Raw genomic sequence first — 72,089 nt, 5'->3', positions numbered from 1 at the left:
GGAACAGAGGAAAATGCAACAGGCATTTCCGGTTTTTGAAGGAGCCGGGAGAGGGCGAGTTCACACTCCGGTGGAGTATATACAGATTAAGGAGCTTGCCAAGTCTGTCCGTAACTATGGAGTCAGCGCCAATTTCACTATAGCACAAGTCGAAATTCTTGCGGCTTCGGCAATGACTCCTGGAGATTGGACAACGGTGGTGAAAGCTGTGGTTCAAAATATGGGGATGTATCTTGAGTAGAAAGCATTATGGCAGGATTTCTGCCAGACACAGGCAAGGTCTAATGCCACCATGGAAGGGGACCAAAGAACGTGGACTTTTGAATTACTTACAGGTCAGAGACAGCATGCTGTTAACCAGACAAATTATCATTGGGGAGCATACGCTCAGATCTCAGCTGCCACTGTTAAGGCGTGGAAAGCACTCTCTAGGAAGGGGGAGGCGAGTGGACATTTGACAAGAATTACCCAGGGCGCAGGGTCATTCTCAGATTTTGTGGCCAGAGTGACAGAGGCAGCAGGGAGGATATTTGGAGACCCAGAGGCAGCTATGACTTTAATTGAACAGCTTGTTTATGAACAAGCTACACAGGAATGCAGATCAGCAATCACACCTAGAAAGAGTAAGGGGTTACAGGACTGGTTAAAGTTTGCCGTGAACTTGGAGAGCCGCTTACTAATGCTGGATTGGCAGCCAATATTCTGCAGGGGTGGAGGTGCTCAGACTCAGCAGAGCTCAAACTTTGCTTTAATTGTGGCAAACCAGGGCATTTAAAAAAGGACTGCAGAGCCCCCATAAAAAGGACAGTGCCAGGGTTGTGTACTCTTACACGCGTTCTCGCAACCGGCCAGGAAAGACGCAACAAACCGTAATCTTCTGTGGCAAAGCTTTATTGCTTACATCTTCAGGAGCCAGAGAGCAAGAGAGCAAGAGAGCAAGAGCAAGAAAGCAAGAAAAAGAACAAGAACAAGAAAGCAAGAGAGAGAAAAAGAACAAGAAAGCAAGAGAGAGAAAAAGAACAAGAGCAAGAAGAACAACAAGAGCAAGAGAGAGAAAAAGAACAAGAACAAGAAAGCAAGAGAAGAGAGAGAAAAAGCAAGAACAAGAGAGAGAAAAAGCAAGAACAAGAGAGAGAAAAAAAGAAGAAGAACAAGAAAGCAAGAGCAAGAAAAAGAACAAGAAAGCAAGAGTGCAAGAGAGAGAAAGAAAGCAAGAAAAAGAACAAGAACAAGAAAGCAAGAGAAGAGAGAAAACAAGAACAAGAGAGAGAGAGAGAAAGAAAGCAAGAAAAAGAACAAGAAAGCAAGAGAGAGAATAGCAAAACCCCGTCCCTTTTAAGGAGAATTATCCTCCGCCTAGGATGTATTACTCCCTGATTGGCTGCAGCCCATCGGCCCAGTTGTCATCACGAGAAAGGCAGAACACATGGCGGGAAAACTGCCCCTGCACGTGTGCAGATTATGTTTACCACTTAGAACACAGCTGGCAGCGCCATCTTATAATGGCAAATGTGAGGGCGGCTCCCAACATCTCCCCCTTTTCTTTTAATAAGAAAATAAGAGCAATAGGCCACCCATATTAATGAGAGTGGAGATAGAGGTCAAATCCCCAGTGTGCAGGTAAAGGAGCCATGTACAGGATTAGCTCTTAGGCTCACAGGCTTTTACCCAGAGCAACCCTGACCTGCTCCCGTGTCGTTTTACCTGGGGGAAGGGAACTAGGACACTGAACCTTCATGAAAGATGACATGTCTCCCTAGAATAGGCTCATATATGCCGCAGAGCCCTTCTACTGCAGTGCTTAGCCATGGAACTCTCTCGGGCTGCTGAAGCGCACTCACTCTATCCCGTGCAATGAGACTAGCCTCGTGGGGTGCAAGAGCTGAATGGCCAGCGACCTATTGCTTAAGCATAGATAACCATATATCAGGGGAAGCACCATGTTCTAGAGCTGCAAGTGCCTGGGCAATAACCACCTTGTCTCTCCTAGTTTGGGCCTTGAGCTTACAGACCAACCAGAGAAGCAACACTAATCCACAGCAAAGTGTATCTCCAAATAATCCCACCCATACCCATTCTTTAAAGAAGGAAAATGCTGAGGAGATCCAATTGGGTAATCCTTTGATCAGGGACAGGTCCAAGCGCGTGGAGTTGACCTGAAGTCTCAATTCCCGAAGGATCTGTTCAAATTTAGCCGTCCAATTCTGTAACATATACTGAAAAAGACTTTTTGACAAATTAGCTGCCCTAGTAAATTTCTCATACTGAATGGAAGTAACGCATAATGAGAGGTCCCCCAAGCTCCTGACAAACCCTGAGCCAGTCTTGTAAACCTTTGTTCTTTCTTGGGGCTATGGCCGCTCTGCATTCCTGCGTGGCTTGCTCATAAATAAGCTATTCTACCAGAGGTGCGGCTTGCTCTGAATCTCCAAAAATACGCTCTGCTGCCTCTGTCATTCTGGCCACAAAATCTGAGAATGACTCCTGAGGTCCCTGGACGATCTTTGTTAGGTATCCAGTGGCTTCACCTGCTTGGGAGAGCGCCTTCCAGGCCCTAATAGCCTTTTCATCTGATTCAGAACTATTAAGAACTGGCTCCTTGAGCTCACCTAGTGATGAGTATAGGCTCCTTCTCCTAGAGACCTCCGCTGATTGATCTTTTTTCTTTTCCTTCCTTCTAATCTCTCCCCAGGTATTCTTACCTGACCTAAACTTTTCCTCAGGTTCAAGACCCGTGGAAAGGCCTGTATACTTATTTTGTGTACCATATTTCCTCTTTGCTCCTACTCTCTCTCCCCGCTTTACTTCTGATAGATTGCCCTGAATTTCATCCAGAATTTTCAGCCCTGCCTTAACCACTTGATAACATGTGAAAAGGAACAAAAAGACTCCTAACACTAGAGAAAGTTCAAGGCCAAACATACCTTGTAAAGCTATTTCCCACTTTACTTCTGATAGACTGTCTTGAATTTCGTTAGGAAGTTCAAGGCCAGACGTACCTTGTAAAGCTATTTCCCACTTTACTTCTGATAGACTGTCTTGAATTTCGTTAGAAAGTTCAAGACCAGACTTACCTTGTAAAGCTATACTTACGGGTACCCTGTTCCCCAGCTGAAGAGTTCTGAATTCACGCAGTTGAATCCTTCTCAACAGTCTGTTTTACGGGAACACTTCATTACCACCGTTCCCCAGCTGAAGAGTTCTGAATTCACGCAGTTGAATCCTTCTCAACAGTCTGTTTTATGGGAACACTTCATTACCACCGTTCCCCAGCTGAAGAGTTCTGAATTCACGCAGTTGAATCCTTCTCAACAGTCTGTTTTACGGGAACCTTTATGACCTTGACCCGCAGTTCTGGTTCCGGAATGAGGGATCTTCCTTGCGCCGGTGATGGTAACCGTCCCAGGTTTTCTTGTCCCAGGTCTTCTCATCCCGGGTCTTCTCGTCCCGGGTTTCGGCACCAACTCTTACCCGCGTTTCGGCACCAACTCTTACACGCGTTCTCGCGACCGGCCAGGAAGAACGCAACAAACCGGAATCTTCTGCGGCAAAAGCTTTATTGCTTACATCTTCAGGAGCAAGAGAGCAAGAGCCAGAGCAAGAACAAGAGCAAGAGAGAGCAAGAAAGCAAGAAAAAGAACAAGAACAAGAAAGCAAGAGAGAGAAAACAAGAACAAGAGAGAGAGAAAGAACAAGAACAAGAAAGCAAGAGAGAGAGCAAGAGAGAGAAAAAGAACAAGAAAGCAAGAAAGAGAGAAAAAGCAAGAACAAGAGAGAGAGAAAGCAAGAACAAGAGAGAGAGAAAGCAAGAACAAGAGAGAGAAAAAGCACAAGAACAAGAAAGCAAGAGAGAGAGCAAGAGAGAGAAAAAGAACAAGAGCAAGAGAGAAAGCAAGAAAAAGACCAAGAACAAGAAAGCAAGAGAAAGAATGGCAAAACCCCGTCCCTTTTAAGGAGAATTATCCTCCGCCTAGGATGTATTACTCCCTGATTGGCTGCAGCCCATCGGCCCAGTTGTCATCACGAGAAAGGCAGAACACATGGCGGGAAAACTGCCCCTGCACGTGTGCAGATTGTGTTTACCACTTAGAACACAGCTGGCAGCGCCATCTTATAATGGCAAATGTGAGGGCGGCTCCCAACAGTGTACTAAGTGTGGAAAAGGATACCATTGAGCCAAAGATTGTCACTCAATTAGAGATATACGAGGCAGGCTCTTGCAGCCAGGGCCCCCTCAAGTGGTAGAAAATGAGAATGAAGGCATTTCAAAAAACGAGTTTTGGGCCCCCAAGTCCCAGGGCCCCAAAACATATGGGACTCTGATGGGCAACAAGTGGACACCACAGTCCACAGGGCAACAGAAGGCTCGGCTGGATTGGACCTCTGTGCCTCCACCCGATTCATGCTGATGGAAATGATTCTGCTTACTTAATAATGTCTTTAGATTCCAGGCCATCCTTGGAGTTAGTTATAGAAGGGAAACAATTTAAGGGAATTTTAGATACAGGAACAGACAAAAGTATTGTTTCTTCCCACTGGTGGCCAAAAACCTGGCCCGTCACTCAGTCATCACACTCTTTACAAGGGTTAGGCTACCAGTCCTGCCCCACTATTAGCTCCCGTTCTTTGAGATGGCAAGCGCCTGAAGGTCAAATGGGACAATTCACTCCTTATTTCTTACAACTCCCAGTTAATCTCTGGGGGAGAGATATTTTACAGGCAATGGGAATGACCTTGACTAATGAATACTCACCACAAGCTGTTCAAATGATGAGAAAAATGGGCTATACAGAAGGAAAAGGATTAGGGAAAGGAGAGCAGGGTAGGCTTGAACCTATCCCTCAAGAAGGTAATACTGGGAGACAAGGTTTGGGTTTTTTCTAGAAGCGGCTGTTGAGGGTTCCATGCCCATACCATGGCTTACAGAGGAAGCTGTATGGGTTCCTCAATGGCCTCTTTCCTCTGAAAAATTAGAAGCAGCCACAAATTTGATTTCTGAACAGTTACACTTAGGTCATTTAGAGCCCTCTACCTCACCCTGGAATACACCTATTTTCATAATTAAGAAAAAATCAGGCAGATGGCGCTTATTACATGACCTCAGAGCAATTAATGCACAAATGCGCCTGTTTGGGCCAGTTTAGTGAGAGCTACCATTGCTTTCTGCCTTACCAAAAAATTGGGAGATTATAATCATTGATATTAAAGACTGTTTTTTTCTCTATACCTCTGTGCCCTCAAGATAGGCAAAGATTCGCATTTATCATCCCAGCCATTAACCATTTGGAACCTGATCAGTGGTACCAATGGAAGGTTGCACCTCAGGGGATGGCAAATAGTCCTACCATGTGCCAACTGTACATGCAATTGGCACTTAAATCAGTTAGAAATTATTTTCCACCCTTGCTTCTAGCTCTTTATATGGATGACATTCTCATTTGCCATAAAAATCCACAGTTATTGCAAGATGCATACCCTATATTAATACAGACATTAGGGCAATGGGGATTGCAGGTAGCCACCGAGAAGGTGCAAGTTGCTCAAATGGGAACCTTCCTTGGGTCACACATTTATCCTGACAAAATTGTTCCTCAAAAATTAGAAATCTGCAAAGATCAATTACATACCTTAAATGATTTTCAAAAATTGCTGGGAGATATTAATTGGCTGAGACCATTTTTGAAAATTCCATCAGCAAAGTTAAAGCCTTTATTTGATATCTTAGAAGGAGATACTCACATCTCCTCCCATAGAGCACTTACCCCAGCTGCCTGTCAAGCTTTACAAACTATAGAAAAGGCCTTACAAGATGCCCAATTATTACGCGTTGATAAGTTGAAGTCATTTGAATTGTGTGTATTAAAAACCACACAGTTGCCAACAGCAGTCTTGTGGCAAAATGGACCCTTATTGTGGGTCCACCCTAATGCTTCCCCTGCAAAAATCATTGAATGGTACCCTAATGCAGTCGCTCAACTTGCACTTAGGGGAATAAAAGCTGCCATCACTCATTTTGGAGAAGAACCTCATATACTAATTGTGCCTTATACCTCTGCTCAAGTTAGAACCCTGGCAGCAACGACTGATGATTGGGCAGTCTTAGTTACCTCCTATTCAGGAAAAATTGACAATCATTTTCCTAAACATCCAATTTTGCAGTTTACCTTAACTCAAGCCATAGTGTTTCCAGTAATTACAGCCAAACACCCACTTGCAGACGGGGTGGTAGTATATACAGACGGATCCAAATCTGGCATAGGTGCATATGTAATAAATGACCAAGTAACATCCAAAAAATATAATGAGACATCACCCCAGGTTATAGAGTGTTTAGTGGTACTAGAGGTCCTTAACACTTTCCCAGGACCGCTTAATATTATATCTGATTCCTTATATGTAGTCAATGCATTGAATACACTTGAAGCTGCTGGCTTAATTAAATTATCTAGTAAGCTTGCTCACATTTTTCAACAAATTCAGTCAGCCTTGATACACAGAAGACATCGTGTCTATATTACTCATGTCAGAGCTCATTCTGGCCTTCCTGGCCCTATGTCTCATGGAAATGACTTAGCAGATAAAGCCACTAGAATCGTGGCTGCTGCTCTGTCCTCACAGACAGAAGCTGCAAGGGAATTTCATAAACGCTTTCACGTGATGGCTGAAACTTTACACCGCTGTTTTACTTTAACCAGAAAAGAAGCTTGTGATATTGTCACCCAGTGTCAAAACTGTTGTCAATTTTTACCTACTCCTCATGTAGGGGTAAACCCCCGAGGTGTCAGGCTATTACAAGTCTGGCAAATGGATGTCACACATATTTCCTCTTTTGGGAGAAATCAGTATTTACATGTTTCTATTGACACCTGCTCTGGTGTAATGTTTGCCACACCTTTAACAGGTGAAAAGACCTCTCATGTTATACAGCACTGCCTAGAAGCCTGGAGTGCTTGGGGCAAGCCCACAATCCTAAAAACGGACAATGGACCAGCGTATACTTAAGCTAAATTTCAACAATTTTGTCATCAAATGGATGTCACTCACCTGACTGGCCTTCCTTATCATCCTCAAGGACAAGGCATTGTGGAACGTGCCCACTGCACACTCAAGTCTTATTTTATAAAACAAAAAGGGGGAGTTGATGAGACTCTGCCCTCAGTGCCAAGAGTAGTTGTCTCCATGGCACTCTTCACACTTAATTTTTTGAATCTCGACGAGCAAGAACGTTCTGCAGCTGAACGACATAGCACAGACCCTGATAGACCAAAAGGAATTGTCAAATGGAAGGATGTTTTAACTGGTTTGTGGAAAGGCCCAGATCCTATATTAATAAGATCCAAGGGAGCTGTCTGTGTTTTTCCACAAGAGTGAAGACAACCCATTTTGGCTGCCAGAACGACTCACCCACAAGATATTCATCAAGGATGGTGTGGAAGATGCTGACCTCCCGAGGACTGTTCCTGATCCTGACAATGTTGAACTTGTCTCAGGTTCCTAGTATAATGGGCAAAAAGAGATGGGCCATTCTCTCGACTTTCCCTAAACCAATGCCAATTCGCCATGATGCTATAGTTTTTCCAAAATTCTTTACTACTAATAAAACAGTGGATTTGCCATATCTACTCTATGATCCCACCCGAGCACCATTAGGAGAAAATCGCTCTTTACTAGAACAGGGTTCTTTATGTTTTCAAATTAATGGACCAGGAAAATGTATCAACCTCACAGCCTGAACCTTGGGAATGTTTAATAAGCACCGAGGAGGCTTGGGGAGCACAACCCAAGATACTTCCAACGCAGATATAACCATTACAAATCGGACCTTCTGGCAGGATGCAATTTGGGCTAATGGTACATTTCTACCACCTAACTTTTCAAACAAAGAATGTCCCCACCAACCAAGAATAGCCCCCCCCCCATTGTAGTTTGGAAGATGAGGGGCTGATCCTGCCCTGGTCTGATTGTCAATCCTCCATCACTCGTTGGGCAGATCAGAGTAAAACCTTTTCCTTTTCTCCCAACATGATGGTTGACCTAGAGAAGGAATTTGCTATGAAAAAGGGACTTTTCATACAGGACATTAGAATGCATCCCTTTCACAAGTGGATGCTTTGTGAAGTCAATGGCAGTTGTACAGAACTCAATCCTTTGATCTTTATCCAGGGAGAAGCAGTTGGAAAGGCTTCTTTTACTGGCATCTAAAGAACTGCTCAGTATTGGGGAATGCATGCTGCCTCCCTGGACTCTTATGGATATACTAATACCAGTGTAGAGATCACTGGGTTCAATAAAACTTTGGTAAACCAGATTAATTATCTACCTACCCCAGTCTGTGTTTGCCCCCCTTTCTTGTTTATCCTTTCAAATGATTCATTTGAAGGCTGTTCTAATGATTCTTGTTGGATTTCTCAATGTTGGGATGTAACAAAGGACACCCGCGCCATGGTGGCCCAGATCCCACATTGGATCCCTGTTTCGGTGGAAACACCCTCCACCTTATCCCTGTTTAGACAAAAAAGAGATTTTGGCATTACTGCCGCCATGATCATAGCTATTTCAGCCAGTGCTGCTGCTGCTACAGCTTCAGGGTACACTATGGCTAATACGGTTCAAGCAGGCACAAAATTAAATCAGCTTTCAGTCGATCTGGCTGATGCCATCAATGTTCAAACTTCTGCTAGTGCTCAGTTGAAGGGAGGGCTGATGATTTTGAATCAGTGCCTCGATCTGGTTGAGGAACAAATAAGTGTTCTATACCAGTTGGCCCAGTTGGGCTGTGGAAGAAAATTGGGTACTCTGTGCATTACCAGTGTCCAATATGAAAATTTTACTCGTGCAGCTAATCTGTCTAGACAGCTCTCCTTGTATCTTGCAGGAAATTGGTCCGAGGGGTTCGATGAGACTCTTGAGGCCCTGATGGAGGCAGTTTTAAGGATCAAATCGACAGGAGTGGACCTGTCATTGACAGAGGGCCTCTCCTCCTGAATTTCATCTGCATTTTCTTATTTTAAGGAATGGGTGGGGGTAGTTTTATTTGCTGCTGCCATCTGCTGTGGACTTGTGTTCATGCTCTGGTTGGTTTGTAAGCTCAGAACCCAACAAAACCTTGACAAGGTCGTTATTACTCAGGCACTTGCAGCCATTGAACAAGGGGCCTCCCCTGAAATTTGGCTATCCATGCTTAAGACTTAGTTCTCTGCTATTGTGTCCCACGGATTTGTGGATCCATTGCACTGGGATGAGAGAGACTCAACGCTCATTGATCAGCACTTGCACTTCGCTGAGTTTTACTAATTCGTTTTTTAGCTGGCCTCTTTTATAGAGTTCGCCCTAGGCCATTTGACAGTTACTGTCACACAGTACTGCAGCATCCAGAGACGGGCAACTTTCCTCATATACAGACCAACCTAAGACACAGGACCCGGTGGCGATAGGGTTACCCTATGACAGGAAAGGCTGTGACATTGGAGGAATGACCTAAGACAGGAGCCACAGCAGATGGACATGACTGCAGAGGCCTAGACCAGCCTCAATTTTTAATAAAATAAAAAGGGGGAGATGTGGAGAGCCGTGCCATGAGCAATCGCCATTATAAGATGGTGCTGGCTTCCACTGCGCCTAACTAGTAAACAAGCCTTATGCGCAAGTGCAAGAGTAAATTCATGCCCAGTCACTGCCCATCTCAGGGCGTAGTAATGGGGTGATGGGCAAGCAACTAATCAGGTGCTGTCACGCCACATCAGGTACTGAAACGTCACGCTGCGGGCTATATAAGCAGCACCATTTTCCAGTTCGGGGTCTTCCTTATGTTGAAGCAATAAAAGCTTTGCCGTAGAAGGATCCGGTTGTCCAAGTGAATTCTTGCCGGCAAGATACTAGCTCGGGCAAGAGCCCAGGAGAGGTATTGCTGAATCCTCTAGTAGTACTATGTCCAATTTTCTGAGGAACTGTCAGACTGATTTCCAGAGTGGTTGTACAAGCTTGCAATCCCACCAACAGTGGAGGAGTATTCCTCTTTCTCCAGCATCCTCACCAGCATCTGCTGTCCCCTAAGCTGGAAAGGAACCAGATGTCCCTCAGCAGAGGAATGGATACAGAAAATGTGGTAAATTTATACAATGTAGTACTACTCAGCTATTAAAGACAATGAAAATATGAAATTCCTAGGCAAATGGATGGATCTGGAGGGTATCATCCTGAGTGAGGTAACCCAATCACAAAAGAATGCACATTGATATGCACTCACTGATAAGTGGATTATTAGCCCAGAAACTTAGAATACCCAAGATACAATTTGCAAAACACATGAAACTCAAGAAGGAAGACCAAAGTATGGATACTTCACCCCTTCTTAGAATGGGGAACAAAATACCCATGGGAGGAGTTACAGAGACAAAGTTTGGAGCTGAGACAAAAGAATGAACCATCCAGAGACTGCCTCACCAGGGGATCCATCCCATAATCAGTCACCAAACACAGACACTATTGCATATGCCTGCAAGATTTTGCTGAAAGGACCATGATATAGCTATCTCTCGTGAGGCTATGCCAGTGCCTGGCAAACACAGAAGTGAATGCTCACAGTCAGCTATTAGATGGAACACAAGGCCCCCAATGGAGGAGCTAGGAAAGGTACCCAATGATCTGAAGGGGTCTGCAACCCTATAGGTGGAACAACAATATGAACTAAGCAGTACCCCCAGAGCTCGTGTCTCTAGCTGCATATGTATCAGAAGATGGACTAGTTGGCCATTATTGGGAAGAGAGGCCCCTTGGTATTGCAAACTTTATATGCCCTAGTACAGGGGAATGCCAGGGCCAAGAAGTGGGAGTGGGTAGGTAGGAGAGCAGGGTGAGGGGAGAGTTTAGGGGACTTTCGGGATAGCATTTGAAATGTAAATGAAGAAAATACCTAATAAAAAATTAGAAAAAGTTATAAAAAAAAAGCCATGAACCACATTTAAAAAAAAAAAGTATTCCAACTACTGTCAATACTATCAAAACAAGTATATTAAACTAGATTTTCATTAGAATGCTATTTTTTTCACACTACTAATTCAAAACCCAAGATCCAGATAGATAGATAGATAGATAGGTAGATAGATAGATAGATAGATAGATAGATAGATAGATAAATAGATAGATAGATATCCAAACAATTCAAAACCCAAGATCCACATATATATGTGTGTGTGTGTATGTATATATATATATATGCAAACAATATACACATAAATGCAAACAACTATTGTGTGTCATCTTCGGGTCAAGAATGCCAAGTCAGCCTCTCCTCATAGAAGGAAATTACAATCTGAGGACATATCATATTTGCCTCCTTTGCCTGTACCAAGTCCGCCTCATCTGAGTCCTTCCATTTCATGAGAAACATTAATTCTCCACTGCTGTCCATGGCACCGATTATCCCTTCAGGATCAAGACCTCTGGCAAAGCCCTTGGTTTGTCAGCAGCTTCTCTCTTCTTCAATTTACTATCATCAGATTCACTGTAGGATAAAGATATCATTTTTGTACCATCTTTTTCTTTACCAGATTCTTGAGAATTAAGAAATGCTTCAATTAATTCTGGAGAATCTAAATTTTCTCCTGGTCCCTAAGTATTACCAGAATCTGTGAACCCCTTCCACGTCAGGAAATACTCCACCTTCCCGTTCACTATACGACAGTCCAGTACTTTCTCCACCACACATTCTTCAGGCTCTCACTCGTCAACTTTGTTGTTACTCTTTCCATTCTGTTTCTTTCCCATTCTTTGCAATGCAGTTTTATTGGAGGCCATTTTAAAATTTTAATCTGAGACTTGAGAAGTTCATCGCTCAGATGCTCAGGGCCCCAGATCCTGCAGAGCCTCCCACCTGCGCACTTCAGTTCAGCCACATGGAGGAAGAGCCATTCTAACATCCAATAATATAGACTTTGAACCAAAAGTTACCAAAAAAGATGGGGGAAAAAAACTTCATACTCATCAAAGGAAAAATCCATCGACATGAACTCTCAATTCTGAACATATATGTTCCAAATGCCAAGGCACCCACATTTGTAAAAGGTGCGGAAGATACGGGCTAAGGTTGAAATTCAGTGCTAACCCAACGCTGGATTCACTTAGGACAGCAGCGAATTTTTGGAACTAGGAACTGCTCAAGCCATCGTTGTCCACAGTTTTCAAAAAGGTGCTTTAGGGGAGAGGAAAAAGGGTTTAAATTAACTTAAATAATCAGGTGGATGTCCACAGACGGGAGCTGCATCAGGCGGCAGAAACAGGGTTTGTAATAATAAAATATTACAGAGGGAAATGGATTTTGAAACTCTCCCAGAGGCAGAGAGAAATGTCGGGGGATGCCCTGCCTTTTTCTCTCTAGTCCCTACAGCAGAAGTTCTCTGTTGTCTAATGTCTGGTGCACTGGTCTGTTCACGTATTCAATTCATGTGTGTTTTATCTCGTCCTCTGAATGACTGAATGTTTTGTGTTTCATGTTGGAAAATAAAGATGGCTAAGACTTTATCTGTTGGTTCAGCAAGAGAGTGGCCACATGCTTTAGCCAGGATCAGGCACAGCAGGGGAGCCACTCCTGGAAAAGCTGCTCTCAAAGAAAGGAAGTCTGCAGTCTCTTGGTTTGGGGGTGAAAAAAGCTGATAGATTTTTTTTTTTTTTCCTGGAGGGTTCTCTGCAATCGTGATTATTGTGTTTAGCTAATGACAAGGTGCTTTACTTATCTCATAGTTTGCTTCTAGTGAGCTTGTAATCACTGGAAAATTTTGCCTCTAGGTATGGCTTACCTCATGTAAGAAAAATTCTTAGAGTCTCTGTTTCAATACAAGAAGAAAAGAGTTTGAATCTTTCAGTGTATATTGTTTCCTAAGTGGAAAGTATTTTATTAGCTAATGTCTCTCAAGGGAAGTTTACGTTAAATCCTTGCTCTCACACAAGGAGTTTTTAAGTTCTAGGGAGAAGCTGTTGCTCCAGAAAACAGGCAAAATCTTTTTAATACTTAGGGTTTCAGTTATACTATAAAAGGCTTTGCAGAAAATAAAGAAAGCTTTTATAATTGTTATCAACTATAATCAATGGTAATTAAATATTAGCTGTGCCCAAAACAATTCTTTGGCAAGAGAAAACATTATTGTAAAGTCATTTTTCTTCTCCTCATGGCCAACTGTTGGTCCACTTGGAGCTGCTGCAAGGCAGGGCCTTGAGGCATGCAGCTTTCCCTGAGTGGTGGTGGTGAGGGAGGCCACCAGAAAGTGGGCACCTTTGTAGTGAACTCAGGGGAGGGCCGCACTTGCCATTGCCCCCATGAGCATCCACCTGTCCCCGCAGGGGGTAGCCGAATTTCCACCACACCCCCCCCCACCCCTTAAGACTTGGGATGCTCTGCAGCCCTGGCTTAGGTTTTCTGGCCTACAACAGATTGAGCGGATTCAGCCTCTTCCGCCTGAGAGGAAGGCCAGAGGCAGGCTAGCTTTAATAGAAGAGGAGGTGCCTAGTCTTACTGCAACTTGATAAGTCATGGCTATTACATATTACATGGCTACTACATGTAATAAAATATTACATATATTACACACATATAGAAAAGTTGGACACCAAAGGAAACAATGAGTGCAATGGGGAAGAGCAGAAAATATAACATGACCTCTAATATGAAATCTAGATTTAGCTGTGTATGCTGCACATGGGGATGAAGTGGACTGTGCAGGTGAAAGGGAAGACTAGTAGGAAGGAGCAAGAAAGACAGCAAAGGATGATGGTTGATCAGGTGAACATGAACCCAGGACAAAGACACTCATGGATAAAAGTGACATAACATCATCCTATATTTTGTACACTTAAAATTAAAATTCACCTATTTGTTAAAAAGGAAAATTCAGAGTCTTGAAGTTGGCTTAGCAGTTCATAGCACTTGCTACTTTTGCAGAGATCTGAGTTTGGTACCCAATACCCATGTCAGTTATCTAACTGCCTGTACCAATAGTTGCAAGGGAATCTCATAGCCTCTTCTGTTCTCCAGGGACGCCTAAGTACACACAAACACCACATATATACAAACACAGCACACATATCACACACATAAAGTCACTAAACACATACATGCACATTAAAACATACATATAGAACACACACACATACCACAAACACAAGCCCACCTACCACACAACACCTCACACCCAACCACCAGACACATATACATGCACACATACATAGATACCATACACAAACCATACATACCACATACACACACCACATACACCCACATACCTCATATACTCCACATACACATTCACCACACACAATACACATACACACTCACATATACATTCACCATGCACACACACTACACAAATAGACACAAACATACATACAACACACCTTTTAAAAGAGAGTTGGCTATTGGTATGTAGACTTTACAAAGGAATGGGGTTTTTCTTTTCCTCGACCCATTGATCCCTTTATAAAGTAACACAGAGTCTGAAACTTGGTTACTGTGGTGCTGGAGTAATGGATCAGTGGTTGAAATTTAAAAGGACATGGGTTCAATTCTCAGCACCCACATGGTATCTCCAAGCCAACTCTAACACAAATGAAGAGATCCATTGCCCTTTTTAGGCCTCAGTGAGTATTGCATGAACATGATGCGTATACACATATACACACAGACACACATAAACACTTGTAATGTATATGTACACATGAATGTATATATACATATGGAGACACATATGTATACATATATATGCACATGCTGCATATATAAGCATTTATATATATGTAACAAAATGATGTAAACAAATATTAGGTCACACACTAAGGGAGTATTCAGCTCAGTCAGAATTCAATCACCTGTGACTTGCCAATGCTTGTATCAATTCTCTGCTGATAACTTCTTTTCCAACCGCCCAAGACCTCAGAGGCAGCATGCAAAAGGTGTGTCGATTTCTTCACAAGCATTTGAGTCCAGAACAACTTGATTGTACTTTCCAAAACTGTTCCTTTCCAGTCCTGAAAGAGAATAGAATGTCCAACAGTATAACAATGAGAAGTCCAGGAGATAACTCTGTCTCCAATATACCATTGCTGAGAAAAGGTGAGAGGAGATACAGTGTCAAAGTTGTACTGTAGAAATGGGAAGTTTTTCAATATTTGCATAAAGCATGAGACATGGAAACCAATGTGCTTGGAAGTTAGCATCACACTCCAACAAATACTTTCAGGAAGAGTCATAGCAGATAAATTCATTACTGAGATGCCTTATAGAACCATGGTTAAGCTGAGAAGGAATGAGAGATACCTGTGCCCTGCTGGCTCTGCTTGTACAATGGATAAGTCCTGATAATATACTTAGATGATTCAGGTTTCAGTGACATTATCTAAGTCTGTAAGAAACTAGAGACATGGTCACCATAACAAAACTTTCCAGTTCAGAGGGGTTTTGTGGGATTACAATAGCAATTGGCAGATACAAGAGTGATAGAACCTATTTACACATGCTGCAACTGGGATGGATTCCAGTGGCTTTATGCCGAGTGACAAAAGTTAAAACCACAGATATGTACACATTGTACTTACGTAACCTTAAGAAAACATAAAATAACTGTAAAATGGAAGAGCATGCTGCTGATGTGGAGAGAGAAGGGTGCTGGGCATTGGTAGTTCACATATGACCCAAAATGTAGAATTGGAAGGTGTTTGGTGGTGGACTATATGTATTTCAGCAGAAATGGATTACAAAACCCCACATGGAGGAAAGTGATACAGAATACATCTGTTTTCCTTATGTGTCAGGAGCCATAATGGGACAAGCTAATAACTGGCAGATAATTATATAATAGCATGTTATATAGTTATTAGCAAGCTAATAACTAGATCTTCCTGAGATGGCCTCCTGCTTCAGATTATTATATAATCTGTGACAGGTTCACCCTTATTAAGCAAGGCTGTAAGGGATTCATTTTAACAAAGATTCTTGCTATTAATATGCTTTTCCTATTATTATTAAACATATATAACAATCACTAAGTAATAGCACACCCCTTCAAAGCAGATCTCTGCAGATCCATGAAGATGCACTGTCTAGTAGTGATGCTATATAGACAAATAGATGATTTCTTAATGATGACCCTATAAGAATTCCTAAAATTATATCAGTGATCATTAAGCTCTTTTACAGTGGGACTGCCATTAGGTCTTTTTCTTGAACTTGAACAGTAGTAAAATTACAGCTATTAAGTAGCAACGAAAAAAAAATCTGATGGTTGGTGGTTACCACAACATGAGGAACTCTATTAAATGGACAAGGCATTAGGAAGGTAGGAAACACTGGACTAGAATAACACATGACCTTGATTCTCTAACTCACTTTTTTCCTGTCTTAGACAATACCCCTCATAAAGGCACCTTAAACTTTGTGTGTTGAGAAAAAACCTTTACATATATTTTTTAAAAAAGGGGACACATGGTATTTACTGATGGGTAACAGTTGAAGGTATTAAAATACTCTAATCTTCAGAACATTTTCACTGTACCAGATTTAGTCTTCAGTACTGAAAAAACACACACACACACACACAAAATGGATGTGCCAAAACTATCCAAAGGAAGGCTTAACAAAATTATGATGTCCAAGAATTTTAACTTTTTAAGACAAAAACACAGAAAAAAGGACCCTCACCAGATATCAGATGCAGAAACAATAGAAATCATCCAGAAAACATGAAAATCTTAACCTAGCACATCTACAATCTATAGCAGACAGGCTTATCCATAACCTAGCACATCTACAATCTATAGCAGATAGGCTTATCCATAACCTAGCACATCTACAATCTATAGCAGATAGGCTTATCCATACGTAGTGGGAAAGCACATGAAGGAATGTCATATTTAACAAATGGTACTAGAACAACACACATCTACGTGCAAATAAATACAACTGGCTCCTGCGGAACGACACTTGTGGTTGTTTTCTGGTCCTCACATACACCTGTGCACACACATGCATCCACACTCCTGAATAGATGCTGAACATTATTCATTATTAATATGAAAATAAAAACAATGAGATATCTTCATATGCCTAAGGAATTGAGCAAAGGACTGTGGGTGTGGCTCAGATGGAAAAATGCTTGTCTAGCAAGCAGGCAGCTCTGGTTCTGTTCTAGCATCACATGCACATGAAGGAATGAATGAATGAATGAATGAAGAGCCTACTCCTGGGTGGCCTTAGAATTCAGATGTGAGTATACGGTAGAAATAGAAAACCAACTCTTATAAGCAGGCCTCTGGTGCCACAGATACTCCTAGGCATGTGGTCACCCCTATGTGTATATGATACAAAAATAAATGTAATGTAAAAGTACACATACATATTGAAGTTACAATACTTTCAATCCCCACGTCGTTTACTGAGATGCAACGTCAGCGTAAGTTGGGAAATCCATCTATCGGGAAAGATCACTACTGGGCCCTTCTAAACAACTGAATGAAGTCATCAAGCTACTATATCAAGAAGCCCAAAGGGAGACATTACCCAATATCTAGTCTTTACAGAGAAACTAAAAAATTGAGACACAAAAAATATGGACACATTTCCAGAAAGCTCAGTAGGGCACCTGGATGGTAGGCATGTCTCTGTCAGACAGCCTGAGGCAGGCTAGGAAGATACTGCATTGTAGTGATGGGGGTTGGGGGAGGGAGAGGGAGGGGCTTGGGGAGGAGGGATGTTATGCTCTAGAGACCTGGTGTCCAGAGGTCAGACCCCACTGACAAGGACCTGAAGGCCCACTGACACTGTATGTGTTCTTCAAAGGACATCTTGTCTAAGAGCATAAATAAACTATCATCACTTAGGGCCAGGATGTCTTTCTGAAGACATCCCCACCAAGTATAACAAAATATATAAGGAATTAGGCTGTGTTTATTTCGGGCTAAAACAGAGGTTCTCAGTCTGTGCTTGTGACCCCTTAAGGATCGAGTGACCCTTTCACTGGAATCGCAAATCAGATATCCTGAATATCAGATATTTACATTGTGATTCATAACAGTAGTAAAATTACAGCTATTAAGTAGCAACGAAAAAAATCTTATGGTTGGTGGTTACCACAACATGAGGAACTCTATTAAAGGGACACAGCATTAGGAAGGTAGAGAACCACTGGACTAGAATAACATATGACCTTGATTCTCTAGCTCGCTTTTTTCCTGTCCTAGACAATACCCCTCATAAAGGCACCTTAAACTTGGTGTGTTGAGAAAAAACCTTTACATATTTTTTTTAAAAAAAAGGGGACACACGGTATTTACTGATGGGTAACAGTTGAAGGTATTAAAACACTCTAATCTTCAGAAGTAAGGAGCCACAGGCACAAAGGCTCAAATCAGGGCATCTCTTGTTTCTTTATTGCTCTTTCCTCCTCCCTCATCTTCCCCCATCCAGGTCCCTGGAAGGATGCCTGGACCTGCTCCTCTTTGCCCTGAGTCTAAAGTCAGCCAGCCTTGCAGGTGGAGCGAAATCTTCACTCATTTATCCAAAAGCTAATTTGATTTCAACTAAACAGAGGTGGTAATTATGTTTTTCTCCAAAACAGGGACATAAGACCTAAAATCAACAGCAGCAGTGACAGTCCAATCGACCTTGTGGAACCTCAGGATGCAAACTCAACATGGTGGCTTCAGCAGGATGATGCTAAACAAGCACGCTGCCCAATAGTCCCAGGGTGTCATGGCACAGCCTGGTCCTTCTCCACTGTGCACCCTGGAAACAGGGACCCAGCAAGTGGTGCGGAAAAGGAAGGCCTTAGGCTGCAGAAGCCCAAGGCTACAGTATGCTTGGTCCACTTCAGCTCTGCAGTCCACCTGCTGCACTCTCCCAAGCCTCAATGCCTTTGATTTTTAACATTACAAAATAACATTCTTTTAAAAATACTTTAAAATTCCCATACCCCCCCAATGTGTGTGTGTGTGTGTGTGTGTGTGTTATGTGCGCAGAGGTCAGAAGATGATTATCAGTAGACTGAAGCTGGAGTTTACAGGCAGCGGTGAGTCACTCATGTCAGAACCAAACGTGGGTCCTCTAGAAGAGCAGCAAACATTTTTAATCACTGAGCTGTCTCTCCAGCACCACAAATTACACCACAAAGTGTGTGTGTGTGTGTGTGTGTGTGTGTGTGTGTGTGTGTAATATTTCTTAGCAACCTTAGAAGTGTAACTTGAGAGCCATTAAGATCTTATGTCTATCCACTACCAAGAAACTGTGAGTCTCCCTTGAAAAGCCCATTTCCTATTCTCATATTCTTTCTCTCTCTCTCTTTCTCTCTCTCTCTCTCTCTCTCTCTCTCTCTCTCTCTCTCTCCTGAAGTACTTTTCTACTTTTCTTTTCTTTTTTTTATTTTTTAACTTTCTTTAAAGAATTCAACTTGCCCTCACATCTGGCTTGCTCTGAAATTAATTTCTTTGTTGAATCCACAAATCCTGGTTTTGCCAAGTGTGTGTGTGGGCAGGGGGGTCTGAAAATAATTCCCCAGGCAGCCGCCACTGTGGTGTGGGTCTGTTTTCCTATCATTAGTGACAACCCAACTAGATCAGACACTGCAGGAAGAGGAAAAGTATAAGAACCCAGACCAGACTTCTGCTCAGGCCAACATACCTGCAGCAGCCCCTCATCTCTCATGGTCACTGTAAGAAATAAATTGCTGTGGTCCATTTTCAGTGTGCTCTGAACTTAGAGATCAAAGAAGTACATATTGATACCAGGATGCCCAACCCCTGCCCCAATCTCCTCTAATTGGTGGCCAGCAGTTTGCAGAACTGCAAAGTTACAGGCAGTCTTCCTTGTGTCTGAAGCTGCAAACAGAAAAGGGTCTGACTTAACCATGAATATTCCCTAGATGAGGCGTTGCTTCCTGAAATAATCTGATGGGGGAATTTGGGAAAGCATTTAAATGCCAGAATACAGGAAGAAGAACTGTGAAAAGCGGTCTCTGGGGCATGATGCAGTTGTTGCTCACACAGACTCTCAGTGGCTGGGGTTGCCTGAGCAAGACCAAGCCAGTCAACATTCTTGCATGGATGGAAGAGGGGGTGTAAGGTCCCACTCCTGACTGAGGAGCTAATGACACTTGATAGCTACTGAGAAGGAGAACCAGTCTTCCATGAGGAGGACACACCCCTGGTAGTTGCCAGTGTTCATGTGAGTGATCCCACATTTGTGCATGTATGGGGAGCACTAACGGGACTATATTTAGCTTGAAATTTCATGAGCAAATCATGTACTTTACATGAGAAACAACAAAGACATCAACCCAAATCAGAAGGAAATAATAATCAATGAGAGAGAGAGAGAGAGAGAGAGAGAGAGAGAGAGAGAGAGACTGACTCAAAGTCAGTTCAGTAGATTCTTTGAGAACCACTAACAGGTTTAATTTAAAAAAAAATAAGCCAGGCGGTGGTGACACACACCATTGGTCCCAGCACTCAGGAGGCAGACAAGGGAATCTCTGAGTTCAAGGCCAGCCTGTTCTACAGAGTAAGTTACAGAACAGCCAGAGCTACACAGAGAATCCCTGTCTTGAAGAACAATAACAAAAGTCACCAGGTGGTGCAGGCCTTTAATCCTAGCACCCAGGTGGCAGAGGGAGGTGTAGCTCTGTGAATTTGAAGCAGGACAAGGCTACAAAGTGAGACCTTGTCTCAAAACAAAAACAAACCAAACAAAAACAACAACCAAACAACAACAAAAGAAAAACAATCAATCAAACAAAGAAACAAATGATGGAAAAGAGAATAACAAATGAATAAAATCATTAGTTAGCATCCAGAAACCTGACCACACACCCTGCAGGAACTAAGAGCAGGGACAGTCATGACTCTCAACCCAGTCAAACTGATGGTTTAGTTCACATATACTGGTTCTTTAAAATGACATCCCTTGCTTTCCATTTCTGCTTTTGGTTCCAGCTTTGAGCAGGTTAGGCAAGCATGCTTACCACCAAGCTTACCTTCAGGCCTAAGGGAAAGGCTGAAGGCTAACTTTACGGGGTGAAACAAATTCCTCTCCAAGACTTTAGATTCCAACATCTTCACCAGTAACTTGGGTCAAAAGATTGTTGCTCCAGAAATTATTTACACACTTACACACACACACACACACACACACACACACACACACACCTCACAGGGGTCGGAGGTTGGGAGGATGAGCAAGCACACAAACTTGTCCCAGAACCCCAGTTGTTTGAGGCACAGGCTGCATGCTGGAAGTGTTAACAAATGTTCACACCCAACCACTTAAAAAACAATACACTAGAAACATTAAGTAGTTTTTGTTGTTGTTACTGCTGCTGCTGCTGTTTTTGGTTTATGAGACAGGGTTTCTCTGTGTAACCCTGATGTTCTGTAACTCACTCTATGGAGCAGGCTGGCCTGGAACTCAGAGGTCCCACTGTCTTTTCCTCCTGAGTACTGGGGTTAAAAGCATGTCCCACCACTCCCAGGCTTCTTTAGCTTTTTGTTTGTTTGTTTTGTTTTGAGACAGGGTTTCCTCTGTGTAGCCCTGGCTGTCCTGGAACTTGCTATGTTGACCAGGCTGGCCTTGAACTGATTGAGCCTGCCTCTGCCTCCTGAATTCTGAAATGGTATTCATCCTGTGATACCATGACTACCTTCTTATTTATTTGTTTGTTTATATATATTGTTTATATATATTTTTTTAAATTAGACCTTTTGGGACCTCTCAAAACAATCTACTGACTTTGACTCTCTTTTTATCATTCATTATTATTTTACCTGGATTTGGTGCTGGGATCAAAGGCATGTGACATCACACCAGGGTAAATATTAAAGTTTTTATGTTGGCCAACAGTATCCTGCTACTGCTAATTTCCTGGCTTTGATATACTGTGGTCTGAAAACATCATTTATATTTCCAGAACATAAACCCTGAGTTATTTTTGGTAAAATACCACAGGTAAATTTGCAGGGGTCTCTGTTACAAAATGACATAAACTAAGTGGTTTAAAACTACAGAACTTCCATTAGGGATGTGGGTTGACTGGCAGCATGCCAGCTTAGTGTGTACAGAGCCCTGGGTTCCATCCTAGCAACACAGAAAATCAGATGTGGTGGTGCACACCTGTAATACTAGAACCTGGGAGGTGAAAGCAAGAGGATTAGAAGTTCAAATTCACCCTTGGCTACACAATGATTTTTCAGCTAGCCCACAGTCCTTGAGACACTGTCAAAAAACCAACCAACTCCAAAAACACCAAAACCTCTAGGAATTGAATTGCCTCACACTTTCTGAGGTAGGGGATCAGTGGCTCTCCATCAGGGAACCCCTGACCTGCCCCTTCGAAGCCCCAGATTTGTTGAAAAATCTTGTATTTTTCTTGTAGCTATTTAACTCCAATATCTGCCTTGATTATCATATAATTCTTCCTTTGTTTTGGTCTCCACAGGGTTACCCTTAGAATGACTAAATTAAATCCACATCAATCTCTTCTTGCCACCTTTTGAGGTATTAGAGGTCAGGACTTTCATATATTTGTTTAACCCCAGGCGACACAACTCCACACTCCAGCCAACAGGAAAGACCCCTTTTATTGATATGCAAGGGCAGTCTTTGCCCATGCATTTACCTAACAGCCAAGAAAAAGGAAAAAGAAAAAAGGTGAGTCTTCAAAGGATTATACCCTGGAAATGGAATATCAAGATCTTTCTGGCCTCCATGGTGAACTCACATGAAAGGCTTGGGCTTGGACACAAATACTCACTATGTTCACATCTGCCTGATTCTCTGTGGGTTCTCCTGATTCTCGGTCTCACAAACATGAATATAAATACATAAATATATCTCTACCCTCTACATTCCCAGTTATCCAACCCTCACGATGCCTACACGTTATTTTCTCTTTGTATCTGCCAGGCCTCATGAGCACCCGCTCCTCTGAGGTCTCCAGCTAACAATCTCTTGTGGTCCCTCTACTTACTTCGAAGTAGGAAGAAGACAGATAAAGTCAGCAGGATTGTCTGTGGATCCAGCCAGAGCAAGCGTTAGAGGATTCAGTCTAGTAGTAATTTTTGTTTTCCTTTAAAAAAAAAAAAAGTTAAATAGTTAAATATAAGTACCGCAAAGTGTCTAGGCTACCCTGCTAAAACGAAAGTCATCCAAATAGCCATAACACAGGATGCAAACTAGTTCTGGTGTGTCAAGGCATGAGGAAGGAAAAAGGGAAGCAAAATGAAGTGCACATACAACCTCCTCAAATAATAAAGAAAATAAATGCATACAAGAGGGAAAAAGCCGAAGATTTGCTGACTCACTGCCCAGGGGCTTCCAATTAGTCCTTAATACATGGCAGCTGGACCTGGGCAGAAAGTTCTATGGTGCCATGTGATTGACCAATGCGTCACTTCCTTTCATTGGTCTGGGGGGCGGGAGAGGGGGGTTGGCTAGAAGAAGAAGGATGTGATTGATGTCAGAGGATGGGTGTGGCTTTGAGCCCTCAGTTCCTGGTATTCTACAGATAGCGGATATTGCAGTGAATCTTGGTGTAGGGTTCACGATGCACTCCGGATAGGGGACTCTGAGGTTTCTGACTGTAGGAATCCCTCCAGCATCTCCCTGGAGAGATGGATGGAAAGCTCAGATCCCTTCATCTTCTTTAATGCTATTTTATTTGTTCCATCACTATCTAGCATTTAAGAGGAGCATATAAATGAGGGTAGGCAGTTTCTTTATCTCTGCTTCTTCCCACTATAAAGTTCAGGCTGGCCTTGAACTCGGGATCTTCCTGCCTCAGCCTTCTGAGTGCTAGGACTACAGGTGTGTTCACTTGTGGCAAAATTTCAAGCTCTAACTATAATTACCAAGGCTTTCTTTTTCCTGGCTTAGGCTGCCCACTGTCAAAATTTGGCAATATTTGAAAATATTAAGTGGGGTAGGGGCCATCAGTGAGAAGGCTCAGCTGGTTGTACTTGACATCAAGCCTTGAAGACCCGAGTTCAATCCCTAAGATCTATATGGTGGAAGGAGAACACTTACTCTTGCAAATTGTCCGCTCACACACAATTTATAGATGAATAAATAAATGTAATAAATTTTTAAAATTAGTGGTAAATCCCAGAAATAAAGAACCCAATAGTGGGGCTGGCAAGATGGCTCAGTGGGTAAGAGCACTGACTGCTCTTCCAAAGGTCCTGAGTTCAAATCCCAGCAATCACATGGTGGCTCACAACCATCCATAGTGAAAACTGATGCCCTCTTCTGGCGCGTCTGAGCGGAGTTGACCAGAGCAAGTGGGGCTGATTGGAGTGAGCAGAGGTCTTAAAAATTCAATTCCCAACAACCACATGAAGGCTCACAACCATCTGTACAGCTATAGTACACCCATATACATAAAATAAATAAATAAATAAATCTTAAAAAAAGAACTCAATAGTATTAATTGACCTTTACTTGTGTAGTTAATGTTGCTCTAATTTATTATAAGTTATTATTATTAATAATCTGTTATACCTAATGTACAGATTAAACTACTGTAGAAATATGGGAAAACTATACAGGGTTCCATCTTATCTGAGTCTTACCCATCCATTGGGCAGCATCAAAACGTTCATGGAAGATCAATGTAAATATAGATAGATAGATATTTAATATTTATACATATTATGGGAAGATGGTCAAGTTTTTATATCAACTTTATAAAATTTCTTAAAGCATGGCTGGCTGGGTGTGGAATACTACTAGCATGGTCCTTGAGCATCTCACCCAACTGCTCCATCATGAAGCTAGAACTCCACCCTGTGCCCTGTCCAGTCTGGTCCAGTGTTGTCATTGTTGTCCCCCAAAGAAAATATTGCTGCAAAGCCTGAGAGCCTGAGTCTGACTCTGGGGACTCACTGATTCTCCTAAGCTGTCCTCTGACTGCCACGCCTAGACATGGGGATGCACGCACATACATGCACGCATACACACCAGTAAACAAAACAGAAAAGGTATCATTTTAAGTGATCTCTTCTTCAGCATGAGGTTTTTGGTGCTTTGCTTTTGGACCTCTCTTTATTGAGTCATTTTCTAGTTTACAAAGACTTAGGAGTACAAAAACCTGGGAGTACAGAGAGATGTTACATCTTTTCTGTTTTTCTCCTTTGAGTCTACTGAGCAGACCATTTTTCCTGTGTGGTGCATGATGAGAGGAGTCGCAGTCACCGAGGGTACTCTGAAACCTTGGCTGATGTCAGGGGACAGCTGCAGGTGGGAACGGGTCCTCAGTGATGGTTACAGATGCCAGGTGATTCTAGAACGCTGAATCCTGGGTTAAGAATCTAGATCAGTGTTCTCTACCTTAGTGATGTGTTGTGTTGACCCCCAACCATAACATGATTTTCATTCCTACTTCATAACTGCAACTTTACTACTGTTATTAATGATCATGTAAGTATCTGATGGGCTGGATATTTGATATCTGACCCCTGTGGATAGGTCATTCAACCTCCCCAAGGGGTCAAGACCCACAAGTTAACACAGGTCTAGGAAGTATGACTACACCTTCTCCGCTGCTCTGATTTCACACATTCCACAAATATTTATTTACTTTAAGAAAACTTTTATTTCTTTATTCAGTGTGTAAGAGATAGTAATTTCCAGGAGTCAGTGCTCTCCTTCCATGTGTTGGTCTCAGGAATTGAATTCAGGTCATCAGGCTTGATGGCCAGCACCTTTACCAAAGGAGGGAGCCATCTTGGTGGCCCTCCACAAGCATTTGTGACATCTCAGATTTACATAGAACCTCATCGGTTGATGACATAGCTTATTCACTAATGTAGTTTATGGCATCTCTAGCTGTGTGAAATTGAGATTGGTGTGGACGTTCCTGTGCCCTCCAGATCACTTGCTGTGAGGTTCCTGCCTGACGCTCCAGGAGTTCTGATATTACAGCCGGTGTAGACCATTTTGCAATCAGGAGATGTTGTGAAAACCTACAATGAGAAAGACTTCTGAGGTGCCCAATCTAGTTCAGAAAGGCACAGGTGTGACAGTGTTCTTTTTTATTCTGTTCTCTGTAAGGAGTAACTGTGGCCATGGAGGCGTGTCTAGCCTGTGGCCTAAAGACCGCTTGCTTAACACACTACACACACACACAAATACATGCACAAACACAAAATTAAAATGAAAAAATGAATGCAGAGGAAAATAGAAAAATTAAATAAAGCAATACAGTCTGGACACTTTCTGATATGAGAATTTCATCCAAATGATTATCAAACTAGGAACCCTGAGTAGAAAAGAAAATGAAGATAGTACTTTCATATACAGGCTAATAGAGTCCAAAGGGAAAGGGAAAAATCTAGAATATCAGCTTGTAAACATAATGTTTACAAAAGACCAGAATACTTTTCCTAAAATGTATTCACTTACATCCCAATATCAGCCCCCCTCCTCCCAGCCCCCCCCCCCACAGCTTCTTTCCCCATTTTTCCCTCTCCTTCTCATCTGAGAAGTAGGAGCCCCTCTCTGAACCCCGGAATCAGAATTCTCAAAATCAAATGACACTGGCTAAAAGGATCATGGCTGTAGAAGGATGACCCTGGGTCTTCAATAGAAACTTAACTCCACTCTTTAACTCTCTAATTCTTTGATGTTTAAAGATGATTTCTTGGTTTTATTTTACGTGCATTGGTGTGGGGAGCGGGTGTGGTGGCAGTCCCAAAGGCGCCAGGGACTGCAGCTAAGTCATATGACTTGCACCTGACTTCCTCATATAAGACACAAACATCTTGAGTGCTGCGCAGGTGTACCAGGATGCAGGTGAATCCAATTTGGTGGAGATTTGCCCCTGCTGCCCTGATTAGCTGAAGCCTCGTGACTGGCTAGGGGGTGTGGCCTGCGGTGCGTGGATGAGAGAGACTATAAAAGGAGTGAGAGGCCCAGGGTTCGGGGGAGATATAAACAAGAAGAATCAGGACTGAATAAACTGCTGTTAGAAGGACTGGTGGTCGCATCGTTCTCGCTGGTCGAGAGCGGGCACAACACATTGGTATTTTGCTTATATGTATGTCTCTGAGAGGGCATCCAGTCATCCTGAACTGGATTACAGACAGGTGTGAGCTGCCCTGGGGGTGCTGGGAATCGAACCCAGGTTTTCTGGAAGAGTATCAGTGCTCTTAACTCCTAATCCATTTCTCCTAATTTTTTGATGTATATACAATTTCTAGCCATGCTCCTTTACTAATGCCCCAGAGTCCATGTCATCTCTGTCTTCCTTTCTTTACTTTCTATATTTCCATTTCCATATTTTCCCTTCATTTCAGTTTAGCTAGATGTATTATGTTGATCTTTTAAAATATTTTGGGTTTATGTTTGTTCACTTCCAATTTTATTTACTTAAACACTGATTCAAGAAAGTCTCTCATGTGGCTCAGGTTGGTCTCGAGGTTTCTGCAGAGCTGAAGATGACTTTGAACTCCTGATTCCCCTTCCTCTCATTAAGGGCTGGGCTTGCAGGTGTACAGCACCATCCCTGGGATTGCAGAGGATGTACACCACTGTTCCTGGTTTACGCAACACTTGGAACTTGAACTCAGGACCTCTTGGCATACTGAGCAAGCACTCTACCAAGCTGCACTCCAACTCCTCCGTTTTTATTTTACTTACTCACTATTAATATTTCTTTCTCTTTGTTTTTTTACTCACTGTCTTAGTTGGACTTCTGTCTTAGTTAGGGTTTTACTGCTGAGAACAGACACCATGACCAAGGCAAGTCTTATAAAAAACAACATTTAATTGGGGCTGGCTTACAATTTCAGAGGTTCAGTCCCTTATCATCAAGGTGGGAGCATGGCAGTATCCAGGCAGGCATGGCACAGGAGGAGCTGAGAGTTCTATGTCTTCATCCAAAGGCTGCTAGTGGAAGACTGACTTCCAGGCAACTAGGGTGAGGATCTTATACCCACACCCACAGTGACACACCCATTCCAACCATGTCACACCTATTCCAACAAGGCCACAACTTCAGATGGTGCCACTCCCTGATCCAAGGATATACAAACCATCACATCCTACTCCCTGGTCCCCATAGACTTGTTCAAAACCATGAGTCTATGGGAGCCATATTTAAACATAGCATAATGCAAAATGCATCTAGTCCAACTTTCAAAGTCCTCATAGTCTATAGCAGTTGCAACACTGTTAAAAGTCCAAAATTCAAGGTCTCTTCTGAGATTCATTCAACTTAATTAACTGTAATCCCCAAAGCAAGGCAGGAAACCAGCTGGGCAAATTCCAAACTCTCCATCTCCATGGCTGATGTCAAAGCAGTCTTCAGATCTCCACTCCTTTGTCATCTTTGTTGACTGCAACAAACTGCTTTCTCCTGGGCTGGTTCCACTCCCTGTTAGCTGCTTTCCTCAGCATGTATCCCATTGCTCTGGCATCTTTAATATCTTTGAGTCTCCAAGGCAATTTCAATGTTACAGCTTCCTGTTTCAGTGTCTGGGATTCCACTTGATTTTTTGGAATCCTCCTAAGGGCTGGCATCACTTTTCCAGCTCTGCCCTCTGTAGCACTCTAAGCTCAGGTTGATCCACTCTACTACGGCTGCTGTTCTTGGTGATCATCCCACAGTACTGACATCTCCAATACACTGGGGTGTTCCACTCCAACTAGGCTTCACCAATAGCCTCTCATAGGCTCTCTTCACGTGTCAAGCCTCAAATCCTTTGCATGACCCCTTCAGTCTTGGGCCATCAACTACAGCTGAGGCTTCACATTCTCCAATGGCCTTCCCTGGCCTCTCACAGTGCTAAGCCTCAGCTTCTCTCCATGATCCCTTCATTCCTGCACAAGCAGTACCACCTGAGTGACTCTTACACATTACCAAGTCCAGCCACAGCATGAGGTACAACCTTGGGTATCTCTGGAACACAGCTTCTTTGTGCTCCCAGAAAACAATTTCCAGAAGATTTCACCTCAACAATGCTGGTCTCTTCTTAATCACTGCTAATTCCTTAGCTCCAGCTAACCAGCATCAATTTTCCCAGTAGTTCCTTCCATTCTTAACTCTAGAGTCAGAGCCACATGACTAAAGCCAGGAGATCTCTGAGTTCAAGGTCAGCCTGGTACAAGTCCGAGATCCAGACATGGTAGTACACAACTTTAATCTGGGCCACACCTCCTGAGGGAGACCTATATAAGGACATTGGAAGAAGGGAGATTCAGTCTTTGTTACCACTTGCATTTACTTGCCAACACATCTGTTGGAATCTACTTCTACTGAAAACCAGCTGAAACAACTAGCCTCGTGGGACTGAGCAACTACTAGATTCTTGGACTTCCAATTAACAGCTGACCATCACTGAGAAATTGGACTACAGATTGTAAGTCATTACAATAAATTCCCTCAATATAGAGAAACATTCCTTACATTCTGTGATCTAGATAACCCTGACTAGTACAGTATGCAAGTATAGACTACATTAAACATATTTTCTCCCATACTGCCTTACCTTCTCCTTCATTGCTTCTCTCCTGATTTTTTTTATTGTATCTTAAAATTTTTTCAGTTTTTAAAATTTTATGTAACTGGATGTTTTGCCTGCCTATATGTCTATGTACTACATGAATTCAGAGTCTGCAGAGATCAGTAAAGAGTGGTTGATCCCCTGGGATTAGGGATACATATAGTTGTGAGCTGCCATATGAGTGCTAGGAATCGAATCTTGTTTCTCTCCTAGAACAGCAAGCACTCTCAACTATGGAGACATGTCTCCTGGATTTTTAATTTTGTCTATTTATTTATTTATTTATTCACTTTATATCCCAATTGAAGCCCCACATCCAACTGCCCCCCTCTCCTCCCAGTCTCCTATACTCCTCTCTTTCACCTCTGAAAAAATGGAAGCCCCTCCTGGGTACCAACCCACCCAGGCACCTCAAGTTTTTGTAGCACTAGGCACATCCTCTCCCACTGAGGCCAGACAAAGCAGACCAGTTAGAGTAACAGGATCCACAGGCAGGCAGCAGAGTCAGACTAAGCCCCCATAAGACAAAGCTGCACATCTGCTACATATGTGTCGGGGTCTAGGTCCAGCCCTTGTATGCTCTTTGGTTGATGGCTCTTTTCTTGGAACTCCCAAGGGTATAGGATAGTTGACTCTGATGGTCTTCTGTGGAGTCCCTGCCCCCTCCAGGTTCCCCAATCCTTCCCCCAACTCTTCCAGAAGACTTCCTGGGCTTGCTCTCATGTTTGGCTACGGGTCTTTATGTCTGTTTCAGTCAGCTGCTGGGTGGAGCCCCTCAGAGGACAATTATTCTAGGGTTGTGACTGTGAATCCATGATGACAGATACAAACAACCTAAGGCTCCAAGATAAGAAGGCAGGCCTACAATGTGTCCCATTGATCCTCTGAGGAGAGCTCAGCACACCGCCCCACCCTAAACTGCAGGGGTTGCTTCTGCATTCACTTATGTCAGTCTCACACAGGGTACCTATTTATCCAGGCCCGCAATGACAAATATAGCTGTCAACAGTGTCTTCACATGTTCTATCATTGTGACAAGGCTTTGACTAACAATGAGGTATCAAAGCCTCACAATGTGGCCCTGTGAATCTACTCCCCATACAGTCACAGTAGTAGCTGTTTCTTCCATCCACACACAGATCCCTCGGAGATGTGGCTGACTGGCACGTTCATCAAAGTTGAGTTCACAGTGGTCTCCAAGAAGTCTAGGTGAACAATCACAGAAGTGAGCCCCAAGAGCATCCTGACACATGGGGCATCATGTAGACATGGCTGGGATCCACATCCATCAATTCCCAACTCATAGCTCACTGTAGAATACTCTTGAGGACCAACTCATGTGTCGCTTCACTGAAGTCTCCCAGAGTTTTAAATATTTTGTGTGTGTGTGTGTGTGTGTGTGTGTGTGTGTGTGTGTGTGTATGGGGTGTGTTTGAACACTCTCATGTGGGTGCCTGCAGAGGCTAGAAGACAGCATTGCCTTCTCTGGATCTGCTGTTACAGATGATTGTGAGGGACCTGAGATAGATTTTGAGAGCTGAACCCTAGTCCTCTGCAAAAACAGCAAGTACTCTTAACTTCTGAGCCTTCCCTCCAGCCCTTTAAAGTAAAAATTTTACTTAGCATTCAAATAATAGGATTCATGATTACATTTTATACACCTGTCATAACACTTTGCTTTGTCTGTCTTCCTCCTGCCACCCTCCTCCCTCCTCGTCTTTCTTCCACCACCCTCCTCCCTCCACATATTCCTCCTACCACCCCCTCCCTCTTCATCTTCCTCCCACCACCCTCCTCCCTCCTCATCTTCCTTCCACCATCCTCCTCCCTCCACATATTCCTCCCACCACCTTCCTCCCTCCTTCTGTTCCTCCCACCTCCCTCTTCCCTCCACCTGTTCTCCCCCACCACCCTCCTCTCTGCCACATTTTCCTCCCACCACCCCCTCCCTCCACACCTTCCTCCTGCCACTCTTCTCAATGCAACATGCTGCCTTTTTTCTATCACTTCCCTTAATTTAAATAATGCCTTCTATTTCCTTTCCTTTTCTTTTATTGAAGAGATTTTTGGGTTTTTTTTCTTCACATAACATCCTGATCAAGGACTTCCTTCCCTCAACTCCTCCCATTCTCTCCCTCCTTCCTCCTCCACCTGAATCCACAGACTTCTAAGAGGTAATAGTAAGATATGACAACATGAAATGTAATATGATTAAAATAAAAACCTATCATATTGGAGTTGGACAAGATAAACAAAGATAAGGAAGCCGGGCGTGGTGGCCAACGCCTTTAATCCCAGCACTTGGGAGGCAGAGGCAGATGGATTTCTGAGTTCGAGACCAGCCTGGTCTACAAAGTGAGTTCCAGGACAGCCAGGGCTACACAGAGAAACCCTGTCTTGAAAAACCAAAAAAACAAAAAAACCCACCCCATTCCTGAGCCAGGCATGGTGGCACACACCAAAATAATAATAATAATAATAATAATAATAATAATAATAATAATAATAATAATGAAAAGTACCCAAAAGAAGGCATAAAAATAAGAGACACACTCATTCACAGACTCAGGAATCCCATAAAAATCCTAAATTGGTGTAGATTGCTTTTATCATGTTTAGGTATTGGCCTTGAATTCCTGATCTTTCCAGAACTTTTATCATGAATGGGTGTTGGATCTTGTCAAATGCTTTTTCTGCATCTAACGAGATGATCATGTGGTTTTTGTCTTTGAGTTTGTTTATATAATGGATTACATTGATGGATTTTCGTATATTAAACCATCCCTGCATCCCTGGAATAAAACCTACTTGGTCAGGATGGATGATTGCTTTAATGTGTTCTTGGATTCGGTTATCGAGAATTTTATTAAGGATTTTTGCATCGATGTTCATAAGAGAAATTGGTCTGAAGTTCTCTATCTTTGTTGGATCTTTCTGTGGTTTAGGTATCAGAGTAATAGTGGCTTCATAAAATAAAACAGAGGAATGGATACAGAAAATGTGGTACATCTACACAATGGAGTACTACTCAGCTATTAAAAAGAATGAATTTATGAAATTCCTAGCCAAATGGATGGACCTGGAGAGCATCATCCTGAGTGAGGTAACACAATCACAAAGGAACTCACACAATATGTACTCACTGATAAGTGGATACTAGCCCAAAACCTAGGATACCCACGATATAAGATACAATTTCCTAAACACATGAAACTCAAGAAAAATGAAGACTGAAGTGTGGACACTATGCCCCTCCTTAGAAGTGGGAACAAAACACCCATGGAAGGAGTTACAGAAACAAAGTTTGGAGCTGAGATGAAAGGATGGACCATGTAGAGACTGCCATATCCAGGGATCCACCCCATAATCAGCATCCAAACGCTGACACCATTGCATATACTAGCAAGATTTTATCGAAAGGACCCAGATGTAGCTGTCTCTTGTGAGACTATGCCGGGGCCTAGCAAACACAGAAGTGGATGCTCACAGTCAGCTAATGGATGGATCACAGGGCTCCCCATGGAGGAGCTAGAGAAAGTACCCAAGGAGCTAAAGGGATCTTCAACCCTATAGGTGGAACAACATTATGAACTAACCAGTACCCCTGAGCTCTTGACTCTAGCTGCATATGTATCAAAAGATGGCCTAGTCGGCCATCACTGGAAAGAGAGGCCCATTGGACACGCAGACTTTGTGTGCCATGGTACAGGGGAACGCCAGGGCCAAAGGGGGGGAGTGGGTGGGTAGGGGAGTGGGGGTGGGTGGGTAAGGGGGACTTTTGGTATAGCATTGGAAATGTAAATGAGCTAAATACCTAATAAAAAATGGAAAAAAAAAATCCTAAATTGGAAGTCATAACGTAAATGCAGACGACCTGGTGCAAACCCGTGTGGGCCCTGTGCTTGCTGCTTCAGTATCTGTGAGCTCATATGGTCTTTGCTCCTGGTGATTAAGAGGGCCTTGTTTTCTTCTTATCCTTCAATACCTGCTGGCTATTACACTCTTTATACCTCCACTTCCACAGGCTTCCCGGAGCCCTTAGGGAGGGGTTTAACAAAGACAATAGATTTAGGCTGAGTGTTTCAAGCTCTCTCACTCTTCATTATGTCTGACTTTGAATCTCTGTATTTTCCCCATCTGCTGCAGGAGCAATTTTCTTTGGCATTGGCTAAGCAAAGTGCTGATCTGTGAGTATAGCAAAATGTCACTAGGATTAATTTTTTTTTTGCTACATTTTTCTTTTGGACTAGTATTATTTTGTTTTATGCTAGGTTCCTTGGTTATCCAGTCTCAGGTATCTAGCCACCCAACCAGAGTTGGGTGTGAGTTCCTTCTTCTAGAGTGAGCCTTAGGTCAAATCAGATACTGATTGGTTACTCCTACAAACTTTGTGACACTATTTCACTAGTGTATTTTGCAGGCAGGGCATCATTGTAGATTGGAGAGTTTGTGGCTGACTTGGTGTTTGTTTTTCTTTTGGTAGCATGCACAGGATCTTCCTGTACCAAAGGCAATAGAACATAGGGTTAAAGGCTCTATGTAGGCATATCAGCTTGGCTCCTCCATGTTCCTTGAGTTGCTTAGTTCGTTTCAGAAATGGTCTTAGCTGTCAGCAAGCTATAGTCCTTTGAAATAGCCTGGGTTGTTTAGGGATTCTCACAGGATAGCTCTGAACAAGCCAATTAGATATAACCTAATCCCAGGACTGGAAACTTCATTTAGTGAGAAGAGATGGTGAGTGAGGCTCTATCTCTCCCATTATTTAATAATTTCATTTAGAGCACACTTATATATGTATATATTTTAGGAAGCTTCTGTTGTACAGGTTTCCATACTACCACTCAAATGGCCCTTATGTTAGCTGTCTCTCCCCTCCACTTCCCCACTTGATCTTCCTATTCCAGTCCCACTTCAACGATAGCTATTCTATTTCTCTTTACTAACAAGATCTACATGTACCCCCATTGTCTCTTACTCTGTATCCAATTTCTGTGGTTCTATTGATTGTAGCTAGTTTAACATTAATTCAACAGGTAATATCCACATATACTGGAACATGTAAGATTTATCTGAGTGGGTTATCATATGCAGGAGGGTTTTTTGTTTTTGTTTTGTTTCACGCCCAGTGAAGGATAGCAGTCTGCAGCCTGGTGGGATTCAGATGACTTCACTTAGTATTATGAAAGTGGGAAGGGTCTTTATTGGGGTTTGGATATGGTAATGGCTATTCCTGGTGGTCACGTTGACTATATCTGGAATAAACCAAAATCCAGAATTGGAGGGCTCACCTATGATCCAGATCTTGAGGCTGGAAGACACAAGTTTCTGACCTGGATCTTGGCATGGAGATCTTGATGCAAAGTGACTACGAAAAGATTAGGCTAAGGCAAGATAGTACACACCTTTAATCCCAGGAGACTAAAGCCAAGAGATCTCTGAGTTCAAGGTCAGCCTGAGATAAATCCCTGTTCCAGGGATTGTAGTACACACCTTTAATCTTGGCCACACCTTCTGAGGGAGACCTATATAAGGACGGTGGAAGAAGGAAGATTCACTCTTTTTAACCACTTGCATTTACTTGCCAGCGTACCTGTTGGAATCTACTTCAACAGAAGACCAGCTGAAACAACTAGCCTCGTGGGACTGAGCAACTACTAGATTCTTGGACTTCCCATTCACAGCTGACCACTGTTGGGAAGTTAGACTACAGACTGTAAGTTGCCATAATGAATTACTTCAATATAGAAAGACATTCCATATGTTCTGTAACTCTAGAGATTCCCCAAGCAATACAGATATCAACTATCCAAGAAAGGGTCCTGAGTTTGAACATTGGTCCCTAGCATATGGCCCTGTTGTTCCAGTTGCCAAAAATCTTGAAAATATAGCCTGGCAGATAGAGTTAGTCATAGGGGTTAGGGTTGTGAGTCCTGTGTCCACTCTAACACAGGGATCGGCTGCTTGAGAAGGTAGGACAAAGGGAGTTTGTGCTAGTCCCATGCCATTGCTGCATGGGTATTGGGCTGTGGGAAACTACAGTCTGAGGTGCGTGGCAGTCACAGCTGGCTTGAAGGTCCCTGGGCCTGAGAAGAGGCTAGAGCCATGGAGTTCCCAAATTCTTGGACACTCCAGCACCTCTGCAAATAGAGGAAGATCTGAGAACAGAATCTGGGCCTGTGGGATGGAGCTAGCCCTGGGCTGTGCGTGGGAAAGGGGAGAGCTCTGGCTGGTCCCTTGTGGAGAGTCCTTGGCTTGAGAGAGGCCAACTTGGCTTGGTGGCAGTTGTGGTTGAGAATGCAAATAGACCTTCTACAGGAAATTAGACAGTGGCTCTATAGGCAAGGGCCATCTCTGTGGCTCCCCACAGTGGATCCCAATGAAAAGAGGCAGTCCATGGTGTTAAGGTATTTATTGTCATGGCAGAAATTGAATGAGTAAAACCATACCCCACTTCTCAGGATGGGCCTGAGATTAAATACCATTTGCTGGGAGGAATGTATGAGAAGGAAAGCTTATTGGCTAAGAACTCAAGGCCTCTAGGTACCTCATTAGAATGGAGATCTGTCTTGAGTCTAAGTGACCACAGGTCACATCTCTTTTCCTATTAACTTGGTCTGAGATGTTCAGGCTACATGTGGAAGGGCTTTGGGCATTGCCCTTACTTTACTGATGAACACAAATCTATAAGGGCCTGCATCTAGTGACAAGGGCCAGGTGCCTGCTGCAGGCAAAATTCCTACCATCCCTTCAAGGTCTCTGGGCTTCTAGCCTTAGCCCAACTGAAGGCCAGGCTAACTTTCATGGTCAAATTCCTCACAATAAGGGATCTAGGGACTGCTAACTAGGTGTAACCTTCTTCAGGTGTTTCTACTGCCCCACTAACCAGCCTTTCCTGTCCTGAGGACAGAATGTGAAAGAAACCAGTGAACTGTGCCCTACCATCATTGGTCCATTTTACCTCTGACCTCAAAAGGAGCCATTGGGAGGTCATTGACCTGCCCACTTAAGCTCTGGCTAAGGCTGCCTCCTGTCCTTACAGTGACTGAAGTAGCTGTTGGTTGGTAGAGAGCATTTGGAGTTCTAGGCTGTTGAGCCACTGCGCTTGGATCTTCGTGTATTGTTGAATCTGAACATAGTGAGTTTTCTTTTAAATCCTTAGGTTTCAGTTTAGAGGTTACTGGGTTGTTTGTTTCCTTGTTTGTTTGTTTTTTAAAGGTGTATTTATTTTATATTTGTGAGTGCACTGTAGCTATAAAAATAGTTGTGAGCCTTCATGTGGTTGCTGTAAATTGAATTTTTAGGACCTCTGCTCACTCTGGTCAGCCCCACACTCTCATCCCTGCTCATACTGGTCCAAGGATTTATTTATTATTATACATAAGTACAGTGTAGCTGACTTCAGATGCAGCAGAAGAGGGCATCAGATCTCATTACAGGGGGTTGTGAGTCACCATGTGATTGCTGGGATTTGAACTCAGGGCCTTCAGAAGAGTCCTCTTACCCACTAAGTCATCTTGTCATCCCGAAGTTTCTGTTTTCTGCTTTTGTACTAACTCTCTCTTCCAGTCCTTTGTTGGTTCGAAGTATGATTGGAAGAAATTATATCTTCTATGTTCTTTAGTTTTTTGACTTTGTTTTAAAATGTCCTATTTTACATGGCATATTCCTTTCACTATTTTGGAACATTAGTTTATGTTAACTACACAACATGTTCATTCTCAGTGATATTTCCATACATGTACATGAAGAACATTGATCACATTCTCCTCCCCATCACACTTTCTTATGCCTGCCCCATCCAAGTCCCTCAGTGTTTCCCTGTTTTGTTCACACCCTTACTTTCCAAGTAGAGGCCACATCACATCAAGTCCTCCTGTTCAGAGGACTGAAACAGGATTGGATGGTCTCTTAAGCAAGGGCACCAATGTGTCTCTGCTTTAGCAGAAAGATTCCTCCTGGCTGGTTATCTTCTGATCTTCCTGGAAGTTCAAACATCATGACTCCATGCAAGGAGCAAAGGCAATGCTCAGATCCTATTCTGTTGATTCTATTTATGGAAGTGGGCAGCTGAAAAGGTTCAAGGCCAGAATAAATGTAAGTCTAAAAGGAGCCACAATTGTACTTCCTTGAAGATCTTTCCTTGGTGGAAGATAAAATTGCTTGTCCCTGAACCTACTTGGGTCCCTCTGTCTGCAGCTGTCATCCCATGATGTATCTTCTGTCTTAAGTAGAGCAAATGTGCTATGAAAGCTAGTGTCTTCTCAGGCATAGGAGATGGGGGCAATAGTAATTTTGAAGCAAAGAATCAAGTCTGTGCCCTTGAGTCCCACTGGCCAAAGAACTCAAAAACATGTTGAGGAACAAAAGCTGCCTACTGCTTGGATGGTCTACCTCTCATTTCACAGAACTCCGTTACAAACTCCTGTCCCTTTGGAAAAACAGAGGGGAATTGTTACTGTCTCTGGATCCTGGGCTTTGGTGAGAAGTCTCAGGCCTAATGGGGAACATGGGATGAATGCTATCATCTTCCTCTAAACCTCACAGGTGTTAGTCTCAAACCCTGGGTTACCATAGAAAACAGTATTTTGTTCTAACTACCAATGTAGTAAATAGCTACCATCCTTTAGCACCTATGAATGTGTGTTTTTAAAAAAAATTAATAATTGAATCCTTTTAGTGTACACATGAGTTATTACAAAGTTGTCATAAAGGCTAGGGTCTAAGTGAAAAGCTGAACACTGTCCATCTGTAGCCAATGAATGCCAGAATCCATAACTGAGGGAGGACCAAAGCTCTGGAGCCCATCATCAGTCTTAGGACTCCTTGTTAACAAGGGGAGTTTCCTTGTTAAAGTTGGGGTGTCAAAAGTTCCACAGAGTGTCAAGTTGTTTGAACATTGTTCCTACCTGTTTGCATAGCTTAGGGAAAATTATGAACCTTCGGCAGTGGACCTAGCAGGAAGAAGGGTCACTGGGCAACACTGGGGACAGATATTTGAGTGTAACCAGCCCTCTACTGCCCCACTGACCAAGACCAGACGTCCTGTCTTTCAAGAAAGAATGTGGGGAAAGCCAGTGGATTGTGCCTGGACACCATTGATCAATTTCATGGTTTGACAACACCAGGACCCATTGTAAGGAATGATAGACACCTGTCCACTTACAGCTCTGAATGAGGCTGCTTCCTGTCATTACAGGACAGAAGCTGTAAGTTGATTGGAAAGCAACTGGCATTCAATGATGCTGAGCGATTAGACTTGGACTTCAGGAGCTTCAGATCCCAAAATAGTGAGTTTCTCTACACTTAGGTGACTATGATAGGCTTTTGTGGTTATGGTTTGTGTGTTTGCTGGCTTGATTTATGTGTTTACTTTTCAATGTTCTTTATTATCTTCTATTTTACTTTTTAAAGTTACATTTGATAAATTAGAATGTTTTATGTCTTCAATAACATGCATGAGTATTTTGCCTCCATGTGTGTCTGAGCACCACCTCCCTGGTCTCTGCTATGGAGGTCAGAAGATGGAGTCAGATTTTTCTGGAACTAGACTTATAGATGGTTGTGAGCCTCTTGTCAAACACCCTGAATTAAAGCAATAACATGTTCATATACCATACCTAGGTTTTAAACCAAACGAAGCTCTCACTACAACTGCCTGTAGTTCTACTCCAGAGAATCTGATGCCCTCTTCTGACCAACAAGGTTCATAAGTAACATTATATAGAAAGATTTGTATCAGTATTTTAAGTAGCATGTAGTGATGATGAGTCTGCTGTATAAGTGGCCTTAGAGGCTAGAGGTGTAAGATTGAGAGCTGGACTTAGGGCAGTTGTGGGCCATCTGACCTGGGTCTTGACAACCAAGTGCAGGTCCTCTACAGGAGTAGCTGACATTTTGGACTCCAGATCCAGCTCTCCAGCCTGGACACTGTGGGTGTTGGAGTGTCTGTTTGTTGTCTTATGCACTCCACTAGAACCTGATTTTCTTGGTGCACTGGCTCTCAGTGTGTGCTGAGACCAGGGGAGAGGATGGTTCTTTCCAATGAGCAGCTCTTACTGTCCGTGATCCCTTGTTTTGTTCTATCAGTTTGCACTTGGTTGCTGTCAACCTGATCTATGTCATAGTTTGTGTCTACTGCTTTAGAAGGTGCTTTGCTCTTCTCTTCCCAAGCATTCCAAATACCTGATTAGGTTATCTGACATGTTTCTGGCATTTTTCTTGTCTTTTGGAGGTAAGAAGTTTTAAATGTAAAAATTCTCTTCAGCCTGATTTTAAATGGTTTGTTTTTGTTTTGTTCCTTTTTTTTTTTTTTTTTTTTTACTTTCTCATTGCAAGGTTGGTTCTAGCCAAGTCATAGAGGGTCTGATGATGGAGCAGGATCTGAAGATGATGGAGCAGGATCTGAAGGCCTGCTACTCAATTGAAGAGAACTTCGACACTAACTATAAGATGCTGAACACACTGGGTGAAGGAAACTTTTCAGTGGTGAAACGGGCCTTCCATGTCCCCACAAGTACCTCTGTGGCTGTAAAAATTCTCCAAAACACCAAGGAGTACACCTCACCCATCTGCAGGGAAGCCAGGATTATGAAATCACTTAGCCATCCTAACATTATCAAGCTGTTTCATGTGGTCCAGAGAAGAGAGACTACCTACCTGGTGATGGAGTATGCCTCAGAGGGAGAGCTACTAGATTGCATCATCAACGTGGGGTCTTTAGAGGAGAGCGAGACTCGAAGGCTGTTTGCTCAGATAGTACATGCGGTGCAGTACTGCCATGACCATCACATTGTCCATAGAGACATAAAGGCCAGCAACATTTTGATCGACTGCAGGGGAAATGCCAAGCTGTGTGATTTTGGCTTGGCTGCTGAAGTGATTCCTGGACAAAAGCTGGCAGGTTTCTGTGGCACACTGCCCTACTGTGCCCCGGAACTCTTGCAAGCAGAGAAATATGAGGGCCCCCCTGTAGATATCTGGAGTTTAGGGGTCCTCCTGTTCCTCATGGTATCTGGGAACTTGCCTTTCCAAGGCAAGTCTTTTGTGGACTTGAAGCAGGAGATCATCTCTGCAAACTTCAGCATCCCTTCCCATGTTCCCATTGATATTTTCAATGTCATCATTGAACTGCTGATGATCAATCCCAGCAGGAGGCCCACCATCCACCAAATCATGAGGCGCCCCATGATCAGGGGCAGTGAGGCATGTTTACCACCTACTTCCACACAGACTTTCCCAGGCACCCCAAGCCACAGCATTGTCAGGACCATGAGAGTCATCACATAGAAGCCTGACAGGAATATGTCCTCCTGCAGTCCCCAAGAGGAGCTCTGTGGATCCCTGCAGCCACCTAAGAGTGTAGGTGTTCCAGGATCCTCCTCTCGGGATATCTTGGAGAAAGAGACCCTCATGGAAAAAAGAACCTCACCCAGGAAGAGGCCATCAAACATGAAGAGGCTGTCCATCAGAAAGTTGCTGTCATTCGAGAAGAACCCATTATTGGTGGCCAGCCTCGGGATGGAGGTGGAGCCACCTTGCTACATCCACTCTAGTAGTGACTCACTTGACAGGCTTAGAAACCTGGAAGCAGTCCTGAGGCAAAGAGTTTCACGGAAACTTAGTCTCCTGGAACCATAGCATCCCGTATAATAAATGCTCCAAACTTGTCCTTGCGAATGGATCTGTGTGCTTTCTTTCAGTATTGTTTTATTATAGGTGCCTCCAAGCAATGACTTGCTCAATATCTAAGCAAAATCGAACTTTGCTCCCTGGCCTTCAACAATGCCCTAGTCTTGAGCTGGCCCTGGGCTTGGAATTCAGTAAAAATGTTGCCCATTCAGTGACATTCAGAATTGCCTCTAGTATTGTAAGAGAGATAGTGAAAGAAATCAGGCATTACTATCTACTACATAGAGCTAGAAATCTCAGGGCAAGCTTAACAATGTAAGTTTAGAATTCTTATTATAGTTATGTATGGCATACTACATTACTTATTAGTATAAAGTCCCCCCAATACTATCACTTAGAATAAAAGTCAAGCTGTTCCCATATACAGGAATTTACAGTGGTTTAGGAAGTAGATTGGGCTGTGGTTTTAGAGTATTGCATTATTGATGAGAAAGTTAGCTAGAGAGGAACTCCCTAATTAGAACCATGACTTGGGCATGAAAGCCCTTGCCTCGAGAGTGTAAAGACCTCAAACACTTGGCTTCTAAGAATATAGCTGATCTTAGATAGAGAGGACTTTGTCTCAATTGTTTTATTGCCCAGTTCCTGCCAGTTTTTATGTTTGCATTTCTCTGTTCTGTGTAAGAGTCATTAAGCATCCGGTAACCTCATTGTACCTTGCCAATGTGTCACCTAATTCCCCTATTTTCTTCTGTATTAAAAGTCTGGTACTCAATTTGACAAATTACATTCACATACCACACTCCCTTGTGTTCGTATTTGTTTGTCATCCAGGCCAACTCCTTGCCCACTGATAACTGGAACCCCGAGTTTCACCCTTGGATCGAGGACCCAAGTGAGGTTCATCTACAGCACTTCCCCTTGTATCTGGTGACACCATTGGAAGGAAATAAGGAAGATAACCATGAACTGTCTCTGAAATCTGTGCTGCTGCCTGCCATTAACAAAGAGGAGTTTTGTTTTTAATTTTTAACTCTATCATTTTTATTTGTATAAATATTTTATCCCACCTGCTAATTAGGCAACTCCCAAGGCTGAGTGGCTCTGCCCGACTACTCCAACTTCTTGGGATTCTGTAATGTTCTTGCAAAATCAGGAATCCTGACCAGAGGCAAGGGCACTATAGTCTTTGGATTCTTTAATGAAAACAGATCAGACTTTCCTCCTTGCTCAGCCTCCAGAGAGGTACCAGCTAGGTCTGGGGATAGCAATGTCAGTCTGAGCCATCTACACTGGGAATAGCTCAGCACCGTGTCACTGGGTTCCTCAATAGCCAGGACCTGGTACACCATGTCTCAGGCAGCAATTCATGCCAGTACAGCCTTCAGCCCTTGAAAGGCTGCCGTGCACACAGAGATGAGTTGGTAACCACAGTCTTACTGAGGCCAGGACTATCTGGAAAGGCATTCGGGGTACCCAAGTCAAGCAGCACATAGAGGTCAGGTTCAGAGTCAAGTTGTTGTTCACCATAGCTACGTCCTTCACATTCAGAAAGCCTTTGGAAACGTCCCTATTAGTTCCTGAAAAACAAAACAAACAGTAAACATGATGGGAAAAATGGCACAGCAGATGGGTGCTCTTCTCCTTCCCTCCCCTTTCCACAGTTCCTCCCCTTAGGCAACCAGGTAAGGCTAAGCCTATAGTAACACTGGTCCATTCTCTCTCCTCTTGGAGTTTGGAATATTCAGGACTGACTCTCTACCTACACAAAGGGCACTGAAGTTAGAGCTCACAGTCCTGGTCTGGACAGGAGTCTCATCTGCATGGTTGATGAGCAGCAGGCTTTACAGCAGATCAGTCTTAGGGAGCTCATGCTCAGAGCAGAGAAACTGCTGCCCAGTGGCCTTAGAGTCCAGACAGGGGGGTGTAAACACCACTCACAGGCCAGGCTGTTGCTTGGCCATCTCTGCCTTCAGTAACTTCAACACTGAGTCACTGCTTGCACTTAGGAGCAATGAACCTGGAGACAACAACCAGGCCAGCTGTGGGGCCAGTGCTTTCCCCAAACCTTAGGTGGCACCCCTCAGCACACACACAGGGCAACCCAGCCTACTTCCTCCAGGCCTGGAACTTAACCACAAAAGCATCTACTCAACTGGCATGGGGCAGCACCTCTCTCTCCCCTTGGTCTGGGAGAGAGGAAATTCAGGCCAGCATCCACTTGGGTTGGGTAAAAAAGGTGACCAATAGCCAGGGAGGCTTGGCTCAGCAGGACATCCCAGTCCCCCAGAGCTTCCAGGTTCCCCTTGGGCTGTTTGCACAAGAAAATCAGTCCTTTTCTGGGACACATGTTCCTAATCTCTACCCTGTTCCCAAATCAGTTTCCTCCTCCAGGGTTGGTTTGTCTTCATCCATAGGGGACATACCAGGAAGTGACCAGTGCTGCCTTGGATTAAGTCCTTGCCTGTGTAGAGCTTGTGGTCCCTTGCACTCTGATTAACAGAAGCCTTCTCTGGAAGAGCACAGCAGCTCTCCCAGGAGATGCTGGGCAGACAGAACAAATAAATGAAGAGGACACACGGGTCAAAAGAAAGGCTGAAAATCACAACAATCTCATGAACAAGACCCATCTTGAGTAAAAACACACCTTGACGTGCTGGGAACTGTCAACAGCAGCCTTATCTTGTAACCTGTCTCATGCATCTCAAAAAACAATTCAAAATCTCAAACAAGACTTCTCAGAACTCTGGAGCTCTTGGAGGAGAAGGAGTGTAAGACATGGATTGCTTTGTTGCATGAGGTAAGCTAGAGTCCATCCAAATTACAGTCACGCAGGCTAGGGGCTAGCCCCTCTTTGTTTTAGAAAGTTACAAGTGTTAGGCCTAGTCACTTATCTGGGTCATATAGGGAAGCCAGCAATCGGAGGGGGCCACTCTCCAGTCCCATTTTTTTTTTTACTGGCTGAGGCTTTTATCCTAGGCCAATGAGGTAGGGATCAAGATGCAAGCTCTATAGGCCTATAGGAGAAGAGAACTGCACTTTCTCTATCTACATTTTAAAAAAAAAAACACTCTCAAATGTTGCCAAATCAGCCCCTTAGCCATTCATGCCTTTTCTGTATGCCAAAGTTCCCTTTCTGCAGAATTGTATATTTAAAACTACTTAGTTATCACTAGTCTCTTGAATTTGTTACCTTATTTCCAAAAGGACCTTCAACAGATAAAGCAAGCTCAAGGTCAGCTGCTCTATATGAGACCCTGTCTCAAGACAAAACGTAATGCAGGAAAGAAAAGAAGGTGGAGGTGGAGAGATAGCCCAGTCAGTGACAGGCTTGCCTTGATGAGTTTGAACCCCAGAACATGTGGGAAGCAGTTTCTGCTGTGCCTGCTTGGCCTAACTGGTAAACAAGCAATATGCGCATGTGCAAGAGTGTGTTCGAGCCAAGTCACTGCCCATCCCTGGGCGTGCTGAGAGAGCAGCCAATGAGGTGTGGACACGCCGCACTGAGGTGTATATAAGCAGTGCCTTTTTGGGGCTCGGGGTCTTCCTCTTCATGCTGAAGCTAGCATAATAAAGCATTGCTGCAGAAGGATCCGGTTGTCCGCGTGTGTTCTTGCTGGCGAGATGATAGTGCGCAGGACAAGAACACACATTGAAAATGCTAGGTGTGCAACGAAAGAGTACACATGGAGGAATCCATGCTTCCAGCTACATATGTAGCAGAGGAAGGCCTTATCTGGCATCAACTGTTGGAGAGGACCTTGGTCCTACAGAAGCTTGATGCCTCAATGTAGGGGGATGCTAGATTGGTGAGGCAGGAGTGCCTAAGTGGTTGGTGGAGCATTCTCATACAGGCAAAAAGTGGGGCACGGAATGGGTGGTTTGCAGAGGGGAATCTAAGAAAGGAAATATTGTTTAAAATGGAAATAAATAAATTAATAAAAGGAAAAGAAGAGATAATGCTAGGTGGCTAGGCAGTGTGGTGCTTGCTTTTAATCCTAGAACTCCAGAGGCTGAAGCAGGTTGATTTCTGAGTTCCAGGCCAGCCTGGTTTACAAAGCTAGTTCTATGACATCCAGGGCTCCACAGGGAAACCCTGTCTTGGCCAGACAGCAGTGATGCCTTTAATTCCAGCACTCAGGATGTAGAGGCAGGTGACCCTCTGAGTTTGTGGCCAGTCAGGTCTACAGAGTGAGCTCCAGAACACCCAGAGCTACACAGAGGGAAATCTAGTTACAAAACAAACAAAACAAAACAAAACAAAACAAAACAAAACAAAACAAAAATTAAAACACTTTTTAAAAGGTGGCCATGCATGAAATGAATAACAATAAACATTGTCCTCTGGCCTCCACCCCCTAAAACCTCCGAACACACCCAGTCACCCAGGAATAAACACATACATTAACATATGAGGAAGAAAACCAGGAAAAGGAAAGTTTCTTAAACAAAAGTAGGCATAGAGAGTCTTGTTAGAGACTTTTAAAGAAATTATTGCACATATGTGAGTACACTGTGGTTCCTTTCAGGAGGAGAAGAAGAGAAAATGTGATCCCATTACACATGGCTGTGAACCACCATGTGGTTGCTGGTAATTGAACTGAGGACCACTGGAAGAGCAGCCAGTGCTTTTAACCACTGAACTATCTTTCCATCCTCTATATCTCCCTTTTTAAGGCTCTTTGAATGTCTTATTTATTTACTTACTCACTTACTTACTTACTTACTTACTTACTTACATATGTGTATGGGTGTTTAAGTGCATGTATGTCTCTCCACTACTTGTATGCAATTCATAGTGGAGACCAGAAGACGGCCTTTGCTTCTCCAGGGACTAGAGATATAGACAGTTGTGAGCTACTATGTAGGTAGTAGGTCTTGAATCCCAGTGCCCTGGAAGAAGCAGCCAGCTGTTCTTCACTGCTCCCATGTCTTTCTGGCGCCCTGAATTCAAAGTTTGAATAATGTAACAAAATGGTAGGTCTTAGTATTGCTGCTTGAAATTCCAGTAGTTAGGAAGCTGAGGCAGGAGAATCAGCTTCACTATGAGATCGTGGAGCCAGCCTCAGCTACATATTAAATTCCAGGACAGCCTGAGCTATATCACTCTCTCCTCAAATTAAATCCCTCACAATCCTATACAGGGCTGTTAATCTAGGCCTACAGGATGTAGGAGCTATTTAGTTTTTTTATACTTTTTCTTTTTTCTTTTTTGTTTGTTTTGTTTTGAGTCAGGGTTTCTCTGTGTCGGCTGGCTAGCCTGGAACTCACTCTGTAGACCATGCCAGTCTCAACCTTGGAGAGTTTCCTACTTCAGGCCCTGGAGTGCTGGGATTAAAGGCATGCACAACTACTACCATATGGCTGAAAGCAGTGTTTCTTAACATTTATTCTTCTGAGCTGCAGAGATGGCTCAGCCTTTAAGAGACCTGACTGTGCTGCAGATTGTGTTCCCAGCTCCCAGCAGTAGCTGTAACTGCAGTCCCACGAAATTTTCTGACCTCTAGAGTCACAAAGATGCATGCAGGTGACCAATCATTCACATAAAATGAATAAAAATTTGAAATTAAATTAAATTTTATTTTAAAAATATAAACTTATTTTTATGTGTGTGAGTCTTCTATCTGTGTGTGTGTATGATGTATATTTGCCACATGTGACTGGTTTCTACGGAGGTGAGTAAACAGCTCTTATTCCCTAGAACTGAAGTTGCAGACAGTCATGAGTTGTCATGTGGATGCTGATAAATGAACTTGGGTCCTATACAAGATCGGCCAATAATTTTTTTCTTTTTTTCCCAATTTTATTAGGTATTTTCTTCATTTGCATTTCAATTGCTATCCCAAAAGTCCCCTATACCGTCCCTGCCCCACCCTGCCCTGCTCCTCTACCCACCCACTCGCACTTCTTGGCCTTGGCATTCCCCTGTACTGGGGCATATAAAGTTTTCAAGACCAATGGGCCTCTCTTTCCACTGATGGCCTACTAGGCCATCTTCTGCTACATATGCAGCTAGAGACACAAGCTCTGGGGGTACTGGTTAGCTCATATTGTTGTTCCACCTATAGGCTTGTAGACCCCTTCAGCTCCTAAGGTACTTTCTCTAGCTTCTCCATTGGGGGCCCTGTGTTCCATCCAATAAATGACTGTGAGCATCCACTTCTGTATTTGCCAGGCAGTGGCATAGCCTCACAAGAGACAGCTATATCAGGGTCCTTTCAGCAAAACCTTGCTGGCATATGAAATAATGTCTGCGTTTGTTGGCTGACTATGGAATAAATCCCCGGGTGGGGTAGTCTCTATATGGTCCATCATTTTGGCATAGCTCAAAACTTTGTCTCTGTAACTATTTCCATGGGTATTTTATTCCCTACAAGGAGGAATGAAGTATCCAAACATTGGTCTTCCTTCTTCTTGATTTTTTGTGTTTTGCTACTTGTATCTTGGGAATTTTAAGTTTCTGGGATAATATCCACTTATCAGTGAGTGCATATCAAGTGACTTCTTTTGTGATTGGGTTACCTCCCTCATGATGTGTTCCAGGTATATCTACTGGCCCAAGAATTTCATAAATTCCTTGTTTTTAATTGCTGAGTAGTACTCCATTGTGCAAATGTACAACATTTTCTGTATCCATTCCTCTGTTGAGGGACATCTGGGTTCTTTCCAGCTTCTGGCTATTATAAATAAGGCTGCCCTGAACATAGTAGAGCATGTGTCCTTATTACCAGTTGGGACATCTTCTGGGTATATGCCCAGGAGAGGTATTGCTGGATATTACTGTAATACTATGTCCGATTTTCTGAGGAACTGCCAGACTGATTTCCAAAGTGGTTGTACAAGCTTGCAATCCAACCAACAATGGAAGGAGTGTTCCTCTTTCTCCACATCCTCGCCAGCATCTGCCGTCACCTGAATTTTTTACCCTACCCATTCTGACTGGTGGGGGTTATCTGAATTTCTGGAGTCCAGCTTCTTGTGTTCTTTGTATAGGGGATATTAGTCCCCTATCAGATTTAGGATTGGTAAAGATCCTTTCCCAATCTGTTGGTGGCCATTTTGTCTTATTGACAGTACATTTTATGTTTCAGAAGCTTTACAATTTTATGAGGTCCCATCTGTCGATTGTTGATCTTACAGCACAAGCAACTGATGTTCGGCTCAGGAATTTTTCCCCTGTACCCATATCTTCAAGGCTTTACTCCACTTTCTCCTCTATAAGTTTCAGTGTCTCTGCTTTGTGTGGAGGTCTTTGATCCACTTAGACTTGAGCTTTGTAAAAGGAGATAAGAATGGATCAATTTGCATTCTTCTATATGATAACCGCCAGTTGTGCCAGCACCATTTGTTGAAAATGCTGTCTTTTTTCCACTGGATGGTTTTGGCTCCCTTGTCAAAGATCAAGTGACCAGAGGAGTGTGGATTCATTTCTGGGTCTTCAATTCTATTCCATTGATCTACCTGTCTGTCTCTGTACCAGTACCATGCAGTTTTTAACACAATTGCTCTGTAGTACAGCTTGAGGTCAGGCATGGTGATTCCCTCAGAGATTCTTTTATTGTTGAGAATATTTTTTGCTATCCTAGGTTTTTTGTTATTCCAGATGAATTTCCAAATTGCCCTTTCTAACTCAGTGAAGAATTGAATTGGAATTTTGATGGGGATTGCGTTCGATCGGTAGATTGCTTTTGGCAGGATGGCCATTTTTACTATATTAATCCTGCCAATCCATGACCATGGGAGATCTTTCCATCTTATGAGATCTTCTTCAATGTCTTTCTTCAGAGACTTGAAGTTTTTGTCATACAGATCTTTCACTTCCTTAGTTACGGTCACAAGGTATTTTATATTTTTTGTGACTATTGAGAAGCATGTTGTTTCCCTAATTTCTTTCTCATCCTATTTATCATTTGGGTAAAGAAAGGCCACTGATTTGTTTGAGTTAATTTTATATCCAGCTACTTCACTGAAGCTTTTTATCAGATTTAGAAGTACTCTGGGGAATTTCTATGATCATTTCTATAAACTATCATATCATCTGCAAATAATGAGATTTTGAATTCTTCCTTTCCAATTTGTATTCCCTTGATCTCTTTTTGTTGTCTAATTACTCTGGCTAGGACTTCAAGTACTATATTGAACAGGTAGGTAGAAAGTGGATAGCCTTGTCTAGTCCCTGATTTTACTGGGATTGCTCCTAGCTTCTCTCCATTTACTTTGATATTGGCTAGTGGTTTGCTTTATATTGCTTTTATTGTGTTTAGGTATGGGCCGTGAATTCCTGGTCTTTCCAAGACTTTTATCATGAATGGGGGTTGGATTTTGTCAAATGCTTTCTCAGCACCTAATGAGATGATCATGGGATTTTGTCTTTAGGTTTGTTTATATAGTGGATTACATTGATGGATTTCCGTATATTAAACCATCCCTGCATCGCTGGGATGAAGCCTCCTTGGTCATGATGGATGATCATTTTGATGTGTTCTTGGATTCGGTTTGCAATGATTTTATTAAGTATTTTTGCATCAATATTCATAAGGAAAATTGTGATGAAGCTCTCTTTCTCTGTTGGATTTTTGTGTGGCTTAGCTATCAGAGTAATTGTGGTTTCATAGAATGAATTGTGTAGAGTACCTTCTGTTTCTATTTTGTGGAATATTTTGAGGAAACTGGATTTAGGTCTTCTTTGAATCTCCGACGACCTCTGCACTAAACCCACCTGATTCTGGGCTTTTTTTGGTTGGGAGACTATTAATGACTGCTTCTATTTCTTTAGGGGATATAGCACACTTTAGGTCAATAATCTGATCCTGATTTAACTTTGGTACCTGGTGTCTGTCTAGAAATTTGTTCATTTCATCCAGGTTTTGCAGTTTTGTTGAGTATAGCCTTTTGTAGAAGGATCTGATGGTGTTTTGGATTTCCTCAGGATCTGTTGTTATGTCCCCCTTTTCATTTCTGATTTTGGTAATTAGGATGCTGTCCCTGTGCCCTCTAGTGAGTCTGGCTAAGGGTTTATCTATCTTGTTGATTTTCTCAAAGAACCAGCTCCTGGTTTGGTTGATTCTTTGTATAGTTCTTTTTGTTTCCACTTGGTTGATTTCAGCCCTAAGTTTGATTATTTCCTGCCGTCTACTCCTCTTTGCTTCCTTTCGTTCTAGAGCTTTTATGTGTGCTGTCAGACTGCTAGTGTATGCTCTCTTTAGTTTCTTTTGGGGGGGCAATCAGGGCTATGAGTTTTCCTCTTAGGACTACCTTCATCGTGTCTCATAAGTTTGGGTATGTTGTGGCTTCATTTTCATTAAAAAGTCTTTAATATATCTCTTTATTTCTTCCTTGACCAACTTATCATTGAGTAGAGTGTTATTCAGCTTCCAGGTCAACATTGTATTTCTAATATTTATGTTGTTATTGAAGATCAGTCTTAGTCCTTGGTGATCTGATAGGAAGCACGGAATAATTTCAGTATTTTTTTATCTGTTGAGGCCTGTTTTGTGACCAATTATGTGGTCAATTTTGAGAAGTTACCCTGAGGTGCTGAGAAGAAGGTATATCCTTTTATTTTAGGATAAAATGTTCTGTAGATATCTGTTAAATCCATTTGTTTCATAATTTCTGTTAGTTTCACTGTGTCTCTGTTTAGTTTTTGTTTCCAGGATCTGTCCATTGATGAGAGTGGGGCATTGAAGTCTCCGCTATTATTGTGTGAAGTACATTGTGTGCTTTGAGCTTTACTAATGTTTCTTTAATGAATGTGGCTGCCCTTGTATTTGGAGCATAGATATTCAGAATTGAGAGTTCCTCTTGGAAGATTTTACCTTTGATGAGTATGAAGTGTCCCTCCTTGTCTTTTTGATAACTTTGGGTTGGAAGTCGACTTTATTCGATATTAGAATGGCTACTCCAGCTTGTTTCTTCAGACCATTTGCTTGGAAAATTGTTTTCCAGCCTTTCACTCTGAGGTAGTGTCTGTCTTTTCCCCTGAGATGGGTTTCCTGTAAGCAGCAGAATGTTGGGTCCTGTTTGTGTAGCCAGTCTGTTAGTCTATGTATTTTTATTGGGGAATTTAGTCCATTGATATTAAGAGATATTAAGGAAAAGTAATTGTTGCTTTCTGTTATTTTTGTTGTTAGAGTTGAGATTCTTTCTGTTCTTGTGCTGTCTTCTTTTAGGTTTGTTGAAGGATTACTTTCTTGCTTTTTATAGGGTGTAGTTTCTGTCCTTGTATTGGTGTTTTCCCATTATTACCCTTTGAAGAGCTAGATTCGTGAAAAGATATTGTGTGAATTTGGTTTTGTCATGGTATACTTTTGCTTTGCCATCTATGGTAATTGAGAGTTTTGCTGGGTCTAGGAGCCTGGGCTGGCATTTGTGTGCTCTTAGGGTCTGTATAACATCTGCCCTGTATCTTCTGGATTTCATAGTCTCTATTGAGAATTCTTAAGTAATTCTAATACGACCTGCCTTTATATATTTCTTGACCTTGTTCCCTTAATGCTTTTAATATTCTGTCATTATTTAGTGCATTTGTTATTCTGATTATTATGTGTCAGGAGAAATTTCTTTTCTGGTCCAGTCTATTTGGAGTTCTGTAGTCTTCTCATATGTTCATTGGCATTTCCTTCTTTAGGTATGGGAAGTTTTCTTCAATAAATTTTGTTGAAGATATTTGCTGGCCCTTTAAGTTGAAAATCTTCATTCTCATCTATATCTATTATCCTTAGCTTTGGTCTTCTAATTGTGTCCTGGATTTTCTGGATATTTTGTGTTAAGATATCTTTGGATTTTGCATTTTCTTTGATTGCTGTGTCCAACCAAATGACCCCAAGAAAAAAGCTGGAGTAGCCATTCTAATATCAAATAAAATCGACTTTAAACCAACAGTTATCATAAAAGGTATAAAAGGACACTTCATACTGATCAAAGGAAAAATCTACCAAAAAGAACTCTCAATTATGAACATCTATGCTCCAAATGCAAGGAGACACATATTCATAAATGAAACATTATTAAAGCTAAAAGCACACATTTCACCTCACACAATACTAGTGGGAGACTTCATCACCCCACTCTCATCAATGGACAGATCATGGAAGTAGAAACTAAACAGAGACACAGTAAAAGAACACAAATTAAGAACTAAATGCCCAGGAGAGGTATTGCGGGATCCTCCTGTGGTACTATGTCCAATTTTCTGAGGAAACGCCAGACTGATTTCCAGAGTGGTTGTACAAGCTTGCAATCCCACCAGCAATGGTGGGGTGTTCCTCTTTCTCAACATCCTCGCCAGCATCTGCTGTCACCTGAATTTTTGATCTTAGCCATTCTGATTGGTGTGAGATGGAATCTCAGGGCTGTTTTGATTTGCATTTCCCTGATGATTAAGGATGCTGAACATTTTTTCAGGTGCTACTCAGCCATTTAGTATTCCTCAGGTGAGAATTCTTTTATAGTTCTGAGCTATAAAAGAATAACCCATTTTTAAATCGGGTTATTTGATTTTCTGGAGTCCACCTTCTTCAGTTCTTTATATATATTAGATATTAGTCCCCTATCTGATTTAGGTTAGGTAAAGATCCTTTCCCAGTCTGTTGGTGGCCTTTTTGTCTTCTTGACAGTGTCCTTTGCCTTACAGAAGCTTTGTAATTTTATGAGGTCCCATTGTGAATTCTCGATCTTACAGTACATGCCATTGCTGTTCTATTCAGGAATTTTTCCCCTGTGCCCATATCTTCGAGGCTTTTCCCCACTTTCTCATCTATAAATTTCACTGTCTCTAGTTTTATGTGGAGTTCCTTGATCCACTTAGATTTGACCTCAGTACAAGGATATAGGAGTGGATCAATTCACATTCTTCTATATGTTAACCGCCAATTGTGCCAGCACCATTTGTTGAAAATGTTGTCTTTTTTTCCACTGGATTGTTTTAGCAGTCTTGTGAAAGATCAAGTTGACCATAGGTGTGTGGATTCATTTCTGGGTCTTCAATTCTATTCCACTGGTCTCCTTGTGTGTTGCTATACCAGTACCATGCAGTTTTTATCACAATTGCTCTGTAGTACAGCTTTAGGTCAGGCATGGTGATTCCACCAGAGGTTCTTTTATCCTTGAGAAGAGTTTTGCTATCCTAGGTTTTTTGTTATTCCAGATGAATTTGCAGATTACTCTTTCTAATTCGTTGAAGAATTGAGTTGGAATTTTGATGGGGTCAAAGGATAAAGGCAGGCCCTAGCACACCCAGAACCTTGGGATCACTGAGACCAGTCTATGTAGAAGAGCATGTGGGCAGCAGAAGTAATAGAGCTTCTTGGACAGGGTCCCTTCTGCCTTCATCCTCAGCCAGGAGACAGAGCTGAGACCCAGAACCCTGGACACCTTCCCTGCCAGAGGAGAGTCTGCCTCTAGGGAGGGCTCTGACCCCAGGACTCAGGAGGTGGATCTGAGCTCCAGAGTTTTGTGAACCTTCCCTGCAAGAGGAGAGCTTACCTACATAGAGTGATCTGACCACTGAGATGCAGGAGAGAGTTTCCCAGGAGTGCTGACAGAGGCTAAAGAATCACAGGAGTATCTAGCTCCAGCCAGAGACAGCTAGAACTATAACATCTAACACCAGAGATTATCACATGGCGAAAAGCAAACAAAAGAATCTTACTAACAGAAACCAAGAACAATGGGTATCATCAGAACTCAGTACGCCCACCACGGCAAGTCCTAGATACCCCAACACAAACAGGTAGAAATCATTAAAGAAAAACAGGAAAACACATCCAAACAGGTGATGGAAATGAACAAGACCATACTAGAACTAAAAGGGGAAGTAGTCACAATAAAGAAATCCCAAAGTGAGGCAACGCTGGAGATAGAAAACCTAGGAAAGAGATCTGGAACCATAGATGCGAGCATCAGCAACAGAATACAAGAAATGGAAGAGAGAATCTCAGGTGCAGAACATTCCATAGAGAACATCGACACAACAGTCAAAGAAAATACAAAATGCAAAAGGATCCTAACTCAAAACATCCAGGTAATCCAGGACACAATGAGAAGACCAAACCTACGGATAATAGGAGTTGATGAGAATGAAGATTTTCAACTTAAAGGGCCAGCTAATATCTTCAACAAAATAATAGAAGAAAACTTCCCAAACATAAAAAAAGAGATGCCCATGATCATACAAGAAGCCTACAGAACTCCAAATAGACTGGACCAGAAAGAAATTCCTCCCGACACATAATAAACAGAACAACAAATGCACTAAATAAAGATAGAATATTAAAAGCAATAAGGGAGAAAGGTCAAGTAACATATAAAGGAAGGCCTATCAGAATTACACCAGACTTTTCACCAGAGACTATGAAAGCCAGAAGAGCCTGGACAGATGTTATACAGACACAAAGAGAACACAAATGCCAGCCCAGGCTACTATATCCGGCCAAACTCTCAATTACCATAGATGGAGAAACCAAAGTATTCCACGACAAAAACAAATTCACACAATATCTTTCCACGAATCCAGCCCTTCAAAGTATAATGACAGAAAAGAAGCAATACAAGGATGGAAATCACGCCCTAGAACAACCAAGAAAGTAATCATTCAACAAACCAAAAATAAGACAGCCACAAGAACAGAATGCCAACTCTAACAACAAAAATAAAAGGAAGCAACAATTACTTTTCCTTAATATCTCTTAATATCAATGGACTCAATTCCCCAATAAAAAGACATAGACTAACAGACTGGCTACACAAACAGGACCCAACATTCTGCTGCTTACAGGAAACCCATCTCAGGGAAAAAGACAGACACTACCTCAGAGTGAAAGGCTGGAAAACAATTTTCCAAGCAAATGGACTGAAGAAACAAGCTGGAGTAGCCATTTTAATATCGGATAAAATCGACTTCCAACCCAAAGTTATCAAAAAAGACAAGGAGGGACGCTTCATACTCATCAAAGGTAAAATCCTCCAAGAGGAACTCTCAATTCTGAATATCTACACACCAAATGCAAGGGCAGCCACATTCATTAGAGACACTTTAGTAAAGCTCAAAGCATACATTGCACCTCACACAATAATAGTGGGAGACTTCAACACACCACTTTCTTCAATGGACAGATCGTGGAAACAGAAACTAAATAGGGACACAGTGAAACTAACAGAAGTTATGAAACAAATGGACCTGACAGATATCTACAGAACATTTTATCCTAAAAAAAGGATATACCTTCTTCTCAGCACCTCATGGGACCTTCTCCAAAATTGACCATATAATTGGTCACAAAACAGGCCTCAACAGATAAAAAATATTGAAATTGTCCCATGTATCCTATCAGACCACCATGGCCTAAGACTGATCTTCAATAACAACATAAATAATGGAAAGCCAACATTCACGTGGAAACTGAATAACACTCTTCTCAATGATACCTTGGTCAAGGAAGGAATAAAGAAAGAAATTAAAGACTTTTTAGAGTTTAATGAAAATGAAGCCACAACGTACCCAAACCTATGGGACACAATGAAAGCATTTCTAAGAGGGAAACTCATAGCTCTGAGTGCCTCCAAGAGGAAACGGGAGAGAGCACATACTAGCAGCTTGACATCACATCTAAAAGCCCTAGAAAAAAAGGAAGCAAATTCACCCAAGAGGAGTAGACGGCAGGAAATAATCAAACTCAGGGGTGAAAACAACCAAGTGGAAACAAGAAGAACTATTCAAAGAATTAACCAAACGAGGAGTTGGTTCTTTGAGAAAATCAACAAGATAGATAAACCCTTAGCTAGACTCAGTAAAGGGCACAGGGACAAAATCCTAATTAACAAAATCAGAAATGAAAACAGAGACATAACAACAGATCCTGAAGAAATCCAAAACACCATCAGATCCTTCTACAAAAGGCTATACTCAAAAAAACTGGTAAACCTGGACGAAATGGACAAATTTCTGGACAGATACCAGGTACCAAAGTTGAATCAGGATCAAGTTGACCATCTAAACAGTCCCATATCACCTAAAGAAATAGAAGCAGTTATTAATAGTCTCACAACCAAAAAACGCCCAGGACCAGATGGGTTTAGTGCAGAGTTCTATCAGACCTTCAAAGAAGATCTAATTCCAGTTCTGCACAAACTATTTCACAAAATAGAAGTAGAAGGTACTCTACCCAACTCATTTTATGAAGCCACTATTACTCTGATACCTAAACCACAGAAAGATCCAACAAAGAAAGAGAACTTCAGACCAATTTCTCTTATGAATATCGATGCAAAAATCCTCAATAAAATTCTTGCTAACCGAATCCAAGAACACATTAAAGCAATCATCCATCCTGACCAAGTAGGTTTTATTCCAGGGATGCAGGGATGGTTTAATATACGAAAATCCATCAATGTAATCCATTATATAAACAAATTCAAAGACAAAAACCACATGATCATCTCGTTAGATGCAGAAAAAGCATTTGACAAGATCCAACACCCATTCATGATAAAAGTTTTGGAAAGATCAGGAATTCAAGGCCCATACCTAAACATGATAAAAGCAATCTACAGCAAACCAGTAGCCAACATCAAAGTAAATGGAGAGAAGCTGGAAGTAATCCCACTAAAATCAGGGACTAGACAAGGCTGTCCACTTTCTCCCTACCTTTTCAACATAGTACTTGAAGTATTAGCCAGAGCAATTCGACAACAAAAGGAGATCAAGGGGATACAAATTGGAAAAGAGGAAGTCAAAATATCACTTTTTGCAGATGATATGATATTATATATAAGTGACCCTAAAAATTCTACCAGAGAACTCCTAAGCCTGATAAACAGCTTCGGTGAAGTAGCTGGATATAAAATAAACTCAAACAAGTCAATGGCCTTTCTCTATACAAAGAATAAACAGGCTGAGAAAGAAATTAGGGAAACAACACCCTTCTCAATAGTCACAAATAATATAAAATATCTTGGCGTGACTCTAACTAAGGAAGTGAAAGATCTGTATGATAAAATCTTCAAATCTCTGAAGAAAGAAATTAAAGAAGATCTCAGAAGATGGAAAGATCTCCCATGCTCATGGATTGGCAGGATCAACATTGTAAAAATGGCTATCTTGCCAAAAGCAATCTACAGATTCAATGCAATCCCCATCAAAATTCCAACTCAATTCTTCAATGAATTGGAAGAAGCATTTTGCAAATTCGACTGGAATAACAAAAAACCTAGGATAGCAAAAAGTCTTCTCAAGGATAAAAGAACTTCTGGTGGAATCACCATGCCAGACCTAAAGCTTTACTACAGAGCAATTGTGATAAAAACAGCATGGTACTGGTATAGAGACAGACAAGTAGACCAATGGAATAGAATTGAAGACCCAGAAATGAACCCACACACCTATGGTCACTTGATCTTCGACAAGGGAGCTAAAACCATCCAGTGGAAGAAAGACAGCATTTTCAACAATTGGTGCTGGCACAACTGGTTCTTATCGTGTAGAAGAATGCGAATCGATCCATACTTATCTCCTTGTACTAAGGTCAAATCTAAATGGATCAAGGAACTTCACATAAAACCAGAGACACTGAAACTTATAGAGGAGAAAGTGGGGGAAAGCCTTGAAGATATGGGCACAGGGGAAAAATTCCTGAACAGAACAGCAATGGCTTGTGCTGTAAGATCAAGAATTGACAAATGGGACCTAATGAAACTCCAAAGTTTCTGCAAGGCAAAAGACACCGTCAATAAGACAAAAAGACCACCAACAGATTGGGAAAGGATCTTTACCTATCCTAAATAAGATAGGGGACTAATATCCAACATATATAAAGAACTCAAGAAGGTGGACTTCAGAAAATCAAATAACCCCATTAAAAAATGGGGCTCAGAACTGAACAAAGAATTCTCACCTGAGGAATACCGAATGGCAGAGAAGCACCTGAAAAAATGTTCAACATCCTTAATCATCAGGGAAATGCAAATCAAAACAGCCCTGAGATTCCATCTCACACCAGTCAGAATGGCTAAGATCAAAAATTCAGGTGACAGCAGATGCTGGCGTGGATGTGGAGAAAGAGGAACACTCCTCCATTGTTGGTGGGTTTGCAGGCTTGTACAACCACTCTGGAAATCAGTCTGGCGGTTCCTCAAAAAATTGGACATAGTACTACCGGAGGATCCAGCAATACCTCTCCTGGGCATATATCCAGAAGATGCCCCAACTGGTAAGAAGGACACATGCTCCACTATGTTCATAGCAGCCTTATTTATAATAGCCAGAAGCTGGAAAGAACCCAGATGCCCCTCAACAGAGGAATGGATACAGAAAATGTGGTACATCTACACAATGGAGTACTACTCAGCTATTAAAAAGAATGAATTTATGAAATTCCTATGCAAATGGATGGACCTGGAGGGCATCATCCTGAGTGAGGTAACACATTCACAAAGGAACTCACACAATATGTACTCACTGATAAGTGGATATTAGCCCCAAACCTAGGATACCCAAGATATAAGATACAATTTGCTAAACACATGAAACTCAAGAAGAATGAAGACTGAAGTGTGGACACTATGCCCCTCCTTAGAATTGGGAACAAAACACCCATGGAAGGAGTTACAAAGACAAAGTTTGGAGCTGAGATGAAAGGATGGACTATGTAGAGACTGCCATTTCCAGGGATCCACCCCATAATTAGCATCCAAACGCTGACACCATTGCATATACTAGCAAGATTTTATCGAAAGGACCCAGATGTAGCTGTCTCTTGGGAGACTATGCCGGGGCCTAGCAAACACAGAAGTGGATGCTCATAGTCAGCTAATGGATGGATCACAGGGCTCCCAGTGGAGGAGCTAGAGAAAGTACCCAAGGAGCTAAAGGGATCTGCAACCCTATAGGTGGAACAACATTATGAACTAACCAGTACCCCGGAGCTCTTGACTCTAGCTGCATATGTATCAAAAGATGGCCTAGTCGGCCATCACTGGAAAGAAAGGGTCATTGGACACGCAAACTTTATATGCCCCAGTACAGGGGAACGCCAGGCCCAAAAAGGGGGAGTGGGCGGGTAGGGGATTGGGGGTGGGTGGGTATGGGGGACTTTTGGTATAGCATTGGAAATGTAAATGAGGTAAATACCTAATAAAAATGGAAAAAAAAAGAATTACAGGAAAACACAACCAAACAGGTGATGGAATTGAACAAAACCATCCAAAATCTAAAAATGGAAGTAGAAACAATGAAGAAAGCCCAAAGGAAGACAACTCTGGAGATAGAAACCCTAGGAAAGAAATCAGAAACCATAGATGCAAGCATCAGCAACAGAATACAGTGATATATTGAAACTAACAGAAGTTATGAAACAAATGGATTTAACATATATCTACAGAACATTTTATCCTAAAACAAAAGGATATACCTTCTTCTCAGGACCTCATGGTACCTTGTCCAAAACTGACTATATAATTGGTCACAAAACAGACCTCAACAAATACAAAAATATTGGAATTATCCCATCCAGGGGCTAAGGCTAATCTTCAATAACAACTTAAATAATAGAAAGCAAGCTGTGATGGTTTGTATATTCTTGCACATATTTGGAGGTGTGGCCTTGTTGGAATAGGTGTGACCTGGTAGGAGTAGGTGTGTCACTGAGAGTGTGGGCTTAATACTCAAGGCCTAGGTGCCTAAAAGTCAGTCTTTCACTAGCAACATTTGAAGGAAGACATAGAAATTTCAGCTCTGCCTGCGTCATGCCTGCCTGGATACTGCCATGCTCCCACCTTGATGATAATGGACTGAACCTCTGAATCTGTAAGCCACCCCAATTAAATGTCATTGATAAGACTTGTCTTGGTCATGGTGTCTATTCACAGCAGTAAAACCCTAACTAAGACACCAAAATTCACGTGAAAGCTGAAGAACAATCTACTCAATGATACCTTGGTCAAGGATGAAATAAAGAAAGAAATTAAAGACTTTTTTGAGTTTAATGAAAATGAAGACAAAATATACCCAAACTTATGGGACACAATGAAGGCAGTACTAATAGAAAAAATCATACCTCTGAGTGCCTACAAAAAGAAACTAGAGAGAGCATACACTTGCAGTTTGACATAACACCTAGAAGCTCTAGAACGAAAGGAAGCAAATTTACCCAAGAGGACTAAACTGCAGGAATTAATCAAACTTAGGGCTGAAATCAAGGAAGTGGAAACAAAAAGAACTATTCAAAGAATCAACCAAATCAGGAGCTGGTTCTTTGAGAAAAATCAACAAGTTAGATAAACCCTTAGCCAGACTCACTAGAGGGCACAGGGACAGCATCCTAATTAACAAAATCTGGAATGAAAAGGGAGACATAATAACAGAACCTGAGGAAATCCAGAACTCCATCAGATCCTTTTTCAAAAAGCTATACTCAACAAAACTGGAAAACCTGGATAACATGGACAAATTTCTACACAGATACCAAGTACCAAAGTTAAATCAGGATCATATTAATGATCTAAACAGTCCAATATCCCCTAAAGAAATAGAAGTAGTCATTTATAGTCTCCCAACCAAAAAAAGCCCAAGACCAGATGGGTTTAGTGGAGAGTTCTATCAGACCTTCAAAGAAGACCTAATTCCAGTTCTCCTCAAACTATTCCACAAAGTAGAAACAGAAGGTGCTCTACCCAATTCATTATATGAAGCCACAATTACTCTGATACCTAAACCACATAAAGACCTAACAAAGAAAGAGAACTTCAGACCAATATCCCCTATGTTTATCAGTGCAAAAATACTCAATAAAATTTGGGCTAACAGAATTCAAGAACACATCAAAACAATCATTCATCATGATCAAGTAGGCTTCATCCCAGGGATGCAGAGATGGTTTAATATACAGAAATCCATCAACACAATCCACTATATAAACAAAGACAAAAACCTCACGATCATTTTTTAGATGCCGAGAAAGCATTTGACAAAATCCAACTCCCATTCATGATGAAAGTCTTGAAAAGATCAGGAATTCAAAGTCCTTACTTAAACATAATAAAAACAATACACAGCAAACCAGTAGCCAACATCAAAGTAAATGGAGAGAAGCTGGAAGCAATCCCACTAAAATCAGGGACTAGAGAAGGTTGCCCACTTTCTCCCTACATATTCAATATAGTACTCAAAGTCCTAGCCAGAAAAATTAGACAACAAAAGGGGAGACAAATTGACAAATTGGAAAGGAACAAGGCAAAATATCACTATTTGCAGATGATATGATACTATATATAAGTGATCCTAAAAATTCCACCAGAGAACTCCTAAACCTGATGAACAGTTTGAGTGAAGTAGCTGGATATAGTATTAACTAAAAAAAAAATCAATGGCCTTTCTTTACACAAAGGATAAACAGGCTGAGACAGAAATTAAGGAAACAACACCCTTCACAATAGTCACAAATAATATAAAATACCTTGGTGTGACTCTAACCAAAGACCTGAAAGATCTGTATGATAGGAACTTAAAGTCTCTGAAAAAAAAATCAAAGAAGATCTCAGAAGATGGAAAGATCTCCCATTCTTATGGATTGACAGGATTAATATAGTAAAAATTACTATCTTGCTGAAAAAAAATCTACAGATTCAATGCAATCCCCATCAAAATTCCAAGAATTTCTAATTCTTCAATGAATTAGAAAGGGCAATTTGGAAATTCATCTGGAATAACAAAAAACCTAGGATAGCAAAACTATTCTCAATGATAAAAGAATCTCTGGTGGGATCACCATGCCTGACCTCAAGCTGTACTACAGATCAATTATGATAAAAACTGCATGATACTGGTACAAAGACAGACAGGTAGATCAAGGTAATAGAATTGAAGACCCAGAAATGAACCCACACACCTATGGTCAATTGATCTTTGACAAGGGATCTAAAACCATCCAATGGAAAAAAGACAGCATTTCAACAAATGGTGCTGGCTCAACTGGCAGTTACCATGTACAAGAATGCGAATTGATCCATTCTTATCTCCATGTGCAAAATTCTAGTCTACATGGATCAAGGAACTCCACATAAAACCAGAGACATGGAAACTTATAGAGGAGAAAGTGGGGAAGAGCCTGGGCACAGGGGGAAATTCCTGAACAGAACAGCAATGGGCTTGTGTTGTAAGATCAAGAATCAACAAATGGAACCTCTTAAAAATGCCAAGCTTCTGTAAGGTAAAAGACACCCTCAGTGAGACAAAACAACAGTCAACAGATTGGAAAAAGATCTTTACCAATCATATATATATCAAAATGTTGGACTCCAGAAAATCAAATAAGCATATTTCAAAATGGGGTACAGAGGTAAACAAAGAATTCTTCAGTGAGGAATATCGGGCTGAGAAGCACCTAAAAAAATGTTCAACATCCTTTTTCATCAGAGAAATAAGAATCATACTCATGGATTGGCAGGATCAATATAGTAAAAATGGCTACTTGCCAAAAGCAATCTACAGATTCAATGCAATCCCCATCAAAATTCCAACTCAATTCTTCAATGAATTAGGAAGGGCAATCTGCAAATTCATCTTGTAAAACAAAAAACCTAGGATAGCAAAAACTCTTCTCAAGGATAAAAGATCCTCTGGTGGAAATACAAATCAAAACAATACTAAGATTACACTTCACACCAGTCAGAATGGCTAAGATAAAAATCTCAGGTGACAGCAAATGCAGGCAAGGATGTGGAGAAAGTGGAACACTCCTCCATTGCTGGTGGGAGTACAAGCTAGTACAACAAATCTGGAAATCGATCTGGCAGTTCCTCAGAAAATTGGACATAGTTCTGCCAGAAGATCCAGCAATTCTTCTCCTGGGCATATACTCAGAAAATGCTCCAATTTTTAATAAGGACACATGTTCCACTATGTTCATAGCAGCCTCATATATAATATCCAGAAGCTGGAAAAACCTTAGTGTCCCTCAACAAAGAATGGATACAGAAAATGTGGTACATTTACAAAATGGAGTTCTATGCAGCTATTAAAAACAAGGAATTCATGAAATTTTTAGAGGAATGGATAGAGCTGGAGGATATCATCATGATTGAGGTAACCCAATCACAAAAAGACACATGTGATATGCACCCACTGATAAGTGAATATTAGCCCAGAAGCTCAGAATACCCAAGATACAATTTGCAAAACACATGAAACTCAAGAAATAGGAAGACAAAATGTGGACACATCAATCCTTCTTAGAAGGGTGAACAAAATACCCATGGAAGGAGTTACAGAGACAAAGTGTGGAGCAGAGACTGAAGGAGTGACCATCCAGAAACTGCCTCACCTGAGGATCCATCCCATAAACCACCACCAAACCCAGATACTATTGCAGATGCCAACAAGAGCTTGCTGACAGGAGACTGGTATAACTGTCTACTGAGAGGCTCTGCCAGTACCTGACTGATATAGAAGTGGATGCTCACAGTCATCCATTAGATAGAGCACAAAGCCCCCGTTGAAGAAGCTAGAGAAAGTACCCTTTCAGCTGCAGGGGTGTGCAGCCCCATAGGAGGAACAACAATATGAAATAACCAGTAACCCCAGAGCTCCCTGGGACTAAACCACTAATAAAAGAAAATGCATTATGGGAATTGTGGCTCTAGCTGCATAAGTAGCAGTGGATGGCCTAGTTGGTCATCAATGGGAGGCGAGGCCCTTTGACTATGAAAGTTCTACGCCCCAGTATAGGAAAATGCCTAGGCCAGGAATCAGAAGAGGGTGGATTGGTGAGCACAAGGAGGGGGTAAAGGATAGGGGATTTTCAGGGGAGAAACTAGGAAAAGGGATAACATTTGAAATGTAAATAAAGAAAATATCTAATATAAATAAATAAATAAATAAATAAATAAATAAATAAATAAATGAAAGTGATGAATTCATGAACTTCTTAGCCAAATTATAGAACTATAAATTATCATCCAGAGTGACGTAACCCAATGGCAAAATAACACACTTGGTATGCACTCACTGATAAGTGGATATTAGCCCAAAAGGTATAAATAACCAAGATAGAATTCACATACCATAGGAAGCTCAAGAAGATGGGAGAAAAAGTGTGGGTGCTTCAGTCCTTCTTAAAAAGAGAACAAAATACTCACAGGAGCAAATATGGAGATAAAGAGTAGAGCAGAGACTGAAGGAAAAGCCATTCAGAGACTGTCCCACCTGAAGATTCATCCCATATACAGTTACCAAACCCAGACACCTTTGTGGTTGCCAAGAAGTGCATCGAGAAAGAGGCTGGTATGGCTGTCTCCTGAGTGACCCTGCCAGAGCCTTACAAATACAGGGACAGATGCTCAAAACCAATCATTTGACTGAGCATGGGGTCCACAATAGAGGAGTTAGAGAAAGGACTGAAGGAAGTGAAGGGGATTTCAACCCCACAGGAAGAACAATATCAATCAACCAGTCCCCCAAGAACCCCCAAGGACTAAGCCATCAACTAAGGAGTACAGGAAGCTCCAGCTGCATAAGTTGCAGAGGATGTCCTTGTCATGCATCAGTAGGGGGAGTGGTTCTTGGTCCTATGAAGACTCAAGAGATGCCCCAGTGTAGGGGAAGGAACTGAGGGTAGAGAGGTGGTAGTGGGTGGGTATGTGGAGGAAAACCCTCATATAAGTAGGGGAATAGGGGATGCTATAGAGGGTTTCCAGGAGGGATAATATTTGAAATGAAAATGAAGAAAATATCCCAAATATCCCATAAGAACTTATTAATACCTGAAAAAAAGAAATTACAAAAAATAAAAGAAAAGAACTTTACATTATCCAACGTCAGACATCTACGTGGGAAACTGTCCAACGAATATAGTGCTGGTTTTTAAAGCTCTTTTGAACTATGCGTGTGAACATATTACAGGAAGCCCCACAGTACAATGTTTCTGTACATATTTGCAAAAAAAAAAAAAAACTTAGTATTAGCTATTCCTCTCCATATTTCCTCGTCTACTTTTCCTCCTACACACACCCAAATCTAACTCTTCATCTTCCATTATCACCTTTTCATTCTTTAGAAGACTGTATTTTACCTTCTCATTTTTTTCAACATGCCATGACTCTAACAAATTCCGGACTAGGAAGGTTATTCCAATATAATTATGTATTAGGCTAATAAGCCATATGTAAATGTCAATTAGCCGATATAAATTTTACAGATGAAATCATGGATATGTGCTTGTTCTAGACAAACATAAGGTATCTGAGCAATTAATCATAAGTTATTCTTTCTTTTTGTCCTATTTCCACATATATTCCATTCTAAATGCTGGTATTTGCATTTGTAAAAATATTGTACAGTGATATCTTAATTCTCACACATGAAAGTATAAGTTCATTGTGCCTGAGACAATATTGTTGCAGGATTAAATATCAATAAAGGTTTGGAACATACAATTCTTAGATTTATAATCAGAATTTTTACTTTTCATCATTGAAAATCAAAACTAAGTCCCTAGTTTTTTATTATACCTAGAGTAGAAAGGAGTTGGAGCTATCTATTTCTTAATGATTGCTCAATCCATATCTTTGCTTGTATATCCAGGATTACTTAATTACAAATGAAATTCTCTAGATACTACCAAAGTATATTAGACCTGTGATAAGGATTCATGAGTATATCAGAAAACAAGGCATGATCTACCTGAAAAAAAGTGGATATGGGAATAACCCCAGGATTCAGGTGAGAGAGACCAGCTTTACTTAATAAATTTGACTTTTATAAATGTCCTGGGTCAAACATGGGAAAAGTTGTAATGAAGCAATTTCCTGGGAAATTACAGAATCTGACTGATACATTGCCAGTTTTCTGAGAGGACTTGGTGTCAGAATAATTTTGCAAGAGTAAAATAGTAGGGAGGAAAGTACTCTGTAGAAACTCACATAATGAGTCCCTTGTTCTACCCTGGAGCATCCCAATTCACATCTGATGACAAACTCAATTCAGAACTTAGATTCTCCCAAAGGAAACATGAAAACCCTTCCCTAACTTCTGCCCAGGTACTCATTAACATCTAACAAACTCCTAGACATCATCAGTAAGCATCAGAAAGGAATGGAGATTTGCTCTGGGGATAAATGATTTTTCCTTCATTGGAGGTATCCCAAAGACACCATGCAGACAAACGTGCGGATGCCACAGATGATACAATAATAAACTCTCTGAAGGATGTCATGTCCCGCTGCCCTGTTATTTTATGAGACTGGAAACTTGGACTTTGTTGGGTTACCTTCACAGCATTGCATGGAGAATAAGAAACCATTCTAAATTTCATTGCATTCTTTCTCAGGCAAAGAGTGACACAGAGAATTTCCTCAATCCAGGCACTAGGAAATATACTTCTATAGGAGCTGTGCTCTGCAGCTGGTTTTCAGATGAGCATCTTCATCCTGACTGAGGCTCAGAAGGCGGGATTCTTCCAACCATAGACTTCTGCTTAAAATTCTCTTCTATTTTCTTCAGTGAAAATTGTCTTCTGAATTCACCAGGAAACATTATTTCTTTCTGAAGTCTGCAGGTAACCTTATATAGCTTAATATTTTGCTTTTGTCTCAAAGACATGTCTCTGTCCTAGATTAGTACTCAGGAGAAAACAGCATTCAGTGTAACATGTATGTGAGATGTTGAATTTTATCTGGTGGATGGAGGCCCTCATGTTCCTACAGAAAACATATAAACAAGTAAAATGCAGACTAAGCATCAGCTTGCAAAGGGTGTAACAGTGATTGTGTTAGTAACTTTGGAGGGAAGCTGCAGGTGACACAGCTAAGGCTCTGGCACCTGACATTTTAGAACAAAAATTAAGATCAGGAAAAATATGAATAGATGAAACGTCTTAGCAAGTTGGATTTTTTTTTACATGGAGGACACATATGTCTGTATATGTTCATCAGTGTGATCAGAAGACAGCTGGCTTTATTAGAAATATGTGGTGTGTTTTTGTGTTTGTGTGTGTGTTCGTGTGGATGAGTAGTATAAAATTTTTTCAAAAGCCAACAACTTAATTTTCTACACCTGAATTCAATTACACAATTTTATTATTTGCAATCTTACATGTTATTCTGATACACATAATTTTTAATATGTTGCTATAACATAAGGAAATTCAATTAATAGTTTTTATGCTGCATTTATATATTGTTTTATTTTTAATGATTTAGTTATATCCCAATTGAAGCCTCCCCTCCCTCCTAATTGTATTGAATTCTGATGATGGGATCACATGTTCAAACTACTCTCTTTCCTGTCTGTATTCATATGCAAGAACCAATGTGTGTTAAAATTGTGTTATTGTGTTCTTGAGCTACTGGACCAATAAATTTTTAGTTGCATTACAAAATTTATCTCAAGGCCAGAGTAATAAAATCAGGATAATATTTTATTTGAGTTATTATATATACATTGTTTTCCAGGCAATTTACCTGTAGTGTGATAGAATAGTGTCTCACTTATCAAGTGAAGAAATTGTGTCAAATCAATTGGTAAGTGTGGACAATAAAACAGAGACCCTAGAAGAGTAGTGTCCGACCTAATCATCACTCCAGGGTCCTGTAAAGCCCTCTCCATGTCTGTTCATGATAAATCCGTGAAAACCACTGAGGAAGTGGCTCTTCAGCTCCTCTTGCTTTGCCAGTTTGGGGTTGGGACTGTGGCCAATGTCTTTCTGTTTGTCCATAATTTCTCTCCAGTCTTGACTGGTTCTAAACAGAGACCCAGACAGGTGATTTTAAGCCACATGGCTGTGGCCAATGCCTTGACTCTATTCCTCACTATATTTCCAAACAACATGATGGCTTTTGCTCCCAAAACTCCTCCAAATGAACTCAAATGTAAATTAGAATCCTTCAGTCGCCTGGTGGCAAGAAGCACAAACTTGTGTTCCACCTGTGTCCTGAGTATCCATCAGTTTGTCACTCTTTTTCCTGTTAGTAGAGGTAAAGGTAAACTTATACTCAGAGCAAGTGTCCAAAATTTGGCGAGTTATTCTTGTTACAGTTGTTGGTTTTTCAGTGTCTTAAGTAACATCCACATTCCAATTAGGGTCACTGGTCCACAGATAACAGACAATAACACTGACTCTAAAAGCAACTTGTTCTGTTCCACTTCTGGATTCATTGTAGGCATTGTCTTGCAGTTTGCCCATGATGCCACATTCATGAGCATCATGATCTGGACCAGTGTCTCCATGATACTTCTCCTCCATAGACATTGCCAGCGAATGCAGGACATCCTCACTCCCAATCAGAACCCTAGAGGCCAAGCTGAGACCAGAGCAACCCGTACTATCTTGATGCTGGTGGTCACATTTGTTAGCTTTTATCTTCTAAATTGTATTTGTATCATCTTTCATGCCTTTTTTATACATTCTCGTCTCTTCATAAGGCTTGTCAGTGAGGTTCTGGCTGCAGTCTTCCCCAGTATCTGCCCCTTACTGTTGATCTTCAGAGATCCTAAAGATCCTTGTTCTCTGCTCTTCAAATGTTGAAAACCAGAGTCACTTAAAAAATGCCAAATACAGAAGACAGTTTTATTAATACCATTAAGTACTTTATTCCATAAGTATGTTTTCAACATTTTGTTTTCAACAAGGTGTGGTGCTCACTGCTGTAATTTTAAAAGACTATGGTTATAATCATTTGTTGATGTGAAATGATTTCTGGTTAGAATCTGACTGACATGGTAAGTGAGTTATTCACCATCCTCTGTTATCCTGTATATAACTGCATTCTGCTGCAGGCTGGATTAAAACTGATGCAACCGATTTTTCCTAATGTTTAATGTGTATACGGTCTTCACCAAATTTTACTCTCTGCTCCTTCTTACCTAATATTTCAAACTTCATACAAGAACAGAATCCCTCTCTATATTTCCCTATCTGAACAAATGAGAATGTATTGTTATTATAAATATTTTCAAGGATGAAATTTTTATAAATAGTAAATATATTGCATGTCATTCCACTTTAGTTAGAAGATATATGCTTTGCTACCTTGGGCCCTACTGAGGTGAGAGTCAAGCACTGAACAACATAACTTTGTGCTCTCTAGAGCAGTACAATCTGCTGAGCATATCGAGAATAAATAGGAAAAGAGGCAGAAACAGCTCACGCTCAGAAGCCTTAAGAAGACCAGGGAGGAATCCAGGATCCACACTGGAGATGTTCTTCTGAAAGACCTTGGTAAAGACTTCACTCTGGGCTATGGTGATATTGTTTTTCCAATCATCACAAACACCTAGCAATCCGACAGGAGACAAGACATATAGAGCAATGAGGTGGCAACGTTGTCACTCTGTCTGTCAGTGGCTTGCCAGTCAAAAAATTATTTTCTCAGAAGATTAAATTCAAGAACTTAACAATTTCAGCTGCATGAGAATGACCAGGGCAGTGAAAACCACAAGATAAATCCAGGAGTGATTATAGCTCTCAGTGTGATGAAACTTAATATCTGACCAGTGATACTTACTCCTGTGAATAAAGAAAACTTTAGCATTCATTTTTTTTTTGGTTTATGTGTGTGGGGTGTGTATGTATTTGTAGGGATTTCCTCCTCTTATGAAGAATAGGTGTCATACCCCTAGAGCTGGAGTTACAAACAGATATATGCCTATGAATATAGTTTCTCAGAATCAAGCTCTGATCCAATGTAAATGTGGCCAGGGTTCTACCCTACTGAGGCATCGCTCCAGCCCCAAACTGAGAAATTTATCCAACACATTTGACACTTCACTTGCAGTTTTGGAGGAGTGGGAAATCATTAATAACAGCTATATTGAAAGAGCTTGAAATAATAGAATAGGAACCATCAGTTTGTATGTTCCATATTGAGGAATGGATTCACACTGAGTTACAAAATTAATACTGAGACATCCCATGTACATTTTCACAGACTTGCACCGACCCTAAACTGACAAACTATGGCACCATGTCTTGATCATAACACTAGCCATAATAAAGTGTATTTTCTAAATTTAGTTTAATCAGTTCAGTGTATCCTATGACACTGATCTCTGCTTGCTAATCTGTGTATCTCCTTATCCCTAAGCATTGTTATGGGGTGGTTTATTGGGTTCTATGATCTTCCAACACTTTTTTCACCCCAATCGCTTCCAACCTACTAACACCCATTAGGGAAGAAAAAAGTTAGAGAGGAAAAGGAGTGAAGACCTCTTAATGCTAATTCTTTCTTAGATTAAGAGGGATCTGAGGGCAGTAAGCAGAACAGAACTTCATAATAGCATGAAGTACTTGGGGCCTTGCCACACAAATACTTACCCATGTGGCTGTGATAATCAGTGGGCTGACCATATTACCTGAGTTTTAAAGCCATTGGTCATTCCTATTGCATGACCCTTAGCAATATTTGGACATCAAAAAAAAGGAAATGAAACCCACCTTGTGATTCTATCTAACATCTATTAGAATGTCCAAGATCAACAACACAGGTGACTGCTCGTGCTGGCAAGGATGTGCAATAAGGGAATTGCTCAACCATTGCTGGTGAAAGTAAGAACTTGTACAGTCTCTATGGGAATAAGAATGTGGATGCTCACAGTCAGCTATTGGATGGATCACAGGGCCTCCAATGAAGGAGCTAAAGAAAGTACCCAAGGAGCTAAAGGGATCTGCAACCCTATAGGTGGAACAACATTATGAACTAACCAGTACCCCGGAGCTTTTGACTCTGGCTGCATATGTATCAAAAGATGGCCTAGTCGGCCATCAGTGGAAAGAGAGGCCAATTGGATTTGCAAACTTTATAAGCCCCAGTACAGGGGAACACCAGGGCCAAAAAGTGGGTAGGGGAGTGGGGGGGAGGGTATGGGGGGACTCTTGGGATAGCATTGGAAATGTAAATGAGGAAAATATCTAATAAAAATATTTTTAAAAAAGAGTAAAGATTCCACAGAAAATTGGCAATAGATCTATCTCACCACTCTTGGATATATAACTGAAGGACACTTCATCCTACTACAAGGACATGTACTCAACCATGATTCTTACTGCTCTATTCATTCATAATAGCCAGAACCTGGAAAGAACCAAGAAGTCACAACAAAAGAAAGGATAAAAAATATGGCACATTAGCACAATACAGCATTACTCCACTGTTTAAAGACAGGCATCATGATGTTTATAAGAGAACGGCTAAAGCTAGAAAAAAAATCTATCCTGAGTGAGGAAACCAACACCCAGAAAGGTAATTATGGTATGTATTCACTTATACATACATAGCCATTAAATAAATGATAATCAAGCTAAAAAGGAGATTGATCCATAGAAATGTTCAAGTGAGGGACACATGGATTTCATGGAAAGGGGAAAGAGATTAGCTATTCTGAGTGGTCTAGGCGGGTGGGTTGGAACAGGTATAGGGTTGAGAGAGGGAATGGGTGGAGAGAGAGCTGGAATTTGGGAATATATGAGAAATGTTATGAAATCCCATGGCAGTGGAAATTTAGTAACATATATGAAAGTGATCCTACTGAAATTTTCTAATAACTGAGGGTATGAAACACCCAACTGACCACCTATTTTCAACTAAGGGGTCTTTTCAAGTACAGGGACTATATTGCATTCAACTGAGTTGTTGGCCAAAGATGTCCCGTGGAAATGCCTACAAAACCCAGGCTAGGGCTAGAGAGATGGCTCAATGATTAAGACCACTGGCGGCTTGCTATTCCAGAGATCCTAAGTTCAATTCTGAGCAACCACATGGTGACTCGCAACCATCTTCAATGGAATCTGATCCTCTCTTCTGGTATGTTGAAGACAGATACATTGTACACATATCAATGAAATAAATAAATCTTTTTTAAAAAACACACACAGGCTGATGTTAAGACAAAGGTTTGCTCTCTACAAACTGAAAGTGGGATACCCATACCTAAGACAACACCCATA

The 72,089-nt window shown here is 41.6% G+C and overlaps 1 protein-coding gene and 4 pseudogenes across 1 annotated transcript; 2 read left to right on the top strand and 3 right to left on the bottom strand.

Annotated features, from left to right (window-relative positions):
* Positions 1-11,050: 11,050 nt before the first annotated feature.
* On the bottom strand, positions 11,051-11,896 carry Gm4501 (predicted gene 4501; annotated as a pseudogene).
* Gm18455 (predicted gene, 18455) lies at positions 30,328-30,870 on the bottom strand (annotated as a pseudogene).
* Gm5890 lies at positions 39,895-40,895 on the top strand (annotated as a pseudogene).
* Gm18049 (predicted gene, 18049) lies at positions 42,453-43,265 on the bottom strand (annotated as a pseudogene).
* Positions 67,752-68,672, top strand: Vmn1r242 (vomeronasal 1 receptor 242). Its single transcript, NM_001167151.1, has one exon. It carries the CDS (start codon positions 67,752-67,754, stop codon positions 68,670-68,672), a length of 921 nt encoding a protein of 306 aa, NP_001160623.1.
* Positions 68,673-72,089: the final 3,417 nt, after the last annotated feature.

The sequence above is a fragment of the Mus musculus genome, chromosome 7, assembly GCF_000001635.26.
Source record: "Mus musculus strain C57BL/6J chromosome 7, GRCm38.p6 C57BL/6J".
NCBI classification, from domain to species: domain Eukaryota; kingdom Metazoa; phylum Chordata; class Mammalia; order Rodentia; family Muridae; genus Mus; species Mus musculus.
Note: the sequence above shows the minus strand (reverse complement) of the source record. Positions and strands in the feature narration are given on the sequence as shown.

Coding starts and splice junctions, on each gene's coding strand:
- Vmn1r242 (NM_001167151.1), top strand. CDS start 67,752: ATGTCTGTTCATGATAAATCCGTGAAAACCACTGAGGAAGTGGCTCTT.